The sequence below is a fragment of the Semicossyphus pulcher genome, unplaced genomic scaffold (genome assembly GCF_022749685.1).
Source record: "Semicossyphus pulcher isolate SPU_LCO1_2020_fin unplaced genomic scaffold, fSemPul1.0.p SCAF_10, whole genome shotgun sequence".
Taxonomy (NCBI): Eukaryota; Metazoa; Chordata; class Actinopteri; order Labriformes; family Labridae; genus Semicossyphus; species Semicossyphus pulcher.
In genome coordinates, this window is record NW_027211604.1 from 14,775,067 (window position 1) to 14,836,014 (window position 60,948).

At 38.9% G+C, this 60,948-nt stretch overlaps 8 protein-coding genes across 8 annotated transcripts; 6 read left to right on the top strand and 2 right to left on the bottom strand.

The window, feature by feature from the left end:
* The first annotated feature begins 30,251 nt into the window (after positions 1 to 30,251).
* On the top strand, positions 30,252 to 31,235 carry LOC138600717 (olfactory receptor 1E16-like). The gene has a single exon (XM_069672195.1). It carries the CDS (start codon positions 30,252 to 30,254, stop codon positions 31,233 to 31,235), a length of 984 nt encoding a protein of 327 aa, XP_069528296.1.
* A 2,325-nt stretch (positions 31,236 to 33,560) lies between these two features.
* Positions 33,561 to 35,014, top strand: LOC138600726 (olfactory receptor 1E16-like). The gene is made up of 2 exons (XM_069672207.1): positions 33,561 to 34,486; positions 34,960 to 35,014. The coding sequence occupies exons 1-2, from the start codon at positions 33,561 to 33,563 to the stop codon at positions 35,012 to 35,014; spliced, it is 981 nt and encodes a 326-aa protein (XP_069528308.1).
* A 1,235-nt stretch (positions 35,015 to 36,249) lies between these two features.
* LOC138602547 (olfactory receptor 6C4-like) lies at positions 36,250 to 37,221 on the top strand. The gene has a single exon (XM_069674042.1). The coding sequence runs from the start codon at positions 36,250 to 36,252 to the stop codon at positions 37,219 to 37,221; it is 972 nt and encodes a 323-aa protein (XP_069530143.1).
* A 3,564-nt stretch (positions 37,222 to 40,785) lies between these two features.
* On the top strand, positions 40,786 to 43,977 carry LOC138600730 (olfactory receptor 1-like). The gene is made up of 2 exons (XM_069672222.1): positions 40,786 to 41,787; positions 43,939 to 43,977. The coding sequence occupies exons 1-2, from the start codon at positions 40,813 to 40,815 to the stop codon at positions 43,975 to 43,977; spliced, it is 1,014 nt and encodes a 337-aa protein (XP_069528323.1). The 5' UTR covers positions 40,786 to 40,812.
* Positions 43,978 to 46,359: 2,382 nt separating this feature from the next.
* On the top strand, positions 46,360 to 47,346 carry LOC138600759 (olfactory receptor 1-like). Its single transcript, XM_069672257.1, has one exon. The coding sequence runs from the start codon at positions 46,360 to 46,362 to the stop codon at positions 47,344 to 47,346; it is 987 nt and encodes a 328-aa protein (XP_069528358.1).
* A 5,982-nt stretch (positions 47,347 to 53,328) lies between these two features.
* LOC138598053 (olfactory receptor 1-like) lies at positions 53,329 to 54,306 on the top strand. Its single transcript, XM_069669728.1, has one exon. It carries the CDS (start codon positions 53,329 to 53,331, stop codon positions 54,304 to 54,306), a length of 978 nt encoding a protein of 325 aa, XP_069525829.1.
* A 1,274-nt stretch (positions 54,307 to 55,580) lies between these two features.
* LOC138600777 (olfactory receptor 1M1-like) lies at positions 55,581 to 60,504 on the bottom strand. The gene is made up of 2 exons (XM_069672281.1): positions 59,569 to 60,504; positions 55,581 to 55,655 (listed from the first exon to the last, which is right to left on the bottom strand). The coding sequence occupies exons 1-2, from the start codon at positions 60,502 to 60,504 to the stop codon at positions 55,581 to 55,583; spliced, it is 1,011 nt and encodes a 336-aa protein (XP_069528382.1).
* On the bottom strand, positions 55,890 to 57,797 carry coa4 (cytochrome c oxidase assembly factor 4 homolog). The gene is made up of 2 exons (XM_069669741.1): positions 57,679 to 57,797; positions 55,890 to 56,322 (listed from the first exon to the last, which is right to left on the bottom strand). Exon 2 carries the CDS (start codon positions 56,285 to 56,287, stop codon positions 56,033 to 56,035), a length of 255 nt encoding a protein of 84 aa, XP_069525842.1. The 5' UTR covers positions 56,288 to 56,322; positions 57,679 to 57,797; the 3' UTR covers positions 55,890 to 56,032.
* Positions 60,505 to 60,948: the final 444 nt, after the last annotated feature.

Sequence of the window (60,948 nt, forward strand, 5' to 3'; positions counted from 1 at the left end):
CCTTGGAGTCACAGCAGGACGTCTAAACAGTGTAATTAAGATGTATACACTTTAAAATGTGGTGGTAATTTGTTCCAGGAGTGTGTGTCTCGAACAGATACCACCATTTGGCTACATTTTGTTCAATGCCTATTACAGTCTCCTCTAGTTTGTGGTCTGGTATTTATGGTATTGTTGTTTTTTCTGTATAAAATAATTTAATGGTGGGGGAGCAAGCCCATTCAAGACTTTAAAAACAAGACAAACATCCATGAAATTTTGGAATATAATATTTGTTGAAATATTATATTTTTGATATTACAGTAATGGAAATTACTGGATGGAAAGTTTGACTGTCTTCTTGAAGAGAAACTTGATGGGTTTTAATGTGCTCACTGCTGTGTGTGACCAGGTTGCAAAACAACTTTTTTTGTGAGAAAATATTGCATGCATATAAGCTTTTGCTGACTGCGAAGTCAGAAAAGGTCTTTCATGACGGAAATATGCCAGGTTGAACTTATTAATATTTCTTATATTGTTCAAGTCTCTCTCCAATGATTAGCACACTTGGTTGTGGCCCTCTGCTGGCTGACATGAGAACAACATGCATACAGGGTTTTTTGGATTTAGATGTAAGCATGAGTTTTGAAGCCAATGAGACACCGGTACCATAGCAGCAGATGGTATGTCAGCAGCTTTTTACTATATCTCATCACGGAGAGACTGTACACCATTTTCTGAAATAAAAGCTCTGCCATGGTTCTCGTTGCTATACAGTATATTGGTGTTTAGTGTGATTGTGTGTACGGTTAGCTTCTAGCCAGTTCACAGTCACTCGCTGACAATGTCTTGTGCTCAACAGCAGCAACAACCTCCCCAATCATCGACAGACTGTGTTTTTATTTTCTTCTGTGCTCTTTTATTATTATTTTTCATCTGTTTATAATTTAATGTAATCCTTTTTCTTTGTGGTTTTTTTTTTTGCTTTCAAGAATCGCTTTGTAACAGCACTAGGTCTTAAAAAAAAGAAATATTGTTTATATTGATCAGGGTTCAAATCTGTACAGAGATAAACGTTTTCAAACTTATTGTAAATAGCACTAATACTCCCTCTCCCCCCTCCAAACTTCAAAATGGAATACATCTGTTTACTAAATAAAGGTTATTGAAGTGCACTGCTTGGGTGTGGGTAATTTTTTTAAATATTTATTTTATATGTATATTTTATTTATTTAAAATTTTTTTTTATATATATTTTATTTTATTTATAGCTTATTTTTGCCTCACAGCTAGAAGGTTCCTGGTTTGAATCCCTGTTCGGAGGTAGTGGGCCAGACGTGCTCATTAGGTTCATGGTGACTCTAAATTGCCTGTAGGTGTGAATGTGAGCGTGTCAGCCCTGTGATTGACAGGCAATCAGTCGAGGGTGCACCCCGCCTCCCGCCCAATGACTGCTGGAATCGACTCCAGCATCCCCACAACCCTGAACAGCAGTGGGGGCTGGTGAAAAATATTCTAGGTGGGGCTGTGCTGTGCCATACTCAGTTTTTAACAAGTCCATGCTGTATCCGTGCCAGCAGTTTTAAAAAGTAAACACGGGAAGCAAAATAGTGCATTTACACGGCTACATCCAGCTAGCCACGCCTTTCTGGTGTTCCAGTTGCGAGAAAATCCTCTGGTGTAGGTTTTACCTTTTTCACTCGCTTGTTGGTTGATTTTAATATCTTGCTGATCCGGTCCAGTTTCTTTCGTAATTTTTCAGTTAAACTTCTCCTCTCGATTGAATTTTGAAGAAGCGAGCGTACAGAGTTGTTTGCGGTGGCAGCGTCCATCATTGTCATTTCCATCGCTCACAGACTGATCAGACTTCAACCACCGAGTCTAACCGAGTTTACCCTTCGGCGATCACTTTCTACGACGCTGATTGGCCAAATACATATTGATATGCACGTTTCTTGCCCTAGGAACAGTCCCTGATTGGCTACTCGTCTCTGCTTTAGGGGCGCTTTTTCCAGCACCCCTAAAGCAGAGACGAGTAGCCTAACACTTGTTTCCCATATTTCCAATGAACATTAATTAATGTATATATTTTTTTTGTATATACATATATATTACATATTTAATTAAGTAATTTTGTTAATATTAGTTTTTTTAAATTAAATAAATAAAAATAAAAACACACTCTCCACTAGGGAGGGCGGAGTCCTAGCGCCCTCTATTGGCCAGCCGCCACTGCTGAACAGGATAAGAGGTATAGATGATGGATGGATGGATTTATTTTGGGGTATTTTTTTGGACACATGTTTATCTATCTGATAACTTAGCAGAGGTGGATTGTGAAAGAATTCTTCTGAAATTGTCCTTGATGGTCTGTTGGGAAACTGTCAGCGGATCACTTTGGGAAATATGATGTTTAAACAGGATATACGTTGATGAAGTTATGTATGAAGTACTTTTCCTTAGTAGTAATACTACAATGGGGAAATACTCCAAGTAAAAGGCCTGCAATTGGAACCCTGTTTTAAACGTTATATCATTTATTTTTGTATATATGTACCTGGTTAAGCTGGAAATATTTTTTCCACTATATGTACTTTTGTGAAGTGACCAAATGAATATATGGTGACTCAGATTCCTAAAACATTTCATTTTGTACTTTAAAGCTCCTGTGAGGAACTTTCGGTTTGTGTTGATTTTGGCGCCCCCTGTGGACAAAGTCATACCTCTTGTCTCTTCTCTGATTTTGTCCTGTACATGCTTAAGTGGTGGTTTTTAACAACAGATCTCATCCTGCTTTCTCTTACAGTCACATGTATCACTCACTTTAAATTTCTGCCCTGGAAAATTTAAACAAAGGCAGCGTGCAGTTAATCGCTTCGTCTGACACCTAAAGCAGGTACACACTGCGGATGTAGGTAAGCCAGCGGAGGAGCAGCGGAGGAGGAGTCCCGCCTACTCCCCCGAACAAAGTATCCAGAGTTGCATAGACAGAGAGTCGCGTCAGTGGAGGTCCAATATGCTCAAGTATCCATCATTGCGATGTCGGGACGCTCCGTCTCTACGGTTCTGAAAATACTGTCACTCACTCACTCACTGAGTCAGTCACATACAGACCCATCTGTAGGGCTGACCCCGGCGGTGAGCCAAAAATAACTATATAGAAATTAACAATCTTGTAGCTGAGGTTTTGGTTTGCTTTTGTACCTCATATGGAGACATCAGAATTAAAAAGAACTCATCAAAGCAGCTTAAAGGACCAAGAGGACATGAAGCTGCTGGGTAACCAGACAAATGCACCATATTTTGTAAAATTAGAGGTACAACTGAAGAAAGTACAAACTCAAGCTGCTGCGCCACACACATAAAAAGGTTATGACAAGCTGGTAAAATTCAATGCACTGTCAGTGATTCACAACCTTTGGGGCTTGTGACCACGTCATTAAAAAGCATTTCCTTATTATGGCTACGCCTGTAACGTTTCTTGTTCTTTAACCAGCAACATATTTCCCCTTTAGATATATCAGATTGTGTCATTTGAATGACTGTTGACATGAAGATTAAAAAGAGATGGTAAGATGTGAGGGGTTCATGTATATTTTGGGATAAAGGAAAAGGTACTTGTAGCTGCTATTTTCACAAGAGCTCTCTTGGTGGATTGTTTTTTTTATTGATTCTTTGCTTCAAAGATTTTGCATTTGTGTCAGAATCCAGATTCCTTGCAAATATTTTTTCTTCTTTTCTATACACTTAGATGTATGCTTCCCATTTCTCTAGCATACTGTGTAGTAAAAACAAACATCAGCAGTGGACATCAAAGAGAATGTCAGAGACTCCTTTCTTTCTGCTAACTCAACGATCAAGACTTAATGCAAGAAAGAATACATTCAGTGCACCGCTTCTCTGTGACACGCATGTGATGTCCATTGTGCACAACAGTGAGAAGGCCAAAGTGCAGCAGGAAGAACAGTGTGGGACATAGAGGACAGTTCAGCTGAGAGTGCATGGTCTTTGCCTGAACAAACAAGAGATTTTACATAATTGTGAGGACCGTTTTTTAATAAATAAATAAAAGATAAGCACAGTATGAAGGAAGTTTTTCTATAAATTATGACTGCCCTTCTGTCTGCTTGAGAGAAATCCTCCTGTGAAGATTTCTCCTCTTCTCCACCTCCCTGTTTTCATGCCACCCTCCTCTCCTCTCTGCACTCATGCTGCGTCCGCACAGTGACTGTAATGTGGGCCACATATTCAACATGAATGCAACTATTCTTCTGTGATTTACACACACATACATACACACTGAATGCGTGTGTGTGTGTGTGGACACAGGAGAATGTGGTTACAGTAGTACCACTCAGAACCGCACATTCTGTTTGTATGACATGAAACCACTCAGAATGGCCTCTGAACCAGCAGTCTCTTCATACAGACATATTATTGTCTCTAAGGTAGCCTGAGTCTGTTTATGTAAACATTTAAATATATGTGACATTTACACAGTGACGATTAAGTATACAGTAGATTGTAAACATCATTAGAACTGACTTTATGACTCCAACAGGGTGTAAAATAAATGCAGGCAGGATGGACCTCCTTCACAAAGCCAGACTTAAAGTTATAATAAGTTTCATTTCGTCAACAACACATTCAAACTGGGTCCCTCCTCCTGGGCTCTTCCTCACCAGAAGCTCACTCTCACTCTCTCGTGCGAGAACACGCCCACCCCGCCAAGCTAACACCCACAGCATCAGGGTTACCTTTGTGCTAGCATGCTAACCGTCGGTCACCATTGCGCAACCATGCTAACCACCGGTTACCTTTGTGCAGCAAGAAGGCCAACTCTGCATCACTCTTTTGCCATGTTCGCCGGTCTGAATGGGGCCCAGTTGCTAATTTGAACCACTCCCACACTCACCTATACGCTGTGATTGGCTCAGGGAACCACTTCAGCGCCCCTCCTGAAAACGTCCCGTGAAAAGCAAAACAACAGAACAGATGCAGAAGGAAGGGTCTCTCAAGGGTCTGCACACACACTCACCAACACACATGTATAGAGGCCCATAAGTGATGATTTATACTATATTATATTTGTAAAAGTTTATATTTTATTTTTCAAGGAAAATCCTAATTATTTAAACCAACCAGATTGGCAAGGTGTGATTTCCTTTGCTCAGTGTTTGACTCCTAATGTTAAGCTTTGAGTGTGCTGCCATCTTCTGGCCAAACATGTGAACAGCAACATGAATAACAACCACTGCTTTGTGTCAAGTCTTCCACCTAGTTGTGATGATTTGGGAAAAGTCTTTTCTAGTTAGGGTGAAAGTAAACACCTTATTATTGACTAATTATTGACTTAACTTTTGAATTCCTTCTCCCGGACATGAATCATCCACCTTTTACGGAGCAGTACGGCAGAGAATTAGGGCCCGGAGTGAAAATAAATTATAACATATAAACTCAGAATTCTAAAAAAAACAGTTATTATAAGAATAAGAATTATATATTTAAAGTCAAATTTATGTCTTAAAGTCTGAATATTTAGGTTAATTCAGAGAAAAAACTCGAAAAAGCTTGAAATTAAAGTGAAACACATTTTTTCCCCATCAATTTTTTTTTCACGTGGCCCTTATCATCTTCCGTAGTACTCAAACTTTTCCCATTTTCTGCTACTTCGACACAATATCTTCCAAGTATGATGTAAACTCCATTCTATTATTTTCAACATCCTGTAGTAGATTTCATGGTTCCACTAATCATGGGATTTAATACAAACACAAATTAACATAAATGTATTTGGATTGAACTTAGGACAATAAAAGGAGTATTACCTTCATATTTTTTTTTTATTAGAAAAAAAATCCATCAGTTAAACCTAAATGTTGATTAAAAAATTAAATTAAATTAAATGTATTTATTGAATTAGGACAGTACACATCAATCAACCTATCAGTACGCTTCAAAGTAAACATGCTCGAATTAGCACAATAGCTACATTTTATCCATAGTCCTAAGGCAGGTAGGTGAGGACACCTCACAAGACGGTCTACAGGACGGCACACAGACATGCTTACAAACAATTTTACATACAGAATGGACACATTTGTTACATGACAAATAACATGCCCACATACAAGTTGGTTCAAATGTAAGATTATCCCGAAGCCCCCGGGAAAGGGCATCAGAGGAGGAGACAAATGTTATGCATGAGTGCATGACTGGTTTGTTTTTAACCAATGTTTGATGTTTTTTTAAAGGTTAAGTAGTTGTTGCAGTCTCTGATACGTGCTGGTAATTTGTTCCAGGAGTGTGTGTCTCGAACAGATACCACTATTTGGCTACATTTTGGTCAATGCCTATTACAGTCTCCTCTAGTTTGTGCTCTGGTATTTATGGTATTGTTGTTTTTTCTGTATAAAATTATTTAATGGTGGGGGAGCAAGCCCATTCAAGACTTTAAAAACAAGACAAACATCCATGAAATTTTGGAATATAATATTTGTTGAAATATTATATTTTTGATATTACAGTAATGGAAATGAAAAGGTTTCACAACCTTTGGGGCTTGTGACCACGTCATTAAAAAGCAAAGTTTGACACTTGTATGAGATCCTCAACCATTTTGTCTTCATGTCTGTTTGTTTGTACATTTTTAATTATTGTATTAACACCTGTTAATATACCTGTTTTAAAAAATATATGTTGTTTAATGACGAAAGTTCTCAGAGTGAAAGGTGTTTGTAACCTACAGACCAAAACCCAAATATATTCAGTTTATAAAGATAGGGAAATTAACGCCAGTGATTGAAACCATAAATCAGAACCTTTGACAGTGTCAGAGCAGAGCTTAAGAGTGAGATTTACATATTTGAACCTGTGCAGCACATTTTAGAAAAGACATGAACATATATTCAAACAGAAATTATTTTTTCAGAAATAGAATTTGTTTTTTGTTTTTTTAAATTTATTTTACTGTGGGAGGAAACCGAAGCGCTCGGAGTAAACCCACACCGCACAGGAGCACACGCGGGCTCACATGTACACCTGTGTGGCCCTGAAGGGACCTGAAGTCCTTCCTCACATCCAGATCAGAGTCTCTGCACGACCAGCCTCACTTTGGCTAGTCGCGCAGAGACTCTGATCAGGATGAGAAAGGACTTCAGGCCCCAGACGACCTTTTCCACAGCTGAGGTGTTGTCATAGCAGGAGCCAGTAGGCACACTACCAGACAACATGACAGCTGTGAAAAAGGTCTGTCCCACCCAACCACCCGTAGACCACCAATGACTTGTCCTTTAGCCACGTTTGAAGCAGGCAGTAAGAGGCTTGAAGAGGGACTTGAAGAACCTCTTGATGGCGCTGCTCTTCTTTGGTGAAAGGTGCTTTTTCAGAGTCTCGATGACGCAGTTGTTCACTGACTCATCCTTTGCCAGCATGCCCCCAAAAAGCTCCCCTTCAGCAATCTTCTTGCGCAGGTCCTTGCGCACCGCCTTGCAGATCTTCTTCATTATTTTGGGAGCTAAATAAAAATCCATGTCAGAGCCCCTTATCTCTTTCAAGAGCATCTCCTTCAATGTCATTATGGTGGTTTTGTAAGCGTCAAGGGACTGAACAGTCGGCAGATCTTTCATAACCTGCCTTACCAGCTCCGACACGATAATTTCACAGAAGATGTCATCCAACTGTTGGGCTGGGGGGGCTATAACGTCATGAACAGCTTCATCAGCTGGCTCAGACAACGGGATTTTAAATTCAGACTCCAGGGGACTTGAAGCTGCTGGCAGAAGGACAATAGCTTGTTCAATCTGCCCCAGAGCCATGCTCACAGGGTCCCTCCTTCTCTGGTGCTGTTGTGCCTGCTGATTTAGCCATTCCCACATCAGCTTCATGAAATGGTCCACTTCAGTGCGAATCTCAACACGAACTTTGACCTTTTTGTCTTTTCCAGGTTTCAGGTGAAGGAGTAGTACAGTACTCAGATGCTGAGCAAAATCTTCTTTCTGGCCGCTGGAAATGTCTCTGGCAATTGACTTGTACAAGCAGTTCTCATCTGTACACATTGTTACATCCTGATCTTCTGCCTGCACAATCATGTCTTCCACCAGGCCGTCCACCCCATCTATTAACACCTTTGTTATTTTTTGGTCTTTACAGGGTTGGTCGCCGTGAAGCTTGCTCCTTAATTTTTTCATTATGCTCAGGATTGACTCCCGGGCAAATTTGCGAAAATAGAGGGCCTTGATTTTACTTGCCACCCTTTCCCTGATTGATTGTTTGATTGGTTTAGGCTGTGATTTGATTTCCTGATCAGCAGTGCCAACCATCTCTTGCTCGCCCTTCGTTACAATCTCAACAATCTCAAACGATGTCTGTTCTGTGTCCTGAGAGGATCTGGACTGAAGCAAGTCAAATTCTTCACAGTCAAAGCGAGCAATATTACTCGTCTGTTCCTCCAGGATCATCTTGACTGCTTTGACAGACGACATGAACTCGCTTGTAGCAGACTGAGCTCTGTTAATAGCTTGTTCAATTTGCCCCAGAGCCATGCTCACAGGGTCCCTCCTTCTCTGGTGCCGTTGTGCCTGCTGATTTAGCCATTCCCACATCAGCTTCATGAAATGGTCCACTTCAGTGCGAATCTCAACACGAATTTTGACATTTTTGTCTTTTCCAGGTTTCAGGTAAAGGAGTAGTACAGTACTCAGATGCTGAGCAAAATCTTCATTCTGGCCACTGGAAATGTCTCCGGCAATTATCTTGTACAGGCAGTTCTCATCTGTACACATTGTTACATCCTGATCTTCTGCCTGCACAATCATGTCTTCCACCAGGCCGTCTACCCCATCTATTAATACCTTTGTTATTTTTTTGTCTTCACAGGGTTGGTCGCCGTGAAGCTTGCTCCTTAATTTTTTCATTATGCTCAGGATTGACTCCCGGGCAAATTTGCGAAAATAGAGGGCCTTGATTTTACTTGCCACCCTTTCCCTGATTGATTGTTTGATTGGTTTAGGCTGTGATTTGATTTCCTGATCAGCAGTGCCAACCATCTCTTGCTCGCCCTTCGTTACAATCTCAACAATCTCAAGCGATGTCCGTTCTGTGTCCTGAGAGGATCTGGACTGAAGCAGGTCGAATTCTTCACCGTCAAAGCGAGCAATATTACTCGTCTGTTCCTCCAGGATCATCTTGACTGCTTTGACAGACGACATGAACTCGCTCGTAACAGACTGAGCTCTATATGGTTCCTCTTCTTGCAGAGGAGTGACGGGGGTCTGACATTTTTCAGCTTCCTCCCTCTCCTGCTCAGTGCACTGTCCTAATGTCGAGGTAGATTCATGTTGCTGAGCTTTGTGTTTAACCCAGCAACCTGAAATCTTTAACACACAGCTTTTTAGGATTTTCCCGACATGTTTAACTAATTTCCAGAGTCTAATGGAGAAAGGCTTGCCTCCCTCGTTCTTCTTTGTGCTGTTTCCACCACTTTGGGAGAGCTCCTTGTTAACTTTCTCCATTATTTCAGTGACCATTAGTCCTGTCACCTCCTCTGACACGAGGGAGCAGATGTTACCCTCTACACCCACCACCTCAGCCATAGTCTGTGCAATGGTGTCACCCATGTCACCCACACACTCTTGGACCTGCTTTTCTGACAGAAACTTTTCTGGCACGTCACTCTCCTCTGTTAAGTCTCTTTTGAATATCTCACACATGAGATATTTAGACATAACGTCAATTAACTCTAAACACATGTCCAGTAAGATAGTTTTTGTTTGTTCGTCCACAAACCCTCCCTCCAGATTGTCCCATTGTACCGCTGTCAGTTGGTCCAAAAACATGCGGACAATTGGACGAATTCTCTCCCTTGTGGCTAGTGTATAGCCTTGATCCATGTTCTTCATTGTTCCTGTGGTATTCATTGTTCCGGTTGTTTGTTTTCGCTGTGTTTCTCTTTGGGAAGGCGAAAATGTTGAATGTTTTGAAATACCTGACATACAGTTAAGTCAATGTGTGTAAACTCGGTCCTGTTGAGAAAAACGATTCAAATTTTTGGGTCCTATTTATAACCTTGCTCGGATGTCTGGCTTTGATCATGGCTTTCATCTGATGATGTCATCATGACATCACAGAACATTGAAGACCTGCTTGTGGTATCTGAGACCATATGACTATGACATCACGGTCATTTGGTGACTGTGACATCACGTGACATCAAAGACATTTGGTGACTGTGACATCACAGTAAATGTATTTACATTACCATGGATTTATTTTCATGTTAAAATGTATTTCATTTACTTGTAGACACTTAAAATGCACACTTTCAAATACAGTTCATGCAGTGTAATGTCTGCACAGTTCACTCCCTATCAATTGATGTTGTCTCGTGAGTCGGACGGCAACATTGTTTCCCTGGTCAAAAATTGTCCCATTTGGACGCTAAAAACCACACCACAGTCGTGAGGCAAACGGCTAGATGGTGGTGTTTCTACATCCTTTAATGTTCTAGTCCAACCTTTTCCCATAAAGGAAGAATAAATGAACAAAATATTGCTATGAGAAAGAAAATGCACGTCTTGGTTTATTTTTTATCATGAAACCACAGTTAGTTGTGTTCAGATGGCCATGGGACATCCAATCCAGCTACAAATAGTGCTATTACTCCATGCCTATTTCTAAAATGTCAATAAAATATTCTATTTTGGTACTTTTTCAAGATTTGTATCTCACCATTTGAATCATTTGGTGTTCTTAAGAGCCAAAAAATTTATCCAAGCAGTTTTTTTTTGACATTGACAATTGTCATATTTGTGCAAAGTATTTCATAAAACATGTTTGATTGACAATAATACATGCTAATTTATTCACATTTTGTACTTCTTATAGATGAAGTGGATGTTGGCAAGCAAGCAAAACTAAGTCATTATCGACGTTCTAGTTTTTTATTAGACAGATAAAATCATTTTATGGTTTCAGTTTGGTAAAAACATCAAATTCAGACTAGGAAAATGACCCAGATCATTTGAGGCTGATTTTAAAGTGGACCTTGGAGTCACAGCAGGACATCTAAACAGTGTAATTAAGATGTATACACTTTAAAATGTGGTGGTAATTTGTTCCAGGAGTGTGTGTCTCGAACAGATACCACCATTTGGCTACATTTTGTTCAATGCCTATTACAGTCTCCTCTAGTTTGTGGTCTGGTATTTATGGTATTGTTGTTTTTTCTGTATAAAATAATTTAATGGTGGGGGAGCAAGCCCATTCAAGACTTTAAAAACAAGACAAACATCCATGAAATTTTGGAATATAATATTTGTTGAAATATTATATTTTTGATATTACAGTAATGGAAATTACTGGATGGAAAGTTTGACTGTCTTCTTGAAGAGAAACTTGATGGGTTTTAATGTGCTCACTGCTGTGTGTGACCAGGTTGCAAAACAACTTTTTTTGTGAGAAAATATTGCATGCATATAAGCTTTTGCTGACTGCGAAGTCAGAAAAGGTCTTTCATGACGGAAATATGCCAGGTTGAACTTATTAATATTTCTTATATTGTTCAAGTCTCTCTCCAATGATTAGCACACTTGGTTGTGGCCCTCTGCTGGCTGACATGAGAACAACATGCATACAGGGTTTTTTGGATTTAGATGTAAGCATGAGTTTTGAAGCCAATGAGACACCGGTACCATAGCAGCAGATGGTATGTCAGCAGCTTTTTACTATATCTCATCGCGGAGAGACTGTACACCATTTTCTGAAATAAAAGCTCTGCCATGGTGACCAGACACGTTCACCTTAACAGCTCAACTTCTGATACTCCAAGTTTAAAATTTGACATTTTTATTTATTATTTTAAATTACTTTAATCTGAGCCAGAATATTATGCATTTAAATACAACAGATGTCACTTTAATTTAAACAAACCTTTCATAACAAATTTCATTAATGTATTTAGATTGAAATTAGGACAATAAAAGCAGCATCATCTGAGAGTATTTATTTATTGGAAAACGAATCCATTAGTTAAACAGAAACTGTTTTTTAAAGTATTAAAATCACAGAGGTTAAAAATCTTTGTTTATCTTTTTTAAAATTACATCAGTCTCTCAGCATGCTCACACGGTCACGCTCAATTTCTTCAGTGTGCGCAGCGTCAGCTGGTTTGTGTCCACAATGGCTAAAAACACAACCACAGGGAACGAAAAACTGCCCATCCCTCCACTCCCAACTATACGGCTTACACTACAGGACCGTTAAACCGAGGGAGAAAAAAGAGGAAGAGTCAAGCTAAAAAGAAAGAGTTGGGCCGAGACTGAAACGTAATGAGAGTAAACATTGGAGCGGCATTTCTGAGGTAGAGAGATCTATGGGACCTGGAAGGATTATAAAGTGATGCTGAGTTAGGGCCCAATCAGAAAGAACGCGTTTTAGCAGCTGGGGGAAGCTTTTTTGTCATTGTTTTATTGAGAGGGATGCTTTTTGCGCGCTCCTTTTGCGTTGCAGAGCGCCTTGCATTTTTCCGCTCTGTGTGCCTCGTGTTTTTGAGGAAACGCTCTGACCGCCTCGAGTTGAAAAACTTCAAATCAAAGCAGAAAAGCGCCCAACGTTTTTCTCATTGTCCAATCGGATGAAAGGAGAGGCGGGCCTTCTGACATTAGACAATATAATGGTTAGGTTAATGACAACTATGATTCGGTGGTTGCCTTAACAACAGTTAAAAAAAAAAAGCGCAGCAAGCTGCTCTTTTTTTTAACCATAGGCTTCAACAAAAAAGGCAGTGCGGTGCGCCTCTGTCTGATCGGGCCCTTAGACAGTTCTGCTTGACAGGTAATTACCCCAGATTAATTTCTGCTGTATTTGCTTTCAAAAAATGTCTCCACATTGCTAAGATGTCTGCGGTTACTGTGATGTTACGTTGGTGTTGCAGTCGAGCTAACATTAGCTTGAGGTTGCGGTCTTCCAAATTTTGAAGCAAAGTCCGCTCTCTTCTCCATCTTACCTACTGCAGCTTTAAGAAGAAATCAAAGTCAACACTCTGAACCTCAACATTATGCATTTAAATCAAACAGAAGTCAATTGTATGAGATCCTCAACCATTTTGTCTTCATGTCTGTTTGTTTGTACATTTTTAATTATTGTATTAACACCTGTTAATATACCTGTTTTAAAAAATATATGTTGTTTAATGACGAAAGTTCTCAGAGTGAAAGGTGTTTGTAACCTACAGACCAAAACCCAAATATATTCAGTTTATAAAGATAGGGAAATTAACGACAGTGATTGAAACCATAAATCAGAACCTTTGACAGTGTCAGAGCAGAGCTTAAGAGTGAGATTTACATATTTGAACCTGTGCAGCACATTTTAGAAAAGACATGAACATATATTCAAACAGAAATTATTTTTTCAGAAATAGAATTTGTTTTTTGTTTTTTTAAATTTATTTTACTGTGGGAGGAAACCGAAGCGCTCGGAGTAAACCCACACCACACAGGAGCACACGCGGGCTCACATGTACACCTGTGTGGCCCTGAAGGGACCTGAAGTCCTTCCTCACATCCAGATCAGAGTCTCTGCGCGACCAGCCTCACTTTGGCTTTTGTCTTAAGCTAATCATAAGTGCCTCGTGGGACACTTACTTTAACTGAGCCATCAATAATGTTATCAATTAACTTGTTTTTCCTGTCATATATTATATAGTCGTATATTGTCAATGCTAGGAGCATCAACTCATTTAGTGTTTGTTTTGTCTATTCATTATTTATCTACCAGTGCATTGTAATATTATGAGTCAGATAATGGCCGAAATAAAATAAAATAAAATAAAGTTTTGATTACAGGACTTTTACTTGTAACAACAACGACAACAACTACAACAGTATTTCAAGTAAAACTGACCCCCTTCACCAACACACTCCCACCCGTAAACTCAGATCTGCCAACACCAACCTCCTCACCCCTCTCACCCAATCCAAGCACCGGCCTATCATATATTAATTTCTGGACAAAATTATTGGTATGGACTGGGGCTGTCAATCGATTCAAATATTCAATCGCGACTAATCGCATGGCTGTCCATAGTTAACTTGTGATTAATCGCAAATTAATCGCACATTTTTTATCTGTTGTAAATGAACCTCAAAGAGATATTTATAGAGATTAATACTCTTATCAACATGGACAAATATGCTTCCTTTATGCAAATGTATGTTTATTATTACTGCATTCCAAAACAATGACAAATACTGTCTACAGAATAACCTCAAAGGTAGGGCATGCTCAAAAAATATGCTGAAAGGATAACATGGCAATCATCGCATATATCAATGATTTCTGTGAGAAGCACATCACATGTAGATTTATTCAGTCTGGATTACCCTCTTTCTAGATGCTTATTTTCCTTCCACATTTTAATTGTACTCTCTTCTTCACCTTAATTCACGTTTTAATTCACAAACTACTTTAAATTGATCACTTTGCTTTGCTTCAGTCCCCCCCAACACACCTGCACCTCTGCTCCCTGCATAGCTTCCGGCCTCGCCCCCTCTTTCTGACTTTCACTCTGTCTGCTGTGCTGGCTGTCTTCATCAGCAGTCTGTTTAATTAAGTCACAAAAGTTAAATATTTTCTCTCGCAATTCAGTTCTCACAGCACGTGGGCCGCGTGTGCACGAGGGACTTTATTAATGACGTAACGCTCAAAACGATCGATCGTTACTGTTAGCTTTCCTGTTTACCGCATCCCAACCATGGTCAGGACGCATAGGGGAGACTTTATATCTGCTCCAGGGCCGAAGTTGTTCTCTACCTCGGAGCTAACCCCCGTCATTTTCTTGGGTGAAGCAAGATGTCACACACGGAGAGTCCGACTTGTGGGCTTGGAAACGGGCTGTTTATTCCACTCATTCAGCTTCCAATACACTTTACAATCTCAACTCTGCTGCTCCGATCCCCTCTCATCACACCGTGTCGCCCTCACACCCCCGCGAACACACACATGCGCACACGTCCTCTCTCTCTCCTCACTCGTTCTCGCACCCACACACAGACGCACTGAAACATTCACAGACAGACAATACTGATCGTACAACAGTTACTGAATGACATCTGCACTTTTTAAGCTTTATAAACAGCGACAATCAATGCATTTACAATAGGAACATACGGAGACACACAGTAGGATTGTTTACATTGCGTTACAGAACTGCATGTGATTGTGTGCGGACCTTATTTATACAGTCTATGGTGCGGACAGAGAGCATCCTGATGTCCTGTGACTTCTGTCTCTGTTTAAGTGCTCTTCCTCAACAAGAAGAGCGGGCGAACGACCGGCAAAATCTATGTAGTGGTAACTCTGTCCGACGGTAAAAACAAATAACTTTTGTCTTGTCCAGAGAACAATCTAGCGGGGCTTTGAGGCTGAATTTGTCATTTAAAATACCCTTTACTTTATCCATTTCTGCTCACGGAGGTTTGTTTCTGCTTGCTATCCATAACATTGCGACTTCATTCGGCTTCGGGACTTCCGGCAAGATGGCGAATAGGGCACACAGAAAGTTTTGAGCTCCGTTCGTTCAGTCTCAAACTCTGACCCAAATTCTGTCCTCGACTCAGAACCAACAACGACGAATCGCCAACATCGCTGTAACACAAAAAAGAACCAAAACGCCAACAAAGACAATGTCGGTTGTCAACGAGAAAGACTTCCCTGCTGGGAGAGAACAACTCAACGTGTAAGTTTTCAGTTGTATAACTAAAAGCTTCTGTAAAAGAAAGCTCTCTGTTATTGTTCAACTCTTCCTCTCTTATCTTATATTTAATTAAATTTTTTTTTATCTTTCTCCACACAGTTCATACTAGAGGTCTAAGAGATAATCTGAAAAGAAAAGCTATGTTTCTTAACTGCAGAAGTAAAAGTCTACAATGTATATTACTCCAAGAAACTCACTCAAATGAATCTGATGAAAAATTCTGGTCAACTCAATGGGGAGATAAAATTCTCTTTTCACATGGTACATCTAGATCAGCAGGTGTTGCAATTCTGTTTAATAACTGTCCGGGGAAAATAGCAACAACTACATCTAGTAACGTTGGTCATTGGATTCTCTGTGTGTTACATATAAATGACTCCTCACTAATTCTGGGAAACATTTATGGGTACTGCAACATAGTGCAAAATAGAAACCTTCTTAAATCAAAATCAAATCAAGTTTATTTATTTGTATAGCGCCAAATCTTTAACAGAGTTATCTCGAGACACTTTACAAAAAGAGCAGGTCTAGACCGACTCTTTGTAATGTTATTTAAAGAGAGGCCCAACATGAATCACCATGGGTAGCACTTATTCGGCACATTGGCAAGGAAAAACTTCCTTTTAACAGGCAGAAACCTCGAGCAGAACCAGACTCATGTTGAACAGCCATCTGCCTCGACTGGATGGGCCGAAAATGGGATAGAAGGAGATGCAGGATAGAGACAGGCAAAGAGAGAAACAACAACATATGTCTTTGTTACATCAACAACAACAGACACATACTTATGGTTACAATGCCAATAATAGTGGTAGACTAGGGTGAAGATTAGCAAAATAAATAAATAAATAAATTAGCGAGAGAAGCAGAGTAATGATAAAGGCTGAGGTAATCGAAATTGTTACAGTTGAAGTCAACAGGTCTACTATTAGCATTAGCAGCAACAATAATGATACTATGGGGAAGGCTGATGTTAGTAGTTGTTGCAGTCGAGCAGGTCCACAGCAGCGGGTGGTCTGCAGCAACGATCCCCAGGAACCTTCAAGACAAAGGAGCACAAGAACTCCCGGGAAGATATATGGTTAGTAATGTTAATGGGACCAGAAGTTAATGAGCTGCATTAATATGACAGAGAGAGAGAGAGAGGGGGAGAGAGAGAGAGAGTGGGAGAGAGACAGAGAGAGAGAGAGAGAGAGACAATATCTTATAGATGTCAAAGAAAATGTTTTACAACTCAAAGAAGGATATGCTACAGAAAATGTATTGATAGGTGGTGATTGGAACATGGTTTTGGATGAGTGGATTGACAGAGCCCCCAGCAAATTTACAGGCCCTCATCCTAACACTGCAATGGTTAACTTCTGCAACGCTTTATGCCTTCATGACCCTTGGAGGGAAAAAAATCTAAACCACAGACAGTTTTCCTGGTTCAAACCAGATGCCTCAATCAGGTCCAGAATAGATTACTGGTTAGTGGCAGATACAATGCTTAGTCAAATATCAAACTGTGAAATATCTCCTACTCCACTTATTGATCACTGCTACATTGAGTTATCAGTAACACCTTTAATGCAGTCTTCCAAGATAAAAGTATACTGGAAATTCAATGCCAGTCTTCTAAAGTATGATAAATATTGTGATGGTATTAAAGGCCTTATTCAAGAAGTTTTACAAGACGACTCCATATTATCATATACTCAGAAATGGGAGTTTTTAAAATACAAAATCCGCCAATATTCAATCTCCTTCAGCAAATATATTAAGAATATAAACGGCTTGGAAGAAGAAAATATTATAAAAGAGATACACTTCATTAGCATAAAACCGAATTTAACAGAAAATGACCAAAATAATCTTTCTTCCCTGCAATCCAAACTTGATAGAATTTACGAAAGAAAAGCTCAAGGGGCATTTATCAGGTCAAGATCTAAGTGGATTGAAGAAGGAGAGAAAAACTCTGCGTACTTATGTAGACTGGAAAAAAGACAAAAGGAGAGGAATTCTATCAAAACCCTTAGGATTAATGGTATGGACTGCACAGACCCAACATTAATTGCAAATGAAATAAGTACATTCTATCAAAATCTGTACAGCTCATCCTTTTCTATAGCAGATTCTGACTTTTTCTTGGACAAAATTAAAGAATTTATCCCTCAAATTGACAGTGACTTCAGGGAAGAATGTGATGAGGACTTCACTGTGGATGAACTAGACAAAGCAGTCATGCGCTGAAAACTAGATAAATCTCCTGGCCCTGATGGACTGACAACTAACTTCTACAGACACTTCTGGGGTTCGCTTAGAAACCTTCTTTTCCAAGTCTTTAGAGAAGCTACAACTAATTTCTCTCTACCAATTAGCATGAAACAAGGCGTGATTACACTCATACCAAAGATAGTAAAATTTTAGACAACTATTGTCTAATCTCACTATTAAACAATGATTATAAATTACTAACCTACATTTACACTTACAGATTAAAAAGAGGACTGGATCAAATAATTAGCGAAACACAAACAGGATTTGTAAGTGACAGGTCTATACATAACAATAAAAGACTAGTACAAGGCCTTTTAGAATACAGCCATGTGATAGAAGATAAAGGTTTCATTTTATTTCTTGACTTGTACAAGGCATTTGATATGTTAGAACACCAATTCCTGTTTAAAATCCTACGTATGTATGGATTTGGACCTAAATTCTGTAAGATAATAGAATCCTTTTACAATGACACAACTAGCTCGGTAGCACTCCCCCAGGGTACCTCCCCTCGTTTTACCATCAATAGAGGGGTTAAACAAGGATGCAATATTTCCCCTTTCTTATTTATTTGGCAGCAGAAATGTTGGCAATTCTCATTAAAAACTCAGATATCGTCAAACTAAGAGTATTTGATGAACAAATAGTTATAAGCCAACTGGCCGATGACACCACCATCTTCTTAAAAAATCTAGAGCAAATCCCTAAAGTATTGGAGTTAATTGATGTGTTTTCTAAAGCATCAGGTTTAACACTTGATCGCAATAAATGTGAACTGATGGCGATACGTGACTGTAATTGTATAAGGGCTTATGATATTCCTATCAAATCCTCTGTGAAATATCTCGGAATCCATATAACCAAAGATGCAAAAATCAGTGAAACCTTAAACATACAAGACAAAATCCTTGAATGCAAATCTGAATATGTGGTTACAAAGGGACCTAACAATTTTTGGGAGGACGCATCTCACCAAAATGGAATCCTTAGCAAGGTGCATTTATCCTGCATAGTCAATGGCCATCCCCAACAAGTTTATTAAAACTATTAACCAATTAAACTTTAATTTCATCTGGAAATATCGGGTCCATTACATCAAGAAATCAGAAATTATTAAAGAATACAAAGATGGCGGTCTACAAGCAATTGATTTTGAATGCCTAAATGCTGTGCTGAAATTAAAATGGTTAAAATCTTTTCTGATGCACAAAAACTGTATTTGGTATTGTCTCCCCAGAGGGTTGTTCAAAAAAATGGGCGGTATACAGTTTGTTCTCAAATGTGATTTTCAGGTTGAAAAACTGCCAATCAAACTGTCCCTATTTCACAAACAGGTGCTGTTATGCTGGAAACTCATGTACACACATAATTTCACCCCACATCAAACCCCCATTTGGAACAACAGATATGTGCTGTGTAATGGTAAATCTCTCTACTTGCAACATTGGATGGATAAAAAATATCTGGTCAATAACCCATCTAATTAACGATCAGGGAAATTGGCTATCTTACGAAAACTTTTGCTGGAAATACGACATAGTTTGCACGCGTGCTCAATTTGATAAAGTCAAAGTGATCCCTGCTTCAGTTAGACTATTAGTCCAAAACATAGACACACAATCGTGTGATAAACCTACCTACACTTCAATTCAATGGTCAAGATTTTCTGACTGAGGAAATTTCAAACAAATTGATACGCAATTATCTGAACAATATACTGTACCCAATACGATCAATCAGAAACTCCATCATCCAACTGTTCTCAGAATCAGACCTCAAGAAATGGAGAACGAGTTATATTACTTACCCTGTAAGCCCTAAGACAAAAGAAGTCCACTTCCTGATTTCTCAAACTACGTGCGTTAATCGCGCGTTAAAATAATTAGTGGCTTTAAGGGGAATGTACGTTAATTTTGACAGCCCTAGTATGGACATTTCAGTAATTTCTGTATATTGGTAGGGACGTGTCTCTCACTTTTTCTGCACCGCCAGAGAACGTCATTCTGCAGGAATCGGCTGCTCTTCTTCATCTTCCGCTCACATTTCCTCCAGCAAAATGTAAAAAAAAAACCCAGTGATGTTGCCGACTAGAGCTCTCGTGGAAGAAGCGTAATAGTCTGGTCACAGTATCCATTCACGTCTTTTCAGACAGCGAACGTGTCGTTCTGAGTGCAAATACAGCTTATTTTTTGGTTGTTTACAAAATTACTTTTTATATACTGTGATGTCACAGTCACCAAATGACCGTGATGTCACAGTCACTAAATGACCGTGATGTCACGTGATGTCACAGTCACCAAATGACCGTGATGTCATAGTCATATGGTCTCAGATTCCACAAGCAGGTCTTCAATGTTCTGTGACGTCATGATGACATCATCAGTTGAAAGCCATGATCAAAGCCAGACATCCAAGCAAGGTTATAAATAGGACCCAAAAATTTGAATCGTATTTCTCAACAGGACCGAGTTTACACACATTGACTTAACTGTATGTCAGGTATTTCAAAACACAGCGACAACAAGAACATGGATCAAAGCTATATACTAGCCACAAGGGAGAGAATTCTTCCAATTGTCCGCATGTTTTTGGACCAACTGAAAGCGGCACAATGGGACAATCTGGAAGGAGGGTCTGTGGACGACCAAACAAAAAATATCTTAATGGACATGTGTTTAGATATAATTCACGTTATGTCTAAATATCTCATCGATGAGATACTCAAAAGAGACCTAACAGAGGAGAGTGACGTGCCATCCAAATCATCCAAGATCTCTTCTGGATCCAAAGGATCACAGAAGAGCTTGGTTCTGTCAGAAAAGCAGGTCCAAGAGTGTGTGGGTGACATGGGTTACACCATTGCACAGACCATGGCTGAGGTGGTTGGTGTAGAGGGCAACATCTGCTGCCCCGTGGCAGAGGAAGTGACAGGACTAATGGTCACAGAAATAATGGAGAAAGTTAACATGGAGCTCTCCCAAAGTGGTGGAAACAGCACAAAGAACAACGAGGGATGCAAGCCCTTCTCCATGAGACTCCGGAAATTAGTTATACATGTCGGGAAAATCCTTAAAAACTGTGTGTCAAAGATTTCATGTTGCTGGTTGAAAAACAAGGTTCAGCAACATGAATCTACCTCAACATTAGGACAGCGCACCAAGCAGGAGAGGGAGGCAGCTCAAACATTCCAGAAACCCCTCACTCCTCTGGAAGAAGAGGAACCATATAGAGCTCAGTCTGCTACAAGCAACTTCATGTGGTCTGTCAAAGCAGTCAAGATGATCCTGGAGGAACAGACGAGTAATATTGCTCGCTTTGACGGTGAAGAATTTGACTTGCTTCAGTCCAGATCCTCTCAGGACACAGAACAGACATCGTTTGAGATTGTTGAGATCGTAACGAACGACGAGCAAGAGATGGTTGGCACTGCTGATCAGGAAATCCAATCACAGCCTAAACCAATCAAACAATCAATCAGGGAAAGGGTGGCAAGTAAAATCAAGGCCCTCTATTTGCGCAAATTTGCCCGGGAGTCAATCCTGAGCATCATGACAAAATTCAGGAGCAAGCTTCACGGCGACCAACCCTGTGAAGACAAAAAAATAACAACGGTGTTAATAGAGAGGGTGGACTGCCTGGTGGAAGACATGATTGTGCAGGCAGAAGATCAGGATGTAACAATGTGTACAGATGAGAACTGCTTGTACAAGTCAATTGCCGGAGACATTTCCAGCGGCCAGAAAGAAGATTTTGCTAAGCTTCTGAGTACTGTACTACTCCGTCACCTGAAACCTGGAAAAGACAAAAAGGTCAAAGTTCGTGTTGAGATTCGCGCCGAAGTGGACCATTTCATGAAGCTGATGTGGGAATGGCTAAATCATCAGGCACAACAGCACCAGAGAAGGAGGGACCCTGTAAGCATGGCTCTGGGGCAGATTGAACAAGCTATTGTCCTTCTGCCAGCAGCTTCAAGTCCCCTGGAGTCTGAATTTAAAATCGTGTTGTCTGAGCCAGCTGATGAAGCTGTTCATGACGTTATAGCCCCCCCAGCCCAACAGCACCAGAGAAGGAGGGACCCTGTAAGCATGGCTCTGGGGCAGATTGAACAAGCTATTGTCCTTCTGCCAGCAGCTTCAAGTCCCCTGGAGTCTGAATTTAAAATCCCGTTGTCTGAGCCAGCTGATGAAGCTGTTCATGACGTTATAGCCCCCCCAGCCCAACAGTTGGATGACATCTTCTGTGAAATTATCGTGTCGGAGCTGGTAAGGCAGGCTATGAAAGATCTGCCGACTGTTCAGTCCCTTGACGCTTACAAAACCACCATAATGACATTGAAGGAGATGCTCTTGAAAGAGATAAGGGGCTCTGACATTAATTTTTATTTAGCTCCCAAAAAAATAAAGAAGATCTGCAAGGCGGTGCGCAAGGACCTGCGCAAGAAGATTGCTGAAGGGGAGCTTTTTGGGGGCATGCTGGCAAAGGATGAGTCAGTGAACAACTGCGTCATCGAGACTCTGAAGAAGCACCTTTCACCAAAGAAGAGCAGCGCCATCAAGAGGTTCTTCAAGTCCCTCTTCAAGCCTCTGACTGCCTGCTTCAAACGTGGCTAAAGGACAAGTCATCGGTGGTCTACGGGTGGTTGGGTGGGACAGACCTCCTTCACAGCTGTCATGTTGTCTGGTAGTGTGCCTACTGGCTCCTGCTATGACAACACCTCAGCTGTGGAAAAGGTCATCTGGGGCCTGAAGTCCTTTCTCACATCCTGATCAGAGTCTCTGCGCGACTAGCCAAAGTGAGGCTTGACTCTGATCTGGATGTGAGGAAGGACTTCAGGTCCCTTCAGGGCCACACAGGTGTACATGTGAGCCCGCGTGTGCTCCTGTGTGGTGTGGGTTTACTCCGAGCGCTTCGGTTTCTTCCCACAGTAAAATAAAAAAAAAAAAAAAAAAAAACGAATTCTATTTCAGAAAAAATTATTTCTGTTTGAATATATGTTCATGTCTTTTCTAAAATGTGCTGCACAGGTTCAAATATGTAAATCTCACACTTAAGCTCTGCTCTGACACTGTCAAAGGTTCTGATTTATGGTTTCAATCACTGGCGTTATTTTTCCTATCTTTATAAACTGAATATATTTGGGTTTTGGTCTGTAGGTTACAAACACCTTTCACTCTGAGAACTTTCGTCATTAAACAACATTATTTTTTTTTTTTTAATATATTTTTAAACACAGGTTTATTTACCTAGGTGATAATAAAATAATTAAAAATGTACAAACAAACAAACATGAAGACAAAATGGTTGAGGATCTCATACAAGTGACTTCTGTTTGATTTAAATGCATAATGTTGAGGTTCAGAGTGTTGACTTTGATTTCTTCTCAATACATTCTATGTAAAGTCTCACTGTGATGAGATGTAATAAAAAAAAAGATAAACAGATTTTTCACCTCTGTGATTTTAGTACTTTAAAAAACTGCTTCTGTTCAACTAATGGATTAGTTTTCTAATAAATAAATAAACTCAGATGATACTGCTTTTATTGTCCTTATTTCAATCTAAATACATTCATCTTAACTTGTGTTTCTATTTAGTGCCATGATTAGTGGATCTCTAAAATCTATTATGAAAGATTTGTTGAAATAATCCAATAAATAATCCAATAAATAAAATAAACAAGTGGAGTTAATATCATACTTGTGTACCAAAAGGTACAAAGGAAATATTTTCTCTCTGTTGAGTAAAAATATGAAGGAGCAGAAAATGGAACAACTTAAGTACTTATACATAAATGTAGTAAGTAAATGTAGGACTACTTATATTGAGAAACTGTTCTGTATATTATTTAAAAGTACTACTACTGCTATGTTTTATCCCTTAGCCTGGTATTCTGAATGTATGTGAAGTCAGCATCATGTTGGGGATAAAGCTAATGCACATTAAAACAGCCACTGAATGATATTTAATTAGTTTGATATTTAAAATATGATTGAAGTGAGGTTCAGCCATGAGCCTGTTCTGCCTGAGCCTTACCTTTGAATGATGTTCTGGTATTTTATTTTTAACTGCTTCCATGTACGTTTTTCTCTCGCTGGATTGCTCCTAAATTAATATAAATTTTAGCTTCCGGTCGTGATTAAATATTCAATAAATAGGCCAGTTCAAACTTGCGCGTTTACTCAAGCAGCAGTTTGTTCCCACGCCGCTTCTCTCTCTTTTGCAGCTGCAGCCGTGTTACTTTATTTTTCTAAAAACATGCTCATATTCACAACATTGCAACAATATGGTCTTTGATTAGGACCAGACAAACAGACTTAAGGTATGAATGTGCCCTTAGTTGCCAATTTACATGTGCCTTTTAATTAGAATTTTATCAGTCAATTATTCTGCGTAAATCAGTATTATCAGATTATCACTGAGATATACTATTCTGTATAATGTGAAAGAGATGCTCTGGGCATTGCTATCATGAAAAATCAAGAAACAACCCTGCAGCTTTTTTTGTCATTAATCTCTGGGCCACATATAGCAGCGTTTTCCATCAAAAGAGCTCTTACGCTCTTCACGCTTCCTGTGTGGCACCATGCTACAGACAGACACAATAGTCAAGTGACTGGTGAATGTTGTTCAGCTTCTTAAAATGGTTAAGACAGGTTATTTATTTATTTTATCAAGTTTTAATCAGACCAGTCCACGGCTAAATGGGGAGTTAATGTTGGGCTTGGGTTTGTCAGAAAGCCAGACATACAACCCTAAATTAATTCTAAAGTGGCACCGTGTTTCTCCTGGATGTGAAATTAGCCAAATCTTTGCAACACATCAACACTTTATAAAACTGGTTCTTTTTTATTAAGATGTTTGATTTCATAGGTAAGGGTTTAGGGCTGGAGTCTGGTGAATTGAATGTCTACACTTCACATTTTTAGGCCTTTTGTGAGTCAGACCAACACACCACAGAAATACAGGCCAAGCTGTGTTGTCAGGTATTCAGTTAAAGGCAGTTTTGAGGTCCAACATAATACATTTGAAATTAATCTGGCGTGTGTAGTGTAATGGTCATAAAGCAGTTCTCTATTTTATATTAAAAACTTCAACTTACAGTGGCTGACTGATATCCCCCATTTCTTACAGTGAAGCCAAGTCTGTCGGACAAGAGCGAAGAGGTGGATCAATCACTGTGTCCAATGACCCTCCTGAAGCACAGATTGGCAATGAGTATAGAGATAGAGATAGAGAGAGAGACCTAAATCTTAATAATCCTACCCTCTAATCTCTATAGTTGCACAAACCTAAACTGCCTTTCTCTCTTTTTTGTGAACATTTGTTTGAGTAGAACCTTACTGGAAGGGTTAACAAATTTAGTGTGAGGTAACCACTAGATGAAGAAAAACACTAACATAACAAACTTTATTAACAAATAAAAGACATTTATTTATTTTTAAAGATTATTTTTTGGGCTTTTTGCCTTTAATTGATATGACAGCTGAAGACAGACAGGAAATGTTGGGAGGAGAGAGTGGGGGACGACATGCACCAAATGATCGGTAGGCCGGGAGTCGAGCCTGTGATCGGTGCCGTGAGGACTGTAGCCTCTGTATGTGAGGTGCCTGCTCTATCAACTGAGCTAAACCAGCACCCCAATAAAAGACATTTAAACATACCAAAATGTGATACTCTCTACAGTATAAAGAGAGCACAGATGCTTAAAGTTATGCAGTGATAATGCCTGTGTCCAAGGCCTGTTGTCTTGTTTCCCTTATTGTTTTTTTCTCTCAGTTTGATACTCAGATAAGTGAGGATAGGATCTTTGGGCAAACATTACCTGCTTCTAGGCAGTTATTTAAATTATAATGTGTTCATTTAATTATTTCATTGGTTTAAAAGGTGCTTTCCCTCTGCCTCGGGGTAAGTCTAAAAGTTGTTCTTCTATGGCCTAAATTTAAATTCAGTAAACACAAGAACTGTCAGAATCAGAACACACCGTGTAAGGGAAACCCCAATGGTCCTGTTTGTCTCATATGAGACTAACAAAATCCTTGAACAATAATTAGCTGCATCATTTGTGTGATAAATATTTTTGTGTGTTTCCGTCTGTATGAGGGAGGTAGGGGGGCCTGAAACCCTCTCAGGATCAATTAGTCATTTTGGTCATAACATGTTTTAGTGAGACTCTTGTCTTCTCCTCTGGGTATCAAGCTGGTGTGAGGAGAAAAACAGATCATATCCCTCCTGAGGGCAGATGAGAAGTTACAGTTGCTTTGTAGTGGTTTTCCCCTGGCTCAGCCTGCAGAAGGAGTGACAGGCCTGTTTGTAATGCAAAGTGAGATGAAGTTTTATGATGGCTTTCTTTACTTTTAAGAAGCATTCATGCAACCAGTGCAAATAATAGCAATACTATAGTGCAACTATGATTTTGACAACTATAACTGCAACTACAGCGAGCAACAATACTTCTAAAACTTCTGTTAAAACTAGATTTATTCACGCTACTAATATGTGTACTGCATCTTCAGCTACAAGTACTACCTAGACAACAACTAATCAAGTAATGTTAATGTGTACTGTACACAGTTGCAGTTGTTTTACTGGTTGATTTATAGAAAATGTATTGAAAGTAGTTTTCATGACTGATGTTTTCAGTAATATAAGCCAGGGGTTCTCAAACTTTTTGGGGCCAGGGACCCCTTACAGGGGAGAACATTTTCTAAGGACCCCCTCATAATTGTAACCAATTAAGCATAATGCTTACTACCATCTGCACTCTTAGATGCCATTGGAACTATTTGTATTGTAAAACGTATCAACCTAAACACTTGTTTGACTTGTTGTTTGTTTGACCTGTTTCTTAGTGATAAACAGACAAACATTTTGAATCATGTTCATACCACTTACAGACTTTAAAACAGAGGCTCATTTTATTCAGATGGCTTGTGGACTCAACTCGACAGCATTTATACTTTTCATCTAATTGATCTTAAAAACTTTCAGAGAATTAACAGCAGCTAGACAGCTGCAGGAACGGTTCACTGCGACCTGAGTGAGTTGAGTGATTCATGACAGGTTGACGTGATGTGTCACAATCATGGCAGTTTCTATTGGTCCAAAGCTGACATGGGTGGGAGTAATGGACACAATATGCTTGTTTCGTTGGTGCAAATGGTCCTCACCTGTAGACATGCAGTTTGTAATGATACAGCACAATTTTATAATTTATTATACATTTATCATAATTATTTCGCAGGCTATGGTTTGTGGACCCCACTTTGAGAACCACTGATGTAAGCAGCCCAGCAGTATATTTTAGACAAGGTTGTTGCTGATACCTTGAAAACCATAAACCCCCACAATGTTGTCATAGTATCAGGTGGTCAATTCCCTAAAGAGGGTCATTTGTTAGCTCTTTCTTTTTGTAAAATGTAAAAAAGTAATGACCTGTTCCCTGCAGGCTTTAGGCCTTTTCTCCCTCTTTGTTATTTACTTTCAGAGATCTCTGTCTCTGTGGGAGCATCTTAACACCTGTAATTTACCTAGGGAGCTAATTCCATTAATCTGGTAACAATACCTTAATATCAATCCCCTATGGGTTATACCCATGTAATAGTTTGAGTCCAGACGTCTGAAGGCCCTGGAGCTGTAATAATCTCTAGAGTAGGCTCTACAATTGTTAAAGGCACAGCCCATTGAGATAAATTACATTAATAATAATCTGTACGTAGCCCAGGAATTTAGAGTGTGCTTTTTCAAAGCTTCTCATCTCCCCATTGCTTGTATCTGATGTAAAACAGAGCACGTTTTTTTTGCATTTAAAAATACTAGGTCAAAGTTCATTTTCTTTCTAGGTATTTTTTAAAATAGTTATTGGGTCATTAATGCATTGAGAAAAACGGTACTTTTTTATTGTAAAATTGTAACTAATTAGACGTACAGTATATACAGTTATATTTTCTGTTTATGTATTTTTGATACTTCATTATGACCCCTGGATATAATATGTATCAGTTAACACAAAAATGCAACGTAATAGTTTTATAGAAATGTTTAAAATAAATAAATAATGCTTAAAATATTTGCATGATTTGAAAAGAACTACAGTCTGCCCTCTCACTTGAGATGCTAAGCTAGTTAACTAGTTCTCATATAAGACCTGCTGATGTTGTTCTTAGTGGAATTAACTTAAATACAAATCAAAGTAGCAATGAAATTCTAAAGTTATTGACAAATATTTCCAGTAGTTGAGAAAGTATCTGGCATGGTTAATCTTCTGCTATGTGGCATAAGTCTGTAAGAGCAGCTCCAGACATTGTACAGGTTTAATATGTGATGGATGGCTGTAGGTGATTACTCCATTGCATAAGATTCAATTAAGAACTATCTTTCAAAATTTAGATTGGGCCTCAAAGTAATAGAGTACTCATTTTGCTCCTATTCAAATAATCCGGATAATAGAAAGTTTCTAACTGTTAGAGATGATGTCATTCTTGCTGTCTTCAAACATACCTCACATAACCGCCCCCTCCCTCTCTCGGCTGCCTCCTGCAGTTAGGGACAAAGTGTTTTCCAAACTGCTCTCGATATGTCATCATCCTGAGTAGTGTCGAAAAAACAACTCATTAACGGCCTCATTAGGTGGAGCTATTTCAGCTTTCAACAAGGGAGTAAAGAATAGTTTAGCTATGAACTTGCTTGAGAGACTGTAAAAATGTTTTGCTTCCTCTGACTTTATTGACATCAAGTATTGTGTCAAAATCGGCATGATTGGATGCAGTTTGTTTCCCACTGGCATTGAGCATATTCTGAAACTCTTTCACATCAAAAGTAGGATTCTGAGGACGATTGTTAATGTTATTCCTATATAATAAAAAGCTATTGAAAATACATTAAAGAGCGACACTAAAAATAATCTTTAGAATGATAGATAAATTAGTCGTTATATGAATTAATTGATTAAATAATCTTAAGGTGCATCCCTAAGCGCAAGGTCATTGTTTATTATCAGTGATTTTGGTTTTCAATGTAGTGAGTCCCCAGAACCCACTGGTGATGATTTGAGTGGGTCCCAGATAAAATGTTTGTTTCTTGAGAAATTGTAGCGCTAGACATGTGTTTGATGTTAGTATGGTGTGATATGTTTTATAATTAACGGATATATTCATATATGTTCACGTATGTTCTGAAATTAAAAGAATAAAGTTCTTCTCAGTAAATCTGAATAAAATTCTAAATCTGAAAAGTGTATTAGAAATCAACTGTCACATTTGCGTGACTGAAAAAGATTCAAATAAAATAGTGTGCACCAAAATAAATGATCAATAGGAGTGCTGATTGTAATACATGAACAATGCATTGTCATCGCCCCTTCCTTTCATTGCTTACTGAACAAACGGGATCTTGCTGGTAATGGGATATATGCGCAGATGTCGCCTGAGCATAGGAAAATGGCGGCCGCCTTTGGAAAGTATTTCTTACACAGCCACTGGAGTATGTGTTGTTTATTTCACTACAACACGTCCTTAGTTGTTGAAATGAAATCCGTGGTGACGAACTAGTTGTTGTAGCGGCTAAACTAGCATGTTGCGAGACTGCATTCAGCTGTGCTCTGACAGCAAAGCTTTCTTTGCTGATTACTGTGATTTTAACATGAGTTTGTTCTTCACAAAGTATCATTCTGTATGGGAAGATGAGGTTCATCCCTGGGACACATGGACGGGGAGTTTACTGCGTCCTTTTAGATTTGAATGTCTCTGAGACGCAGGGCACATACCGAGCACCGTCTGTTGTGTGTTTATTGCGTTTGCATATTTAAAGATGCTGAGAGAACGTGAGAGAACAGCTTTTCAGTGATTTTGTTTGCTTGTACTTTCATGAGTTTTATTTGATATTGTTCTAAATTGAACTGCAGTGATCATTAGAGTGTAAAAGCAGCCAAAATAGTTAACCCACAAAAAAAAATTATCACTTTTTCAAGACTTCAGAAACTAATTGGAGTGTCATGTACTGAAAAAAAATCTGTTAATGTCATAAGTTGTTAAGATAAGTGCAATGAGTTAGTTGGACCTAAAAAAAAGTGTCTATTACTGAGTTGCTTGGACACAACAGACTCAGGGGATCAGACCTGGACCTTATTTGACATGAACAGGCCTGCTCCTCTTATTAGCCACTCCTGACACAGTGGCGGCCAGACAAAGCTTCATCACGGAGGAAACCACAGAGAAGAGTACAAAGACATTTATCTACATCAACCACTTCACTGTGGTTTAACAATGGAGTTATTCAACTCAGCTCTTGGGAAAAACATCTCTTTTGTGCGCCCTACATATTTCATAATTAGTGGTTTATCTGGCATCCCAAATATTAAGTACTACTATGTCTTTCTGTTTTTTGTGTATATTGTGTCAGTGCTGGGAAACACAGTTGTGATGGCCATAATTATCTTGGATCATAGTCTTCGAACTCCAAAATACATTGCAGTTTTTAATTTAGCGTTGGTGGACTTGTTGGGTAACTCTGCTCTGGTGCCAAAGCTCCTCGACATCTTCCTGTTCAACCATCCGTACATCCCCTACAACGACTGCTTGGCTTTCCTTTTTTTCTGCTACACCTGCCTTTCACTGCAGGCTCTCAATCTGGTTGCACTCTCCTACGACAGACTGATTGCTATCATCTACCCACTTCACTATCATGTTAGGATGACCCACAGGTTCATGCTGTCTTTGATTGCTTTTTTCTGGCTTTTTGTCATTCTAGTTGTTCTTATTGCAGCTTGCCTTCTAACAAGACTCTCCTTCTGTAAGTCTGTGGTGATTAAAAGCTATTTCTGTGACCATGGCCAGATGTACCGACTAGCCTGCAATGACAATACACCCAGCCTTGTCATTAGTGTATTCTTACCAATTCTTATTATATGGTTTCCTCTGCTATTCATCTTGTTCAGTTACCTATTCATTGGCTATACATTGTCTAAAATAGCCTCAGTACATGAGAGATTAAAGGCCTCAAAAACCTGCATAGCTCATATTTCATTAGTGGCAATCTATTTTCTCCCAGTGTTAGTCACATTTACCTTGATGGAAAAAATACATCCAAATGCCAGGATCATAAACCTGTCTTTAACATCCATCTTTCCGTCCATGTTAAACCCAATTATTTACGTCCTACAGACACAAGAAATCAAAGAATCTGTGAAAAGATTGTTAAAAATCAAAGTGCGATCCAAAATGACAATTAAGAAAGTAAACGTAATGTGAGTGTTGATGTTTTCAGCTTTATGTTTTTGGCTTTATTTGCATTACAGCCAAACTGAAGTTTAATGATATATTTCGCAGCGTTATGCCAAAATGTCTTCTAATAGATTACGAATAATAAATATGTACGTTTTTAAAAACAATTTCTGACAGCAAACGGTTTAAAAGGTGGTAAATCGACAATGAACTGACTCACAGTAATATGTAAATGCTTGATAAAAGGCGAAACGACTGTAAGGATTGTAGTCACACACAGTTTTCAACATGTATGTACCATAAAACTATGCCACTCTGTAGAAAGTTCTGGCACATTTGCCTCCTTGTTTGTATAAAACATAATGTCTGATTTGAAGTCAAAATCATGCATTTGAGTTATTTGTGATGGAGACGTAATATATTAAGAAAGCAGTCTTTGCTGAGGTTGTTCTATACAGAGTCGAGGCCTAAATCATGTTATCTGATGTGAAGTTGATGCAATTTAAAAACTTTACTGGTAAAATGTGTGTGTGCGTTTTTTTAATCAAACAGGTTGGTTTGATAAAAACAATTGATGTGCCTTGACAAGAGTGTAAGGACTACCTTGTGTTGTGATAAAAAATTATCAGTAAGATGTTAAAGTTTGTATTTCTATAATGAAATGATTAATGAAAAGCTGTGATGTTTATCTTTCTAGAAAAAGATTGAGCATTCGTTCTATCACATGTAAAGCAGTGTGTTCATTCACAGTCAAAGATGAGAGGCCTCTCGTGGTCCTCTTTGCTGTGTTTAACTATGGTTTGTACACTAAACATCACATTAAACTTCTCCAGCCTGATGAGCTGCTCTTTTTTCTCCATATGTTTTGAATTGATGAGGTTTTGTTGGATTAACACAGTAACATTGCATTGAGATTCAGGCCACAGGTTCTGTCTATAAAGTATGACACTGCAGCATGCTTTGTTTGGTAGCCTGCCAATCATGGAAGGAAATGTTTTTTATACCTGAACAACTCAATAAAAAACAATGCAGTTAAACCTGCATTTACGAATTGTTTTTGCCCTCGAGAGCAGTTGAATCAGATGAACACCTTTTAAGTTCACATGGTGAAATTGTTTGGAAATAGCAGCTTACTCCCCTTGCAGTCATGTAGCAACTTTATGATTCATATGTTGTCTGATTACTCGGCTAATGTCAGTCCCATATCGGCTCTTTTTAGGTTGGGGGGGGGTTTGTTAACCAAGTACTAGCCGTCTGTGTCTTTCTGCCTGACAGGTAGTGTAGGGTACGTTTTTAGGCCTCTTTAAGAAGATAAGTGGCTAAAGCTAAAAAAAACACTCTGCATGAGCAATATAAAGCCCTTTTCTCACTGGTCATAAAACCCGCTAACACCCGCTAAGACCCAGCTTTTGTGCTTAAAGGGAAAGGTTACAGTCTGCATTCAGACCCGGGTCAAATGACTCTGCAGTAGACCTGGGTAATTATCGCCTCGGCTGCAATCGGCAATGATGGGAACACAAAACCTGTGTCTAATCTCCGCCTCCTTTCCAGCGCGATGCTATGCTCCGCCGCTAACTTCTGCGACTCCTCGTCATCTCGGCTACAAATTCTGCCCGTCTCCGTCCAAGCACCGCTCCAACATCGTTCCAAATTTGTCGCCGCAGTTTGAGAAGACTGAATGAGTAATAGATACAATAAAGACCAAACCACCGTAACATCTTCACTGTTTACTGATCCTGTTTCGGGCGCGTTTGGGATGTCAGACGGTGACGCAGCAGAAAAGAGACCGAAAGGAGTGTACTCCACTGGCAATGGGAAAAGAGGCAATCGGCATCTATAAGCGGGTCTTCCCGGGTGGGAAAAACCTGCGTCATTGTGCTAAATTCGGTGGGAAAAGGGGTATGAGGGAACCAAAATAGTAAAGGTGTGACAACAAGCTGAGCAGCTGCATAAAACTAAGGAATTATCTGCTGAATAAGCTGAGGGGTTTTGGTGTTAAATCGCTGCAGACTCATCACTCTGAGATTTCCACACAGACATTAAGGTAAAAGGTTACTTACTTAAAAACTAAACTAATATTGATTTTTTTTTTTTAATTTTGAACAAAGCATTAAGTATGATGAAGTAAAAGTCTGTCCAATGATGAGTGGCTTACAAACTATAGACTCCGGGGAACAGACCATGACCTTATTTGACAGGAGGAGCAGAGGAAAACAGTTCAATCCTGGCAGAGCTCTGTCACAGGAAAGACAAAAGAGCTCGTTTCCATCTACAAACTGAAAGACAACAATGCCTAATGCATAAAGGAGGACACTTGTCTACATAAGTCACAGCGGTGTGGACGGTTTTACAATGGAGTTATTCAACTCAGCTCTTGGAAAAAACATCACTTTTGTGCATCCTGCTTATTTCATAATAAGTGGTTTATCTGGCATCCCAAATATCAAATATTACTATGTCTTTCTGTTTTTTGTTTATATTGTTTCGGTGCTGGGAAACACAGCTGTAATGGCAGTTATATACTTGGATCATAATCTTAGAGCTCCAAAATACATTGCTGTTTTTAATTTAGCGTTTGTGGACCTGTTTGGAAACTCTGCTCTGGTGCCAAAGCTTCTCGACATCTTCCTGTTCAACCATCCGTACATCCCCTACAACGACTGCTTGGCTTTCCTTTTTTTCTGCTACACCTGCCTTTCACTGCAGTCGTTCAATCTGGTTGCGCTCTCCTACGACAGATTGGTGGCAATCATCTTTCCATTGCACTATCAAGTAAAGGTGACCAACAGGTTCATGCTGTCTATGATTGCCTCTTTCTGGGCGTTTGTTGTAATCGCTGTAATCATTGCAGTTGGGCTGATTACAAGGCTGTCCTTCTGTAAATCTGTGGTTATTAACAGCTACTTCTGTGACCATGGCCAGATATATCGGCTTGCCTGCAATGACCATTTCCCCAATTATGTCCTCAGTTGTTTGTACCCTGTTCTTATTTTTTGGCTTCCGCTCGTTTTCATCTTATTAAGTTACTTTTACATCGGCTGTACTTTGTCTAAAGTGGCCTCAGTTCAGGAGGGAGTCAAGGCTTTTAAAACATGCATAGGTCATCTCTCATTGGTGGCAATCTATTTCATCCCACTGTTAGTCACATTTACCTTGATGGAAAAAATACATCCAAATGCCAGGATCATAAACCTGTCTCTGACATCCATCTTTCCCCCTATGTTGAACCCAATCATTTATGTTCTGCAGACAAAAGAAATCAAAGATTCTCTGAAAAGGTTAATCAAAATCAGAGGGAAGTCCAAAGTAGGAGCAAAAAAACTTGACAGACAATGTGTCATTGTAAAGTGTGACCATCGTGTTACTTGATAAATGATAATTACATTACACAACAAATCTATAAATCAAGTAGGTGTGTTTTTATATTTAAATTGAACAACCATTACTATTTTCCTGTGTGATAAAAGTACTGGATAATGAATTGTAAAACAAAGCAACTAAACTGCCTTCTATAAAATTCTCAAGAGTAATCGTAAGAGATGGAAAGAAATGATTAATAAAAGATCTGGGCTTGTATTTATTTAAATGTGCAATTGTCTCATTTGTTTTCTGTGCATTTTTTGTACATTGAAAACGTAGCTTACACTGAAATTGTTCTTATATAGTGAAACATTTGTCAGCAGATTAAAATGTTGATCAGAAATGCATGTGAAAAGCTTTGAAAGTGTCTTCAATGGATCCTTGAGCTTAGATTATTAGTCAACAAAGAAAAGGACTTGACTAACCTAGTACTTTTACTTGAGTAGAATATTTTAGGACTCTTTCCACCTCTGGGTTTTATTGCTATTTTGGGCCAAAATCCAAATATAGTAAGTCAAGTAAACAGATATATTATGATGTTGCTTGTGTTTATTAATACATTATTCACTATGTCTGTGGTTTTAGCAAGGTGATGTGGTAAAAATATTAGTTCACTTGGGTGAAGTTAGAACGTCACTGTTGAAATGTTTTTCCTTGTCATAACATTTAATGTCGTGGGGGCTGCTATTACAACCGTAACATGGATGTAGTTTGAGAAAGAACCTAATATGTTTGGGTGTTTCCTGCCATAAGATGCTAACCGGTTGTTTTAGACTACTACAAAACCAAATATTACCTGGATGTGCACGTAAAAGGAAATGAGCGCACGCGAGAGCTCTGATTGGCTGATTAGAAAGCGATGTGTTTATTCTAGTGAGATCGAATCTAGCTTGACAATAACTTGCAAATACTTTGCATCACTTTTTTCATAGGTGGCTGTGGTGTAGTGCACAATCATTTTCAAAGCAGTATACTGTACGTACTGTACCAGAAATATGCGAGTGAAGAATCTGGTTAGGGAGGCAAGGTAGTGATGCACTATTATTATCCAATAAATCTTTACACCAGTGAGTGGAGATAGGTTAGTGTTCATCCAGGTTCTAAATGCTGATTGTAAGAAGCTGATTCAGAGAGGAAAACTTTATGACAATTCTTACAGACAACAAAACAAATAGCATGTGTTTCCCCCTTTTACTGAATTCAGTACGGACTGAATGGCTGGACAAAGTGATGAAACCCTGTAGCAGAACTGTTTATGAGAGATGTAAAATAAACAGTTAAATTAAGATAAACAACTTGAGAAAAATTCATCAAATGAATTAAAATGTTTACTATTTCTCTATCTATTTGTCCTTTTTTAAAGCCCCAAATGGAAAGTACAGAAATAGTATATTTGAATCAAGCTGTATCTGTTTATAACATGACCCTATTCAGTGACCGAATGTGTGTTGCTTTAAGAGATAATAACACGAGGAGAGCATTGTTTCCCTTAATGCCACTCATCAGGACACCCTGAGAGTTCGTCACAGCTCTGTCATAGAAAGAGTGCGACGGAGTGGGATGAGAGCTTGTTTCTACCTACTTAAGAGGACGCAGGACTGGGACTGAACCACAGAAGGGGATAGATTAGAACTGGAACAACTGCGCTGTAAACGGTGAAAGATTAACAACAGGCCCTCAAATGGAGTTTTTCAACTCCGCTCTCGGGAAGAACATCACCTTTGTGCGTCCTGCATATTTCATAATAAATGGTATTGTTGGCATACCTAATGTCAAGTATTACTATGTCTTTCTCCTTTTCGTTTACATTGTTTCACTTCTGGGAAACACAGCTGTAATGACTGTAATAATTCTGGATCATAATCTGAGGACTCCAAAATACATTGCTGTTTTTAATTTAGCATTTGTGGATGTGTTTGCAAACTCTGCTCTGGTGCCAAAGTTTCTCGACATCTTCCTGTTTAACCATCCGTACATCCCCTACAACGACTGCTTGGCTTTCCTTTTTTTCTGCTTCATCTGCCTTGCAATGCAGGCTCTTAATCTGGTTGCACTCTCCTACGACAGACTGATGGCTATCCTCTTCCCTCTGCACTATCATGTTAAGGTGACTCACAGGTTCATGCTGTCTTTGATTGTTTTTTTATGGCTTTTTGCTATCACTGTGACACTCACTGCGGTTGGCCTTCTAACAAGGCTCTCCTTCTGTGCGTCTGTGGTTATCAAAAGCTATTTCTGTGACCATGGCCCCATTTACCGGCTTGGCTGTAATGACATTACCCCAAGTCATGTTATAGGAAGTGTGTTAGCAAATGTAGTACTTTGGTTTTCACTCGTATTTGTCTTGGCAACATACTGCGCTATTGCTTTTGCTTTGTCAAAGATTTCCACAGCTCAGGAAAGAGTGAAGGCCTTCAAAACCTGCACAGCTCACCTTTCATTAGTGGCAATCTATTTCCTCCCCCTTATATTTGTGTATCGCTTTGGAGGAACAGTTCATCCAAATATCCGAATTTTAAGCCTGTCTTTGACCACCATCATCCTTCCCATGTTGAACCCGATCATTTATGTTCTGCAGACAAAAGAAATCAGAAATTCTCTGAGAAAGTTGCTGAAAATCAGAGGCCAGTCCAAAATTTCAGCGAAAAAATAACATTCTTTAGGTAACATGTCTGGTGAAAATTATTGACAGACATTGAAAAGTAATCATCAGCAACACTATCTAAACAGAAAGAGTCCTTATTCTCCTTCTTTGTCACTCTCCTGTACGCACAATGTGGAATTATTGCTGAACAATTATGATTATAACAGTTTTCATTAAAAAGCTATACAATGATTAATCCAAGCTAAGAAGACTTGTCAAAGATGTAGTGCAACTACTGTATATAATGCTTAGAAAGAAAGTGAATTAAATGTACTCATACACTTATCATTAATATGAAGGTGTCATGATAAATGCATTTTAATATCATGCAAAAGGATGTGAGATTGCTGCCTTTAAGGAAACACTGTTGTATCACAGCAAAGCTTTGTGTTCTGTGTCTATTTAAGTTGTAATTGTAAAAGGGATTCTTAAACTTAGAAAGGAGCCATAATAGTGCTGATTGGACGTTAGCAGACCACCATTAACATAGTTTTAATGTAATGAGAAAAATATATGTAAAATATATCAGTGAAATTCAAAATCATATACAAATGCACGAATAAAAACAGTTATTTATTGTTACCAAAGAGTTTGTCATGTCTTTATTTTGCTGGAAAATCAGTGACAAAATGTATTCTCACATGTTACACAGCAGCAGCAGCAGATCCTGGTTCTTTTCCTGCGTAGTTTGATTGATTATGCATATCACTGTGAGGGTACTGCTATGTGATTTTCTGTAATGTTAATGTCGGTTATATTTCCTTCCTTCTTTACTTTCTTTTAGACGGGACAAACTTAAAAAAATCAAACAAATATTAAGCTGTTTAGTGTTTCTAAAATCTGGTTTAAAGAATTACAAGTATAACATTCGTGCTTTAATGTCTTTAAAGCTCCTTTGAGGAACAAAGTCGCACCTCTTCTCTCTTTGCTGATTTTGTCCTGTACGTGCTTAAGTGACATTTTTAACAAAACATCTCACCCTGCTTTCTTTAACAGTCACGTATATCACTCACTTTAAATGTTTGCCCTGGAAAATGTAAACAAAGGCAGCATGCAGTGAATCGCTTCTTCTGACACCTACCCCGGCGCCAGCAGTTTCAGCCATTAAAAATAACTATATAGACATAATCAATAATGTCGCTGATGGTCTGGTTTGCTTTTGTAGATCATATAGAGTAATCAGAATTTATTTCAGTCTGTTTCATAACCATCGGGAAAACTCCTCACAGGAGCTTTAACACAAGGCCTTTTGTTAGAGTCCCCTTTGTTTTACTGCATATTTCAAGACGTTTTTGCAGAATGCTACATTTTTTTAAATTTATCTATTTTCTTTTTTTTTTTTAACTTTTTATTTAGACATTTTAATCATTTAACATAAAATTTTACAAAACATTTCCTGACATATGACTTCATATAACAAAAATGAGTGACAGGCAGTGACAATAACAATGATAGGCAGAGGATCAATATATCCATAGATAGTGGCTAAATAAGATTTTCCAAAGAGGAATTTAGATAGGCCTCTCTTTCCAACAGTATTCCATCAAAACATCCCATCCGTCAAACACCCAGGTACCTTGAAATACAAGTCCATCTTTGCACAAAAGTGTCCATAGTCAGCTGCAGACTTGCCGTCATTCGCTCCATCATGTTTACATTTTTTAGTCTCTGGATCCATTGACATGTGGTTGGCGGTTTTACATCTCTCCAGTTCACTGTGATCATTTTCTTTGCTACTAATAAAAGGATCCTCAGTATATATCGCTTGTCTGCATTATATAGGTCTTTGGGTATGGCTCCTAACAAAAACAACATTGGTTCTAGAGTAACATCTATCTCCAAAATAGTATCAATTTCCTTTTTAACATTATCCCAAAATCCTTGTATTACTGGACAATCCCAGATAATGTGTGTGGTGTCTCTAATCTTTCTGCATTTTTGCGAACATAATGCCGCTTTGGGGTTTTTCACAAATGAAAGAGATGATAAAGGGAGTATTAAAAAATCTGATCTTCACCTTCCAGTCAAATTCTTTCCACAGTTGGGTACTAATTCCCTTATGACAGCCTGTCCATATGTCCATCCATGTAGAATCTTCAATTATAACATTCAATTCTAATTCCCATTTTTCCTTGATATAATTTGTGTTTTGTGAAGTGCTAGTTGTTAACCTTTTATATGTATTAGATACGTGTTTTTTCATTGGGAAATGCCTCTCTAGAACACTAATAAAGTACTCTTCTAATTCTTATCTATTTTCAAACAAATTATTTTACAACTTCATGACAACGGAACTTATGTTAATATGATAAGGCCAATTGGCCAGGAAGTTGGAGAAAGCCCTTTTTTTCTGATGGAAAGCAGTGGGATTACTGCTATCTAGCACGTGCAATGATACAGTTTTCCAGTAACATAAACACATACATATAATCACAAACAGAGATGGTAAAGCAGGCGAAAGCAGGAGTTTTGGAGTCCCATGCATTATCTGCTGACCATTAAACCCACTGTGAAGTGGAGTTTGGTTCACTGCAGGCTCTCTATAGACGAGCCTACTGAAGGTAGGAGAGTTACCGTTGCTTTGTTAAAGAAAAGGTATTAATGTGTTTTTAGTTGCCTCTGTTTACTTTCATTGATAACAGTACTTGATTACTCTAACAACAAGTATTTTGACCTCTCAACAAGGCTGGTCACCAATCGTTACAATGGCTACATGCTAAAATTATAAATAAAGTTTTTATTGATTGATTGACTTCAGACACTAATGTTTACATAAAATTCATGTTGGCTACACTGCAACGGTTAAAAAACATTAGCAATGAGCAGTGTACAAAGCATTTGTGTAGGCTGGCAGCTTCTCCTTTCTAGCCAGCACTACTGCTGCTTTCCATGGTGAAGAAACCAACGTTGATATTAAGGTAATTTTCACGAGTAAGTTGAAATGATTTACCTCTTCTCTAGAAATGTATTTGGTGTGTATTTTGATTTTATAGTTTGACTCATGTCCTATCTGTTTAGGCCAGCTAGATGACCTATACTGCAGCCAGTCAGCAGGGGGCGCTTGAAATGTTTTGGCTTCACGTTCAGTGAGCTGTTATGTCGTCCCTGTTTTTATACAGTCTGTGGTCTAACGCATTAATGTTGTATCATGTAATCTGTATTTAATTTGTTTTTTATTCAGATAGAACATTTAGAAACACATTTTTCACTTGTGAATAAAAAGTAAGTTACCTTAACCTTGACTTCTTATTGCCATGTCACTATAGTGATTCTACTCCAACAACAGATGTAATTAATAGCTAAATAGTTAACTGAGTTGATACTTGAGGAAAACAATGACATAAGCCTGAGTCCCTAACACATGATACATGTATGGGATATTGAGTGACACAGTTGCTTGTACATCTGCTGTCTCTCAGGGACAGAGGAAGCGTATAAATCTCAGGTCTGCCCCAGTGCGAACCACTTGAGTGAGCTGCTCACTTGATTCAGAGGTGAGTTTGATTGTTCAGCTTTTGTTAAGCGGTTAAACTTTGTCAGCGTTTATTACATAATGTTATGTATTTTCTTTTTTAACATCTAGGGAAATAGATATACGTAATGGGTCCAGAAGAAAAAGCTGCTGACATCAATGCCACATTTGTTCGCCCTGCAAAGTTCTATCTCAGCGGGTTTACCAACATCCCTCATGTTAAGTATTACTATGTGTTCCTGTGTTTTGTCTATATCATGACTGTTCTCGGGAATGGCCTCCTCCTCTCAGTTATTTACCTGGTCGAGGCCCTGCATACTCCTAAATACATGATTGTGTCTAACCTGGCTTTCGCAGATTTGTGTGGCAGCACTGCTCTCATCCCAAAGCTCTTAGACATGTTTTTGTTTAACAGGAGATACATTGTCTACGAGGCTTGCTTGAGTTACATGTTCTTTGTTTTATTCTTTGGAAGTATGCAGTCATGGACACTCGTCACAATGGCATATGACAGATTTATAGCAATTTGCTTCCCTCTAAGGTACCATAGTATTGTTACTAAACCATCTGTTGGTGTAATGCTGCTGTTTTCATGGTGTTGTTTACTGTGTATAATAGCATGTACTGTTAAGCTTATTGATCGCCTCTCATTCTGTAGCTCTTTGGTGGTTAGGACCTTTTTCTGTGATCATGCCCCTGTATATCGTCTGGCTTGTAATGACTCTTCTTTAAATAACATAATGGCATATGTTGCTTTCATTACAATCCTCTGTATTCCTCTTGTATTAATAGCATTTACATATGTTTTCATTTCAATAGCACTGAGCAGGATTGCATCAGGAGAGGAACGAATCAAAGCGTTGAAAACGTGTACTTCTCATCTGATCCTTGTGGCTATTTTCTTCCTGCCTATCGTTGGTACTAACATAGCATCAGTGGCCACCTACATTCATCCTAATGCCAGGATCATAAACTCTTCTTTGAGTCAGACTATACCAGCTCTGCTCAATCCGATTATATACTCTCTGAAGACAGAAGAAGTGCTGAACTCTATCAAGAAGCTTTGCAAAAGAAATAGAATCAGCCACAAGACCACAAAAAGGGTAAATTATTAGGGCGTTTTAACAGCATACTTTTTAAAAAATCACTTGGTTCTGCTAATATCTTATTTAGAAGTGCTATAATTTTATCTCAAGAATGTTCATTGTTATTCTCATTGCCATATAACGAGACTAGATAAAATGTTTGCCTACATAGTGGTTGCCTTTACTTGGATTATTTCATAAGGATCTCTTCCTCAGGAACTTTAAGTATGTTATGAATTGTTGTGACGGTACACTGCTTGTCGCGTGGGACAAAGTAGCTGCACATCATATTAATTTGTATGTGTTTTAGGATTTTAAATGATGTCATCGTGACCAGGTTGAAGGTCTCATACAGACATGTGGTTTATACACATTTGAATTACATCCTGGTTTTATATTCTCATTGATTTGTCTATTAATTGACCAGTTGAATTACAGAAAATGAATCAGCAACTGTTATTATAATCAATTCATAGTTCTTGCTATATTAGAGCAAAATGCCATGTAATATATTCTATTTTCCTGCTATATTTGGGTTTTAATGCTTTAATTCATCATATATGTTAATAAACTAAATGTCTTCCACTTTTGGCTCAATAAAACAAACAATGTCATGTTAAGGACTGTTTGATATTATTCAAGGATTTTTTCACAATTTCTGACATATTTTAGAAAAAAACTTTATTTTGTTGGTTGAAAATTCCCATATCAATCAATAATAAAACGAAGTGTAAGTAAGTTTGCAAAATATAACAGGGATGCTCCAAATCACCTTTTTCTAAAGGTACCTTAATATTCGTTTCATTAAGTGATGACAAATTTTGATTAAACCACGATAAATTATTGAATAAGCATTAGTATTTCAACTTTCTAATAATAAACAAATGGGACCAGCATGTAAGAGTATAAGTGTTGTACACACAAAATATTGAATTTAAACTTCTCTTTTGTCATCATATCATCTTTAAATCCTAACATGTGACAGCATCATCAGCTCTGTGAGGCTGTTTTTATGCAAAGTACATATGCTATGCTATATGCTAACATCAGCATGCCTCATGCTCAGAGTTACAATGCTAGCATGCTGAGCAAGTAAAATGTCGACTACACTCAGCATCAAAGTCTGCTAAGTAGCACTAACACTTATTCAGTAGCACTACTAAGACTGTGTGTAAATAACCCAATTCATATTTGAACCTTTAAAAAGAGATATCCCTGCTGAGCAGTATTTCTGATGCTTTTATTTTGTGTTTATTACCTGCTTTCAGTGTTTATTGTTTTACTTCCGGCTTAAATAGCAGAGCTCTTATTTTGAAGGCGATTCTCTGTTTTCAGTCAGCCTCTCTGGTCACAAACGTTAAATGAATGACGGCAAATTAAGAGCGTAAATTGATATTTTCTATGTTTAAGCAACCCCCCGAAGAGACACAAGGTTAGTTTGTATAACATGGAAATATGTGAATTGTGTCAAGGAGTTTGTGCGGAACTTTCATAACTATCGAACTTTTGTTTACAAGTTATCATTAACTTTAGCCGAGCGTAACGTGCGAGGTGTTTACATTACCGATCCGTGGTTGACTTTTGTAATTGTAATTTTTATACAGCTCTTACGTTGGTTGACTCTTGGCTAATGATGGAGTTTGTAATAAACAAGAAAGACCACCAGTAACGCTTCAAACCATCTGTCGGAGGGTAATGCTACACTGTGTAAAGCTGGAGTTGGTTGAAGTGTCATTTTGCAGGCAATTGTTCAATCATCTATCAAGCTAATATTTGTTCTGTGAAAAAACAAAAATGTGAACTTGCTTGGCTGGATGAAAAAGCAGGGGAACACCAAACTCGGTAGAATACATTTTTGTGGACCATTTATTTATTTATTTGGATCCCAATTAGCCTCAAGCTGAGTAGCAACTACTCGTCCTGGGTTCTTGTTACAATACCTGAGCGGGCAGCACAGTGAGCGAGCAGAATCACAGTCCACGGTTACAATTCAGCATGAAAACATGGACTTTGAACACCTTTGAACACAATTCACCACAACACCTACACAGAGGGACTCTTATAACTTTTTCATATCACAGCAATAATATTACAACAATAATTCTACAGTTATCAAATAGTTATCAACAATTGAGTATGACTTTAAGTGCATTATTGTCCCTTTAACAGGCGAATGGCGAGGAGGACCAGCCCAGCATCCCGCTGTGAAACCTGACTCATGTGAACTAAAACAAACACAAACCATCCATGATTACATGCAATGTAAAACACACTAGCTGTGTTCATTAACCCAGTGTATAAAGTGCAAATAATAATAATAATAGAAGATGAGTATAAGCAGTTCACAACTCGAGCTGGGTCAGACCAGTACTACACAGGACGCAGCTGTCTAGCTGACTGACACAGAATCAAGGTTCACAGTGTATGTTATACATTACAGAAAGAACTCCCTCTCACAGAGACAAAGCAAGGTGTTATTGTTATGACTTTAGCTGAGGCGCCTCACTATCTAGAGTTTACCCCTTGCCTTGGAGCTCTTCACCCCAGACAAGGCCACTAACTATATCTCTCTAAGAGAAAAGGAGCAATAGTAAATCATGCACAAGACCCTGGAGAGGAACAAACACTATGTCTAAAATAACCATATGCATGCGTCATTAAATTAACCTTAGCTGATTATACCATGATTATTGAGTCTATAACACTAAAGAAATGTAAACATTTGATTCAACAGGTTAACATAAAAACTTTCCATCACAGTCACCTCTCTGGCGGGGAAGGAACCGGAGCTGATGCGGGAGGTGGAGCGCTACCAGCTAGATATAGTTGGGCTCACGTCCACGCACAGCTCCGGCTCTGGAAGCAAACTCCTGGAGAGAGGATGGACTCTCTCCTTTTCCAAAGTTGCCCAGGGTGAGAAGCACCAGGCAGGTGTGGGGATACTCACAAGCCACTGGCTGTGTTGGCGTTTTCTCCGGTAGGGAAACTGAAAGGCTCTGACTGTCGTTTGTGCTTACGCACCAAACAACAGTTCAGAGTACACAGCCTTCTTGAAATCACTGGGCGGAGTCCTGGATAGGGGGTTCTGCCAGGGCACTCTATAGTTCTACTGGGGGACTTTAACGCTCACGTGGACAATGATAGAGAAACCTGGGAGAAGCAGGCTGCCGGACAGACGCGGTAAACCGAAAAGTGTAGTGAGGGTGAATTGGGAATGTCTGGTGAAGGCCCCTTAGCACAAGGTTTTCAACTCCTACCTCCAGAAGACTTTCTTGTGCATCCCGGGGGAGTTGGCCTCCATTGTGGAAGCCGCTGCTTGGAGTTGTGACCAGAATGCTGTCAGTGTCTGTTGTGGCAGCATCCTAAGAACCTGTTGGTGGACATTGGCCATTAAGGAAGCCGCCAGGCCTTTCTGATGTGAGGCAGAGTTCGATGATCTAGAGGAAACCAGAAATGAGTTTCCTCTGAAAAACAGTTGTTGGGCTCAGCCTTGAAGAGGGTAAAATGTTCAAACCTCTGGAGGGGGCTAGACGTAGAGCCGCCACTCCTGTGTGTCGAAAGGAACTAGTTTAATTGGTTCGGGCATCCTAATCAGCCTCCTTTGGAGGTTTTACTGGGATGTCCAGCTGAGAGGAAACCTGGCGGTAGACCCAGAGCGTGCTGGACAAGATGGTTTTGGTTTCATATATCGGGTCTTTGACCTGCGTCATACTAATTAAGAAATTAAGACCATTTCCCATGCCCTATACAGGTTCTAAGTTTCTTCCTTTTGGTAAAGATTTTCTCATCACAGCGAGTGTTGTTGGTGCTGTTGTCTGTAGGTTTTGCTAAGTAAAATGGTTTCAGATGCAGAAAACAACAGGCCGGTGAATGTGAGAATGGGATGCTGACTGATGTTGGAATGGATGTAATGATTTAACCCTAAAATTGAAAAATCTATTATCACCCATGATCTCCTCCCAGCACAGTGTTGACTTTTCAAAGTCTATGATAGGAATATACTCTGTACCTTTTAAACTGTGCCTCTTTAAGTCTCGTAAAATCATGTCTGTCAAACAGATTGACGTTTACAAGTAAGCCCATACCCTTGATCTGATTACAGGCATGTATACTTGCATTGATATAAACCAGAATAAACACCAGTGTATCCTCACTTAAAGGATTTCAGCATGTCGAGTGACTTATTGATTTCTGTCCTTCTGAAACTGTATAACTAGCAAGTGTCTTTTATATTGCTCTGAAGCCTAGCAATGTAATTGCATCCTGTTTGTACATTTGAATCATTGATGTGCCACAAACAGATTACTCAGTATCATAGAGAGATACTGGATAATGTCTAGTGAACACAGTCAGTTGCACATTAGTGATAGAAACTATGTAAGTAGTTGACTACTACTGCACAACTTCTACACAGTGGAGTTTACCGATCCATGTAATGACCACGTGATACAGTCAGCCTCATTTCTTCTGTCCCAAATGGGTAAAGTATAAATGTCAGGTCTCTCACAACACAACTGATTTTAGCGAAGTGCACTCCTGTTGTTGTCTGACGTGTGCTTGGGTACATCAATTTATTTTAAATGAGCTGTAATGGGTCCAGAAGAAAAAGCTGCTGACATCAATGCCACATTTGTTCGCCCTGCAAAGTTCTATCTCAGCGGGTTTACCAACATCCCTCATGTTAAGTATTACTATGTGTTCCTGTGTTTTGTCTATATCATGACTGTTCTCGGGAATGGCCTCCTCCTCTCAGTTATTTACCTGGTCGAGGCCCTGCATACTCCTAAATACATGATTGTGTTTAACCTGGCTTTCGCAGATTTGTGTGGCAGCACTACTCTCATCCCAAAGCTCTTAGACACGTTTTTGTTTAACAGGAGATACATTGTCTACGAGGCTTGCTTGAGTTACATGTTCTTTGTTTTATTCTTTGGAAGTATGCAGTCATGGACACTCGTCACAATGGCATATGACAGATTTATAGCAATTTGCTTCCCTCTAAGGTACCATAGTATTGTTACTAAACCATCTGTTGGTGTAATGCTGCTGTTTTCATGGTGTTGTTTACTGTGTATAATAGCATGTATGGTTAAGCTTATTGATCGCCTCTCATTCTGTAGCTCTTTGGTGGTTAGGTCCTTTTACTGTGACCATGCCCCTGTGTTCGGTCTGGCTTGTAATGACATTTCTTCAAATTACACAATAGCATATGTTGCTTTCATTACAATCCTCTGTATTCCTCTTGTATTAATAGCATTTACATATGTTTTCATTTCAATAGCACTGAGCAGGATTGCATCAGGAGAGGAACGAATCAAAGCGTTGAAAACGTGTACTTCTCATCTGATCCTTGTGGCTATTTTCTTCCTGCCTATCGTTGGTACTAACATAGCATCATTGGCCACCTACATTCATCCTAATGCCAGGATCATAAACTCTTCTTTGAGTCAGACTATACCAGCTCTGCTCAATCCGATTATATACTCTCTGAAGACAGAAGAATTGCTGAACTCTATCAAGAAGCTTTGCAAAAGAAATAGAATCAGCAACAAGACCACAAAAAGGGTAAATTATTAGGGCGTTTTAACAGCATACTTTTTAAAAAATCACTTTGTTCTACTAATATCTTATTTAGAAGTGCTATAATTTTATCTCAAGAATGTTCATTGTTATTCTCATTGCCATATAACGAGACTAGATAAAATGTTTGCCTACATAGTGGTTGCCTTTACTTGGATTATTTCATAAGGATCTCTTCCTCAGGAACTTTAAGTATGTTATGAATTGTTGTGACGGTACACTGCTTGTCGCGTGGGACAAAGTAGCTGCACATCATATTAATTTGTATGTGTTTTAGGATTTTAAATGATGTCATCGTGACCAGGTTGAAGGTCTCATACAGACATGTGGTTTATACACATTTGAATTACATCCTGGTTTTATATTCTCATTGATTTGTCTATTAATTGACCAGTTGAATTACAGAAAATGAATCAGCAACTGTTATTATAATCAATTCATAGTTCTTGCTATATTAGAGGAAAATGCCATGTAATATATTCTATTTTCCTGCTATATTTGGGTTTTAATGCTTTGATTCGTCATATATGTTAATACACTAAATGTCTTCCACTTTTGGCTGAATATAACAAACAATGTCATGTTAAGGACTGTTTGATATTATTCAAGGAATTTTTCACAATTTCTGACATATTTTAGAAAAAAAACTTTATTTTGTTGGTTGAAAATTCCCATATAAATCAATAATAAAACTAAGTGTAAGTAAAGTTAGCAAAATACAACAGGGATGCTCCAAATCACCTTTTTGTAAAGGTACCTTAATATTCGTTTCATTAAGTGATGACAAATTTTGATTAAACCACGATAAATTATTGAATAAGCATTAGTATTTCAACTTTCTAATAATAAACAAATGGGACCAGCATGTAAGAGTATAAGTGTTGTACACACAAAATATTGAATTTAAACTTCTCTTTTGTCATCATATCATCTTTAAATCCTAACATGTGACAGCATCATCAGCTCTGTGAGGCTGTTTTTATGCAAAGTACATATGCTATGCTATATGCTAACATCAGCATGCCTCATGCTCAGAGTTACAATGCTAGCATGCTGAGCAAGTAAAATGTCGACTACACTCAGCATCAAAGTCTGCTAAATAGCACTAACACTTATTCAGTGGCACTACTAAGACTGTGTGTAAATAACCCAATTCATATTTGAACCTTTAAAAAGAGATAGCCCTGCTGAGCAGTATTTCTGATGCTTTTATTTTGTGTTTATTACCTGCTTTCAGTGTTTATTGTTTTACTTCCGGCTTAAATAGCAGAGCTCTTATTTTGAAGGAGATTCTCTGTTTTCAGTCAGCCTCTCTGGTCACAAACGTTAAATGAATGACGGCAAATTAAGACGGCAAAATAAGAGCGTAAATTGATATTTTCTATGTTTAAGCAACCCCCCGAAGAGGCACAAGGTTAGTTTGTATAACATGGAAATATGTGAATTGTGTCAAGGAGTTTGTGTGGAACTTTCAAAACTATCAAACTTTTGTTTACAAGTTATCATTAGCTTTAGCCTAGTGTAACGTGCGAGGTGTTTACATTACCGAGCCGTGGTTGACTTTTGTATTTTAAATGTTTGTACATCTCTTACGTTGGTTGACTCTTGGCTAATGATGGAGTTTGTAATAAACAAGAAAGACCACCAGTAAGGCTTCAAACCATCTGTCGGAGGGTAATGCCAAACTGTGTAAAGCTGAAGTTGGTTGAAGTGTCATTTTGCAGGCAATTGTTCAAAAAAACTTTGAAAACAAATTTTGAGAAGAATAAGATTTAGAATAATTTTTGGGGAACTGAAATATCTGTACCAGATTGAATTGCTAATATTTATATTAATAATTAATATCAAGCTAATATTTGTTCTGTGAAAAAACTAAAATGTGAACTTGCTTGGCTGGATGAAAAAGCAGGGGAACACCTACACAGAGGGACTCTTATAACTTTTTCATATCACAGCAATAATATTACAACAATAATTCTACAGTTATCAAATAGTTATCAACAATTGAGTATGACTTTAAGCGCAGTATTGTCCCTTTAACAGGCGAATGGCGAGGAGGACTAGCCCAGCATCCCGCTGTGAAACCTGACTCATGTGAACTAAAACAAACACAAACCATCCATGATTACTTGCAATGTAAAACACACTAGCTGTGTTCATTAACCCAGTGTATAAAGTGCAAATAATAATAATAATAGAAGATGAGTATAAGCAGTTCACAACTCGAGCTGGGTCAGACCAGGGGTCCGTTTCACAAAGCAGGTTCAACAAACTCTGAGTCTAACCCTGAACTCTGAGTTGATCGACTCTGAGATAGGAAACTCTGAGTTTTCGGTTCCAGAACAGCTGATCAGAGTTAGTTCAATCAACTCTGAGTAGGTTCAGCCAGAGTTAAGTGCGTGCACGCTGACTATAAAAAGCCAGCATTAATGGAGCCCCGATACCACGATTCACCATGGCAACAGTACACAAAAAGAGGTCCTCCTACGTCACACCAGTGGAGCTGGAAATCCTCATGCGGACGTTCAGCGAATACGAGCATGTTTTTAGAAAAATAAAGTAACACGGCTGCAGCTGCAAAAGAGAGAGAAGCGGCGTGGGAAGAAACTGCTAAAATTAATATTAATTTAGGAGCAATCCAGTGGGAGAAAAAAATGTACATGGAAGCACTTCAATCATATTTTAAATATTAAACTAATGAAATATCTTTCAGTGGCTGTTTTAATGTGCATTAGCTTTCCCCCTAACATGATGCTGACTTCACATACATTATAATTCATGTTGATTAAACTGAATGTGTTAGTTTAAAAAAAAAAAAATCCAATAATTTACGGTGTCTTATTTGAGCGCTCTCGGCAGTGGTGGTGGAAAATCTAAAAATGATGACTTTGACACAGATTTGTCTTTTGATTTTTTTTTATCATAATTATAAAAGACTTTTGCAAAGGGGTCAGAGCACCACAGAGATGCAACGTTTTTTCTTTTAATTCGGTAACCGCTCAAACACACGCGTGAGACGGGCTGAATGAATGAGGAAGTCGAATGAGGGTTTTATATTGTAGAGGGAGGAGACAGAGCGAAACTCGGAGTTTCCTGAAGAAAACCTGCTCGCGACCAGGTTAGGTTCACCGACTCAGTTACCATAGTAACCAACTCAGAGTTAAAGTTACCTCTCTTTCTGAAACAGCAAAGCCAAGGTTTCCCTCATTTCAGAATTAACAAACTCAGGGTTTTCACTAAACCCGCTTTCTGAAACGGACCCCAGTACTACACAGAACGCAGCTGTCTAGCTGACTGACGCAGAATCAAGGTTCACAGTGTATGTTATACATTACAGAAAGAACTCCCTTGCACAGAGACAAAGCAAGGTGTTATTGTTATGACTTTAGCTGAGGCGCCTCACTATCTAGAGTTTACCCCTTGCCTTGGAGCTCTTCACCCCAGACAAGGCCACTAACTATATCTCTCTAAGAGAGAAGGAGCAATAGTAAATCATGCACAAGACCCTGGAGAGGAACAAACACTATGTCTAAAATAACCATATGCATGCATCATTAAATTAACCTTAGCTGATTATACCATGATTATTGAGTCTATAACACTAAAGAAATGTAAACATTTGATTCAACAGGTTAACATAAAAACTTTCCATCACAGTCACCTCTCTGGCGGGGAAGGAACCGGAGCTGATATGGGAGGTGGAGCGCTACCAGCTAGACATAGTTGGGCTCACGTCCACGCACAGCTCCGGCTCTGGAAGCAAACTCCTGGAGAGAGGATGGACTCTCTCCTTTTCCAAAGTTGCCCAGGGTGAGAAGCACCAGGCAGGTGTGGGGATACTCACAAGCCACTGGCTGCGTTGGAGTTTTCTCCGGTAGGGAAACTGAAAGGCTCTGACTGTCGTTTGTGCTTACGCACCAAACAACAGTTCAGAGTACACAGCCTTCTTGAAATCACTGGGCGGAGTCCTGGATAGGGGGTTCTGCCAGGGCACTCTATAGTTCTACTGGGGGACTTTAACGCTCACGTGGACAATGATAGAGAAACCTGGAGGGGGGTGTCTGGGAGAAGCAGGCTGCCGGACAGACGCGGTAAACCGAAAAGTGTAGTGAGGGTGAATTGGGAATGTCTGGTGAAGGCCCCTTAGCACAAGGTTTTCAACTCCTACCTCCAGAAGACTTTCTTGTGCATCCCGGGGGAGTTGGCCTCCATTGTGGAAGCCGCTGCTTGGAGTTGTGACCAGAATGCTGTCAGTGTCTGTTGTGGCAGCATCCTAAGAACCTGTTGGTGGACATTGGCCATTAAGGAAGCCGCCAGGCCTTTCTGATGTGAGGCAGAGTTCGATGATCCAGAGGAAACCTTACCTATATTCTTGCCAGTGGTCCCCGAGGTAGTTAAGAATCTCCTCAGTGGCAGTTAGCCAAGTGGAGATGAGACTGCCCTGCTATGCTGAAGGTTCTGGATATTGCTGAGCACTATTGCATGTGAAATTCCAGACTGGGGTGGTGGCTCGGGTTTAGAGGGTTTGCTCCAACTATCAGGGTATCCCACTACTACAGGAAGAGTTTATTCTAGGGTGCTGGAAAGGAGGCCCCAGCTGATTGTCAACCTTCGCATCCAGGAGGAACAATGCAGATTCTGTCCTGGCCTTGAAACGTTGGACCAACTCTTTACCCTTGCAGAATTGCTCAGGGGCTAATGGGAGTATGCTAATCCAGTCCTGAGTTTTGTAGCTTGGAGAATGCCAAAGATCATGTCCACCAGGGAGTCCTACGTGGGCGACTGCTAGAATATGGAGTACTGGGGCTGTCAAGGATAAAATCACGGCTACAAGCGTCAGAAATGAGTTTCCTCTGAAAAACAGTTGTTGGGCTCAGCCTTGAAGAGGGTAAAATGTTCAAACCTCTGGAGGGGGCTAGACGTAGAGCTGCCACTCCTGTGCGTCGAAAGGAACTAGTTTAATTGGTTCGGGCATCCTAATCAGCCTCCTTTGGAGGTTTTACTGGGATGTCCAGCTGAGAGGAAACCTGGCGGTAGACCCAGAGCGTGCTGGACAAGATGGTTTTGGTTTCATATATCGGGTCTTTGACCTGCGTCATACTAATTAAGAAATTAAGACCATTTCCCATGCCCTATACAGGTTCTAAGTTTCTTCCTTTTGGTAAAGATTTTCTCATCACAGCGAGTGTTGTTGGTGCTGTTGTCTGTAGGTTTTGCTAAGTAAAATGGTTTCAGATGCAGAAAACAACAGGCTGGTGAATGTGAGAATGGGATGCTGACTGATGTTGGAATGGATGTAATGATTTAACCCTAAAATTGAAAAATCTATTATCACCCATGATCTCCTCCCAGCACAGTGTTGACTTTTCAAAGTCTATGATAGGAATATACTCTGTACCTTTTAAACTGTGCCTCTTTAAGTCTCATAAAATCATGTCTGTCAAACAGATTGACGTTTACAAGTAAGCCCATACCCTTGATCTGATTACAGGCATGTATACTTGCATTGATATAAACCAGAATAAACACCAGTGTATCCTCACTTAAAGGATTTCAGCATGTCGAGTGACTTATTGATTTCTGTCCTTCTGAAACTGTATAACTAGCAAGTGTCTTTTATATTGCTCTGAAGCCTAGCAATGTAATTGCATCCTGTTTGTACATTTGAATCATTGATGTGCCACAAACAGATTACTCAGTATCATAGAGAGATACTGGATAATGTCTAGTGAACACAGTCAGTTGCACATTAGTGATAGAAACTATGTAAGTAGTTGACTACTACTGCACAACTTCTACACAGTGGAGTTTACCGATCCAACTAATGACCACGTGATACAGTCAGCCTCATTTCTTCTGTCCCAAATGGGTAAAGTATAAATGTCAGGTCTCTCACAACACAACGCATTTTAGCGAGGTGCACTCCTGTTGTTGTCTGACGTGTGCTTGGGTACATCAATTTATTTTAAATGAGCTGTAATGGGTCCAGAAGAAAAAGCTGCTGACATCAACGCCACATTTGTTCGCCCTGCAAAGTTCTATCTCAGCGGGTTTACCAACATCCCTCATGTTAAGTATTACTATGTGTTCCTGTGTTTTGTCTATATCATGACTGTTCTCGGGAATGGCCTCCTCCTCTCAGTTATTTACCTGGTCGAGGCCCTGCATACTCCTAAATACATGATTGTGTCTAACCTGGCTTTCGCAGATTTGTGTGGCAGCACTACTCTCATCCCAAAGCTCTTAGACACGTTCTTGTTTAACAGCAGATACATTGTCTACGAGGCTTGCTTGAGTTACATGTTCTTTGTTTTATTCTTTGGAAGTATGCAGTCATGGACACTCGTCACAATGGCATATGACAGATTTATAGCAATTTGCTTCCCTTTAAGGTACCATAGTATTGTTACTAAACCATCTGTTGGTGTAATGCTGCTGTTTTCATGGTGTTGTTTACTGTGTATAATAGCATGTATGGTTAAGCTTATTGATCGCCTCTCATTCTGTAGATCTTTGGTGGTTAGGTCCTTTTACTGTGACCATGCCCCTGTGTTCGGTCTGGCTTGTAATGACATTTCTTCAAATAGCATAATGGCATATGTTGCTTTCATTACAATCCTCTGTATTCCTCTTGTATTAATAGCATTTACATATGTTTTCATTTCAATAGCACTGAGCAGGATTGCATCAGGAGAGGAACGAATCAAAGCGTTGAAAACGTGTACTTCTCATCTGATCCTTGTGGCTATTTCGTTCCTGCCTATCGTTGGTACCAACATAGCATCATTGGCCACCTACATTCATCCTAATGCCAGGATCATAAACTCTTCTTTGAGTCACACTATACCAGCTCTGCTCAATCCGATTATATACTCTCTGAAGACAGAAGAAGTGCTGAACTCTATCAAGAAGCTTTGCAAGAGAAATAGAATCAGCAACACTGCCATAAAACGATGAACTCCTTCTCACTGCCATAATGACACAGGGTCATAACAGCATTTTATTTCTTTTTACTGATACTCTCTCTCTTATAAGTGTTATAATTGTAGTTCAACAAAGGTTTTCTATCATGTACTTTGCTATGTAACCAAATCAGATAAAATAGTTGAGCCATATTTTACTAGTGGTTGCCTTTAAAATTGTATAACGATCCTTTTGCAAAATCACATTTAAATTAAATGATAATAAAAATATAATTTAGGACAAAGCTGAAGCATCATTTGTTTTTAGGATTAAAAAATTGTACATGTCATTGTGTGGGACTAGGTCAAAGATCTCGTACAGACATTGGTTTATACATGCATATACTTACTTTGTTTGTCCATTAGTATACCAGTCAAATGACAGAAAATTAATCAGCAACTATTATGATAATCAATTCAGAGCTATAGCTATATTCAAGGAAAATGTTATATTTTTTTTTCATTCCTTATTTGTGTTTAATGCTTTTCTTGGTCATTTATTATAACCTAAATGTGTTTGACTTTTGGCTGAATAAAGCAAACCATGTCAATGCATATCCAAGGGCTGTGTAATATAGTAACAGGAATTCTTCACAATTTCTGGCATTTTACACATCAAACTTTTATTGTATTAGTTGAAAAACTATGTGAAACCTCCTGAAAAAGCTCTGCATACAGCGATGCTCCCCCTGCTGGACAGGCTGGACATCGGACAAATCCACCACACTGGGCTTTTTCTTGAAGAAAGACAATAAAACTCAGAAGACATAACGACCAAACCAGAGCAACATCCCTTCAGCACTTAATACTGTACTTTTATATCATAACAAAGTTACCCTATTTGTTTCACTATTGTGCTGCTCTGCTTTTTTTTTTTTAGACTCTTCTTACCATCACATTTATACTTCAAAGTCTGAAGTACAAAACAATAACAACAAAAAAACAAATAAGTTGGAATTATGTAAACTTTTGACAATAAAAGCAACCAAAACTCTTCGAATGAATCTCAGATTTTTGGTTAACACCACCATCTAGTGGTTTACGCATGTACCTTACAGGATTAGTGGTTTCCAGTTTAAACGAAACCAATAGTCTTGCATTCTTCTGCCTATAGAATTAAATGTTGAGGACTGCAATGAAAGCTAAAAAGCACAACATGAGTTAAGATTTGTATATTTAAAAGGTATAGGATGGAATATCTTGCCTCTTCTGTATCTGGCGTCAAAAACAACATGATTTTGGTTGCATTTATTGTCGGAGAAAGGAAAGTTAAATAATGCCAACCATTTCCCTTTCCCTATAAAAGGTGCTTTGCAAAACATCAACAGTGAGTTTCAACGACATCTTCGTGGCTATCGGGGCTAGAGATATATTTTGTACCTTTTCAAGCCATTTTAAATCATCTCAATCAACAGATCAACGCTCACAAGTATGCACCTACTCTTGATTTGAGCGCATGAAGAGCATTTAATCCTCACATTTAAGTATTTTTGCAAAACAAGTAACCTTTTAGATTTTTGTCATTATTGGCTTGACTCGAATAAGAAGGAAAACAACAGCAGAAGAAGAACAATGAAAGATATTTATACTTTTTTATTTTCAAATATAATTTGTACAGTCTTTCTACCTGAATCAAGTCAAGCAGGTCCTTAAAACACCCCGGCCCCTGTGCATGTGTGTGCGTGCTTGGTGTGCTTGTGTTTCAGTCTGGTGTTGTGATTTTAGCTGGGTGCTGACTCAGTAGAGGTTTGCTGCTGCTTCCTGAGCTGTTCTCTCCGGGCATTTTGGAAATTCATCATGCAGTCTTTGAAAGTCTGGACCTGGCCCTGACACACTCTCCAGTCCTGGTGCTCAGCCATGCACTCCTGCACTGCGTAGTGTTGCTCTGCACAGCCTGTGCGGGATATCATCCGATCAACAGGGTCATCCTCGTCCTCCTCTTTACGGCTGCGGTCATGTGGTGAGAAGGATGCCATCTTGTTCAACGCACAGTGCTAAGTCAGGCAGTCAGCTGAGGACACACAGTTATTAAGGATTTAGGAACTAGCAAAGAACATTCTGACTGTTTCTTCCACATACCTTTGCTGCTCAGGCCTCTTTAAATCTAATTTATGTCATTTAAGCATTTATTGTTTTTATTTACAATCAGATCACTCTATCATTTGTGCAATATAACATGTCTTTAAGCAATAGCAGTGATGGAATACAAGTATATTTACTAGACTCGTGAGGGAAAATCGATACAGCATAGTGGCATAGTTTGTTTTTTTATCTTGTGTTATTCAAATGATTAATAATATTGCAAACACAATTGACACTTTTGGTACAAGAATATTAAAACATTTGCTTTTGCAGTTTACTATACGGTGCTAAGTTTGATGAAAGTTAGATGAGCAGATAGAAAACTACATTGAACAAAAATATAAACGCAACACTTTTGTTTTTGCTCCCATTTTTCATGAGCTGAACTCGAAGATCTAAGACTTTTTCTATGTACACAAAAGGCCTATTTCTCTCAAATATTGTTCACAAATTTGTCTAAATCTGTGTTAGTGAGCACTTCTCCTTTGCCGAGATAATCCATCCACTTCACAGGTGTGGCATATCAAGATGCTGATTAGACAGCATGATTATTGCACAGGTGTGCCTTTAAATCAGTCTACTCCACTAACTATAAAATCCTGTCTGATGAGACAGCACAGATTGCTTAATACTCTATATGTAAGTATAAATTCAATTATTTGTACTTTACTAGAATATTGCGCTACATTTTCAATCCAGTGGATTTCTGATGGGGAAAAAAACACGGATTCACGAAGACATTTAAACGGTATGGAGTTTATCAAAGTTCCATTTCAGAGAAAGATTTGCATACAAAACATAGGATGGAAAAAATGGGAGCATTTGAAATAAGCTGCAAAACGTTTAGATGTTTACATGTAATAACCTAATATTTGGTACTCAATGAGGTAGTATGTACAACGAATACAATTCAAAGTGAATAGTAAGTAAACTTTGTCAGTAACACTTTTATTTTAGTTACATTTTTAAATCGACAACTTTACAGGGATTGGTTATTTTTATATGGCGGTAGGTACTGCTAATTGGATAAGATAACAAAAAATACATCAACGACCGACTTCCGGTAGCGAACATACCTGTCAGTGTCTTGCTATTGCGGTCATTTAACATACTGTGGTTGTACTTTGGCTTAAATTCAGTTCAAGATGATTTTAGTCTGGTAGTAACAACATACACTTTGACGTAACCCAATGTTACCCAATGAAACCAATGAATCTGCTAGCTAACATCGACGAGGAGGTTGCTAGGTTACACAAATGTCCACAATAGTCTCCCTTGTTCTTACCTTTTTAATCTCTCTGTGCAAATCTGTCGATGCACTGCACTTACGTTTCCATAACATGCAGTAAAACCTCTGGACTTTGCAAAAACTGACCACAGTGAACGGTTGTGTTATGAGGCGGACATATTTGAGCGTAGGACCAAAGCGTACCCGTAAAAATGTCCGTCGGTTCAATATCGCTCTTCCGCTCATAGTCAAAGGTTCCGCTACATCACTCACCTTTCGTAGAAGGTGCTGTAAAACGCCGCGTCTAAACAAAGGCCTGGTAGAACTTGAATTAAAAATACTATATAGATACAGTCAGCCTTCTCGCTGACAGTCTCGTCTGCTATTTCAGAGAAATCAGTATTAACAACAGCCTGTTTGATAACCTGCTCAAAAAAATCCTCAGATGAGCTCTCAGTGAAAGAAAATGAAAATACAGTCTCACTTTCAATGCAGTACTTGTACTTGCAGTTGAGTATTTACACAATGTGTTATAAGTACTTTTACTTGAGTAGTAAATCCAACTGCTTTTACTTAATTAATATGTTTTGACTTACCTATTGATGACTATCAGGTAGAAGGGTGAACACGTTGTCTATAGCTAACCTGTGCAATTATAAGTCGACCAAGTGCTTAGTAGGCCATGTATTGAAGTCACACCATCCTGAGTCTTTAATATTGCTACATGTCTGAACGAAAGCTACACATTAAGGCCACTAGAGGGCAGGCCACGTTACCATTTTGTCGTCATATCGTCTTGCATTTGGATAGCTCACTGTGATGTATGATGTACAGTGAAATTCACATGTGCGTTTTCAAAGGAAAAACAGAGACAAAGCCAGTGGTGCAGTTGTTACCCCATTTGTTTTAATTTCAAACATTTCACCCATTTGATTCAAAAACATGAAATAGCTCAAATCATAGGTTTGACACTGTAACTGGGGTTCACATCCAGGTGTACCATATGATGATATGTTCTGTCAGTATCAAGACTAAAGAACATGTGGTTAAGTATATAAAAAAAGTCTTTGCGTCTCATGCTCCCAATCAGTGTTTGACTTATGATGATATATAACCATTTATTAATTTGGTTAAGATTACACATAAACGGGTATAAACAGTTTCCTGTTTAAATACAAACAAAATTAATAATAATTAATAAATAGCAGACGCATGAAATCACAGGAGAAATCATTCACACAAATATACATCAACCGCTCTGAAAGCGTCCTTAATGATGCATTCACCTGACTCTTGTAATTTCTCTGATAGACTTGTAATTAAGAAGTTTTCATCAGTGACACGTCTCATCAACACTGCTGAGCAGTTCAATCAGCATGAAATTTAAAAAATACAAATCAGAAATGTAATTAAATCTGTAATTCCACACATGAAATCATAGAAAATAACATTATATTACTAAACACATATTTGACCAGAAAGACATTAATTAAACAAACTGCAATTAAACCCATTATGGAGAATAACCTTCAGTGAAATGATCAACAATAACAGCACCAGTGAGACGAAGATTATTTAAAGCTTTTGTTGCAGAAAGTGGAATCACATGACCCAGAATAACCCCTTCGAAGATGGTCCCCACCGTTTTTAAGAAACTGTTAAGAAGCCTGAATAGTTAATTTAAGCAGGTTTTAAAGCCTCCTTTAAAGCAAGCAATGTTACAAGCATGTCTGTTCACCTACTTAGAATAGCCCCCTCCTCTTTGTAAGGTTAATGTAAGAGGAAACGCATATTGATCCAGAAACAGACATTTGACACAACACCAAAAGTGCCATATCATGAATCTTGTTTAACATTTTTAACAAAAAAAAAAACTTTAGGCGATGTTTAATTAACCCTCCAAGCTTTGCTCTGAAAGTGGCCTGTGCCAATTTTCCTTGTTCTTACCAGAGCCAGGAATCTGATTTTTATCTCTTTGGTTTTCAAAGAATATACAATAGGATTGATGCAGGGTGGGATACAAGAGGCCAGGGACAGACTGAGCACACGCTGGTCCGGGTCAATGAGACGCAGATAAAACCCGATGGTAAAAATAGTAATGAGAGGAATGTAAAATACAGCAACCAGTATTAGATGCTCAACGCAAGTGGCCAAAGCTTTCACCCGATTGTTTAAAGATTTCATCCTGAACACAGTCACCAGGATGCTGACATAAGACAGAAGGATAAAAACAAAGGGTCCCACAAGGAGCAGGAAGGTGAGCAAAGAGGCCACAGACCACTGCAATGTGAAATCATTGCAAGCAAGTCTGAACACAGGCGCATAGTCACAGAAATAGCTGAACACTCGGACGGAGTTGCAGAAAGACAGATGAGTCATTATAGCTGTTGCGAACAAATTGATTCCCAGAGCAAAAGACCAAGTCATGCCAACAATACAAGACATGCTCCGCATTGTGTTAATTGAATTGTGACGCAGAGGGAAACAAATTGCAATCAACCGGTCGTACGCAAGAACAGCAAGCGCGTATGACTCCAGAGTCCCAAAAGCATAGTAGAAAAACATCTGCACCAAACATAAGTTGAATGGAATGAAATTGTCCTTAACCAGGAATACCTTTATCATGCTGGGAATAGTACACGTGTTCAGGATCACATCAATTACTGCGAGGTTGACCACTGCCAAGAACTTGGGAGTATGTAAACATTGATTAAAGGCAATTACATAGATCACCAAACAGTTGAAGAGCACAGTAACAGCATACACAAACACTAGAAAGATGAAGTAGACACTGATGTAGGAAAATGTCTCAAATCCAAAGATATAAAAGCCAGGAGGATGAACAATGACAGACGTGTTAAAGACAGTCCTGAGAAGAGACATAGTGGGACTCCACAGCCTGTGTGTAGGAGGACGCCCTCCGTTCTGCAATGTGTTAAAAGGTTCTTAAAAAGATCACATCACATTTAACATACGATTCATAACATGTATCAAAACTGTCTTTACTACTCAGTAAAAATAAGTGAAGCTCACCTGATTCTCTGTTCAGAGTTGTTCAGCACTAACTCATGATGCTGACTCCATCAGCAGCATGCAGATAGCTGCGTACGGGACCTGCGGACAGTGACAATATAGTCTCACAATGATCTCTGGAGATCAATCAGGGGACCATTTTTAGGTGAGGCTGATGAAGTTATTGTGCAATGATAATAATTTGATCCTTTGAGAATATAGGGCTGCATGTTATTTATTTTTGATTAAACATATCCCACATTTACATCTAACATATTTTAGTTTGATTATCTACATAATTTCTTGATATATTGA

Bases quoted from the DNA above. Each gene is read 5' to 3' on its own strand.
- LOC138600717 (XM_069672195.1), top strand. From the start codon at position 30,252: ATGGAGTTATTCAACTCAGCTCTTGGGAAAAACATCTCTTTTGTGCGC.
- LOC138600726 (XM_069672207.1), top strand. From the start codon at position 33,561: ATGGAGTTATTCAACTCAGCTCTTGGAAAAAACATCACTTTTGTGCAT. The intron at 34,487-34,959 runs GTTAATCAAAAT...CCTTGAGCTTAG, and splicing joins ATCAAAGATTCTCTGAAAAG to ATTATTAGTCAACAAAGAAA.
- LOC138602547 (XM_069674042.1), top strand. From the start codon at position 36,250: ATGGAGTTTTTCAACTCCGCTCTCGGGAAGAACATCACCTTTGTGCGT.
- LOC138600730 (XM_069672222.1), top strand. From the start codon at position 40,813: ATGGGTCCAGAAGAAAAAGCTGCTGACATCAATGCCACATTTGTTCGC. The intron at 41,788-43,938 runs GTAAATTATTAG...TCCCTTTAACAG, and splicing joins GCCACAAGACCACAAAAAGG to GCGAATGGCGAGGAGGACCA.
- LOC138600759 (XM_069672257.1), top strand. From the start codon at position 46,360: ATGGGTCCAGAAGAAAAAGCTGCTGACATCAATGCCACATTTGTTCGC.
- LOC138598053 (XM_069669728.1), top strand. From the start codon at position 53,329: ATGGGTCCAGAAGAAAAAGCTGCTGACATCAACGCCACATTTGTTCGC.
- coa4 (XM_069669741.1), bottom strand. From the start codon at position 56,287: ATGGCATCCTTCTCACCACATGACCGCAGCCGTAAAGAGGAGGACGAG.
- LOC138600777 (XM_069672281.1), bottom strand. From the start codon at position 60,504: ATGTCTCTTCTCAGGACTGTCTTTAACACGTCTGTCATTGTTCATCCT. The intron at 55,656-59,568 runs GTAAGAACAAGG...ATAGCCACGAAG, and splicing joins AAATCAGATTCCTGGCTCTG to ATGTCGTTGAAACTCACTGT.